This window comes from Felis catus, chromosome A3 (genome assembly GCF_018350175.1).
Source record: "Felis catus isolate Fca126 chromosome A3, F.catus_Fca126_mat1.0, whole genome shotgun sequence".
Taxonomy (NCBI): domain Eukaryota; kingdom Metazoa; phylum Chordata; class Mammalia; order Carnivora; family Felidae; genus Felis; species Felis catus.
In genome coordinates, this window is record NC_058370.1 from 92,264,374 (window position 1) to 92,336,462 (window position 72,089).

General features: G+C 36.8%; 1 long non-coding RNA gene and 1 pseudogene across 1 annotated transcript; one reads left to right on the forward strand and one right to left on the reverse strand.

The window, feature by feature from the left end:
- Window positions 1-6,972: 6,972 nt before the first annotated feature.
- On the reverse strand, window positions 6,973-45,648 carry LOC123384508. The gene is made up of 3 exons (XR_006595687.1): window positions 45,460-45,648; window positions 14,477-14,547; window positions 6,973-7,312 (listed from the first exon to the last, which is right to left on the reverse strand). It is a non-coding gene; the product is annotated as an uncharacterized LOC123384508 (long non-coding RNA).
- An 8,921-nt stretch (window positions 45,649-54,569) lies between these two features.
- On the forward strand, window positions 54,570-56,408 carry LOC123384507 (annotated as a pseudogene).
- Window positions 56,409-72,089: the final 15,681 nt, after the last annotated feature.

A 72,089-nucleotide genomic window follows, 5' to 3' on the forward strand; every position in this document is an offset into this window, starting at 1 on the left:
TTTTTTAAAAGGTTTTATTCCAGGGGCGACTGGGTGGCTCAGTCAGTTGGGTATCCGACTTCGGCTCAGGTCATGGTCTCATGGTTTGTGAGTTTGAGCCCCGCATCAGGCTCTGTGCTGACAGCTTGGAGCCTGGAGCCTGCTTCGGATTCTGTGTCTCCCCCTTTCTCTGCCCCTCCCATACTCATGCTCTGTCTCTCTCTGTCTCTCAATAAATAAATGTTTAAAAAGATTTTAAAAAGTATTATTCCAAAGAAGATAATTTTTGAAAAATCAAAGACATGAGAGGGTGATGTTTGCAAAAGTAGGCAAGCAAATAGACTACTGTTAGCAGGAGTAGGATAAAGGGACTTGTTAGAAGTTTGAGAGATAGTAATATAATTTTCTTCTCCAGGTGAAATCCTTTTATTTTTGATTGCTTGAAAGCCTGTTTCCCCTTTAACTGCTGGCCTTGTTCCATCTCCCTTTATTTCCTGCAATGGTTTCTTGTGATTTAAACACTCTGAAATCCCTGAGACGGTTACCCCAAGTTGTAGGACCCTTGTGAAACTGGTTACTTAGGAGGTCAGATAGAAAAGAAGAAGAAAATAGTTGTCACACTATTTTAAATTCTGTGAATTTAATTTACCTTCCTAAGTGTATTTTCTCTACTAGAAGTAGTCTTTCTAGTTAGAGCAATGTTTAATGCAAACTATGCCTTGGGCAAATTATTCTGGGGATTTGGACATTGCAGCAAAGAGCTGAGATGAAAGGACACTGAATAGAACTTATGTTTCCTTCTGACTTATAATGGCTGGACAGTCATGGTAAATAGTATCTATTTCCCCTAACCAAATATCTCTTTCATCTGATGCATTATATTAATTGCCACTGATGCTTTGAATTTTGCCAGCAAATTCTGAGCATTAAAATCACACAGTGCAAAACATTTCCATTTCAATTCTTCAAGGTTATTAGCTTGTTTAAGCTTCAATTTATGCCCGTTGCTTTTTGCAAAATAACGTTTAACTTCTTGTTAATGATAGACTGAGCATTGAAAATGACCCAAAGGAATATAAAAATAATAAGAAACTTTCATCCCGGGGTGCAGGTAAAGAAGTATGCTGTCAGTGTGCCAAAAATTGTTAGGGAAATGTATGCAAACTGTATCTCAGGGAAGGCAAGAGTGAACTAAGGGGCTTGTAGCTAGTGATATGCTACTAAGGAATGTCTTGGAATGGATACAACAATTTCCGTAACTATTTTTAAGAATTCCGCCAGAGATGGGATTAGAAGAATGAGGTAGCAGGAGGGAAAGGAAAGGTGGAGTCAAAAGAGGGTTTATGCAGATGACCCAGTGGAGGGGAGGAAAATGATTATGCAAGAGAAGGAGGGAAATAATGGAATGAATGTTTCTGACAGGGCAAAAGTAGATAGAAGTCAACATGTGTGTGGAGAAGCTGGTCTTCGGTGGGTTTGTGGGCAGTTCGTTCATTACACAAGAGGAAGTCTGAGCACAGAGCTACAGGTGCTGATAAGTAGGTCACTGTGAGGGAAGCTTAAGGAGGGGCTGTTCTTACTGTTTCAATTTTCAATAAATGAGAATGAGAGGAAAAGTGTTAGGTATTTGAGAAAGAAGTGGTATGAGCCGATTGAGTTTTCCACTTCCACTGTGGACAAGTGAAAGAAGTTGGAAAATGTCACACCATGTTAAAGTCATGAATAAGACCTATGTATATTAAAACATAATTAGAACTCAGAAATATAAAACCAGGTGAATTCAAGGTGTAGAATGATACGTAGAGTATATTATTTATGTGAATCTGAAGCGTGCATCCATGTTCATAGGAAGCTTTATGTGTATACAAAGATGTTTTTAAAAACCTCTTGCAGAATATATACTAAAATCATGGCAGTGGTTGAAGGGACGGAAGAGGGCAGATGGGGAAGGAACTGAGCAGGTGGTAAGAGGTGGAAGCAAAGGTGGGTAGCTAAAGAGGGATTTAGAGTTTTCTGAATTGTTTTATTTCTTTAAAAAAGATTTGCAGCAAAGATGACAAAGATGAACAACTAATAATTCAGAATGATGTTAGAGATAGAAATATTGGGCTATAATCTGTTTTATGTTTATAATCTATTTTTGCTATTTTTTGAAACAAAATGCATATAAAATGGAAAGAAAAGCTGATAGACATGTGGACAAAAATATGAAGTCTATACTGTACTGAACCTTCAATCTTAAAAATATCCAAGGGACAAAAATTAAGTAAGTAGTTATGAAAAATAATATAATGCTGTCCATGTCCTCTGTTTATTTTTAGTAAATATCATACCCTTCGTAAATTCTAAAAGTCGAAATAGTACAGCCCATATCTTCCTGGAAAAATGCAAATAAAATACAGAATGGTGCACAGCTATAAACAGCAGTTCACTCAGGAATTTGTAAAAACTTCCCCCACAAAAGTAAGACAAAACAAAATAAAATTCTTGGGTTAAAGAGGAAGACACGTTGTCAATTTTAAACTAGCTAAAAAATCATGAGGATGAGATGACTCCATGTCAAAATGTTTGTAGTGCAGCCACATTTGCACTTAATAACCTTGTTTGTTTTGTTTTCTTTTTAAATTTTTTTTAACACTTATTCATTTTTGAGAGTGAGAGAGACAGAGCATGAGCTGGGGAGGGGCAGAGAGAGAGGGAGACACAGAATCCGAAACAGGCTTCAGACTCTGAGCTGTCAACACAGGGCCCGACTTGGGGCAAGAACCCACAAACCGGGAGATCATGACCTGAGTTGAAGTCAGACGCTTAACCGACTGAGCCACCCAGGCGCCCCTGTTTGTTTGTTTTTTAATATGAAATTTATTGTCAAATTGGTTTCCATACAACACCCAGTGCTCATCCCAACAGGTGCCCTCCTCAATGCCCATCACCGACTTTCCCCTTTCCCCCGCCCTCATCAACCCTGTTTTGTTTTGTTTTTAAAGAAGAGAGATGGAGGCAAGCTTCCTATTTTATTAAGAACACAGAGACCAGAGAGTTTGAAGTCGTTGGGTTTTTTGGATTGTTTTTGCTTTTGTTTTTAATTTTAGACAAGTGGGAGGAGAGGGGCAGAGGGAGAAAAAATCTTGAGCAAGGTCTATGGCCAGCACAGAGCTCGACACCGGGCTTGATCCCATGACCCTGGGATCATGACCTGAGCTGAAATAAAGAGTTGGAATCTCAACTGACTGAGCCACCCAGGCACCCCTTGTTTTCTTTTCAAATAAAAACAACAGGGGGAAAGAAGGGAAGATGTGAGAGAGGAAGAAAAGAAAGAAAATGGGTAGGAGGAAGGAGAGCATCACAATTCCTGACTTCAAGCTGTATTACAAAACTGTAATAATCCAGACAGCATGGTACTGCATTCACTTTTAATCTTAGTTCAGGAAACAAAGAACAATGAAACAACCCTAAGGATGTAGGCAAGAGTGTTAACATCAATTCACCTTAATGAATTAGAAGACAGAAAGTCTCTATAATAATATGCATGCCAGGGTTCATAACATACATGTATTAATAAAATGGGCAAAACTTCATTAAAACCAATTAAAAATAAAATAGTTAAATTGTTAATATTAGAAATAGACATTGGATTTGTGGTCCATGAGTGTGAGGATTTTTGTCTGTTTTGTTTGCTGTCCTATATCCAGACCTCCAATCAGTCATGTCACATAACAGCCCTCACTCCATCTTGGTTGGGTAATCATGAATCAGATTTTAAACATATAAGGGAAAACTAAAATCACTTTACTAATAACTATGGACTTCTAACTATAAAGGTAATATTCTAAAAAAATATAAATTACCAAAAGGAGCTGAAACACAAAAACAATAATGGAAAAAATTCATTTAAACTCATTTTCTCAAGAACAGAAATAGGTCTGAGAAGATCTTTGTGGCTCTCTTCTTTCAGACTTTTAAGAAACACATAATCTCCAAGCTTTATATTTGGTTACAGAGTATTAAAAAAAAGGTTTTCTAATCCCTCTCATGAAAGTAGCATAATATGGATATGAAATCCTGGAAAATGTTGCATGAATACGTAAATCAATCTTACTATAGTATGTAAAGGAAGTTTTTCCAAATAAAATCTTAAGTTTTTAATTTTGAAAGAGAGAGGGAAATGAAAGGGACACTTCAAAAATGGGCTCTTCTTGGGCACCTGGGTGGCTCAGTTGATTGTGCTTCCAACTCTTGATTTTGGTTCAGGTCATGATCCCACAGTTGTGGGATTGAGCTCCAGGCCCAACATGGATCTTGCTTAAGTTTCTCTCTCTCTCTCTCTCTCTCTCTCTCTCTCTCTCTCTCTCTCTCTCTCCCCCCCACTGCCCCTCTCCCCTGCTTATGCACTCTCTCTAAAAAAAAAAAAAATTTAAAGGACTGTTCTTTCCCCAGTACCTCTCTTCAGCAAATAGGCTCCCAACCTTAAAACTGTAGTGATCCTCTTTGTGAAATTGACTGGACAGGAAAAAGTGATCTCTGACTTTTTCTCTCTATGTCTGTTGTGTGTCTCTCTTTCCTTCCTTTTTAAATTTCCTGTTTCTCCTATCTTTTGCTATATCTCCGTCTCTTTCTCCTTCTTTCTGTGTGCGTGTGTGTGTGTGTGTGTGTGTGTGTGTGTGTGTGTATGCATGCATGTGATGAGAGGTGGTATTCTGCACCAAGACTTGAGGTTGCACCTGCACTCTGTATCTGAAGGAGCAGCCTGTATCACTAAGGATGGGAAGCAGTGTCAGTCATCTGCCACTGATATCAAAGGAGAACCTCACATCAACAGCAGCTAGCATGCCATCCACTGTCCAACAAGATTGACATGCATCTATGTCATGTGAACAGCCACCATCCCAGTGGCTTAGATGCTGAAAAGTCTTCCAGACCACATAGAGGGCTATTGGAGGTATAGAAAGGAAAGCTCTGCCTACTCTCATCCTACATCTGTGTCTTCAGGTTACTTAATGGACCCAACTGGAGATCACAAGACAGGGCAATGTTGAAGCATACAGGATAGAGAATAGCATGAGCCTCAGGTCCAAGGAGATTTTATTTCAGATCTCAGCACCACCACTTACTAGACACATGCAGTGTAAAAGCATGACTGTACCTTTCTCTATAACTGACTTTTTTGTTATTTTTCCTCTAAGATTTTGTTATAGAAAATCAAATACAAGGATAAGCTGAAAGAATTGTCAATTTAACACTGATATACCCATCACCTGTATTTACAATGAACTTTTTGCCCTATTTGCCTATCATCTACTAATTCATCTTTTAATTTATCAAGCCATCTTATTTTTGGAGGATGTCTCTTTTTTTTCTTTTTTAAAATTTATTTTATTTTATTCTTTTAATCACTGGTTTTTAAGTCATAGATAGAAAGACAGATACCATATGTTTTCACTTTTATGTGGATCCTGAGAAATTTGGTGGAGGACCATGGGGGAGTGGAAGAAAAAAAAAAAAGGAAAGGTTAGAGAGGGAGGGAGCCAAAACATAAGAGACTCTTAAGAACTGAGAACAAACTGAGGGTTGATGGGGGTGGGAGGGAAGGGAGGGGGGTGATGGGTATTGAGGAGGACACCTGTTGGAATGAGCACTGGGTGTTGTATGGAAACCAATTTGACAATAAATTTCATATTTAAAAAAATAATCACTGGTTTTTAATCTAAAATGGAGCTAACATAGGGAGTAAATAAGAGTATCATAGAGTAACATAATTTTTAGATTAAGTGAGTTAAGCACTTAAACAGAATGTTAACTAGGGCATTGTTATGCTTTTTTCATTAAAATGATAATACACAAAGTGTATAATACACACAGTGGTTTTACTTTCCCTTCAGATTCCTGAATTACATTTCTTTCTGAATGACTATGATAAAGAGATGAAAGAAGCAATTCATATCTAGTTTTTTCTTTTTCTGCTATGCTTCTCTCCTACTTTGAACCTGCGTCTCTCAGTGGTGTTACTGGATATGTGCCAGACTTCTCCAATTCCTAAGAAAACACTTCCCCCCCCACCCCCACTGAGAGTTTCTGGTTAGTATTTGGTTTCTTTCTTCACTTTGGTTGCATCTACGGGAATTCTTCAAAGCAATTTGGAAAATCATGTCATTTATTTAACAAGTGTTTATAGATTAACTCCTTTATGACTGGTAGTGGAGAGCAAGTACCTTCATGAAGTTTACAGTATTAGAAACAAACAGCAAACTATTTAATAAATATATAAATATGAAACAGAGGAAATCATTGTATAAGTAACATAAATACTTTGCTATGATAGAGAATAGATTGATACAAGGATATGGATTTGAGTTTCTTATTGGGGTAAGATGGTTAGAGAAAGCCTCTTTAAGGAGGCGAAATTACATCTGAGAACTATAGGGCGGGAGGGTAGTCCAGAGATAAGAGGAGATTATCAGCACTTATGTTTTTGCTAGGGGTGGGAAAGAGTACGGTGTGCTTGCTATAGTATCCAAGGCCAGTCAGTATAAAGGGAGCACAGCGGCAAACAGGAGAATGGAACAGGAACATGAGGTTAGCAAGGTTGATGAGACAAGTCACACAGGGCCTTATACTCAACTGTAAGGAATTGGATGTTTTGATAACTGTGATAGGAAGTTACTGAAGGATTTTCAATATTGGTGTGATACTCAATTTATATTTCAAAGAGAAAATGCTGGCTCTCATATGGTAAATGGATTATGGGAGAACATGTTTGGGGATCTACAGTCTTTGTTCAGGGTAGTGTTTTAGGCTAGCACGACAACAGTGGGATAGAATTGGATTATGACATGTCTATAGGATCAGTAAGATTTGATGACAGGTTGGATGATGGGCAGAGGGAAATGAAGGAATCACTACTTCCTTTTAAACCTCTTGTTGGGCCAAGTAGATAGATGGGGATGGCATTTGGTGAGGTGGAAAGAATCAAAGAGGACCATGTCTTCTGAAGAAAGAGAAATAAATATTTAAATTTTGGACATGTAAACTCTGAGATTCTTATGACATTTTTGCCAAATTATATTAATTGTTCTCAACTATATGCTGAGTCTCCATGTGGGAAGGTTATGTTCTCCTGCCCCATGGATATCAGGCTTGACTGTATGATCCGCTTTGGCTGATGAAATGTGGGTAGAAGGACATATGCCACTTCTAACAAAAGGCTTTAAGAATTATTGTATGGTTTTCACATCATTCTTTTCCATCTGTCATAAAAGCAGCATATCCCAGGTAGAGGTTGTCTCTTCAGACTTGATTCAAGTATGGAAAACATGCATGGATCAGAGCTCTTTAGCTGAAAAAGAGGCAACATTTAATGAGGGTGTAAATAAACTTTTGGTGTAATGTATTGAGATTTGGGGATTGTTGGTTACTATATTATAACTTAGCATAAGCCAACTAATTCAGTATCCTAGTGGATATGTTGTGTAGATGGTTGGAGATAACAAGTTTAGGTCTTAATGAAGAGGTAAGATTTAAAAATAGGAATTTCTGGAGCACCTGGGTGGCCCAGTCGGTTAAGCATCCGACTTCGGCTCAGGTCATGATCTCACAGCTGGTTGAGTTCAAGCCCCACATTGGGCTATGTGCTGACAGCTCAGAGAGAGCCTGGGGCCCGCTTCAGATTCTGTGTCTCCCTCTCTCTCTGCCCCTCCCCTGCTCATGTTCTCTCTTTCTTTCTCTCAAAAATAAATAAATGTTAAAAATAACTTAAAAAAATAAGAATAACAAATAAAAATGAATTTGAAATTCATCAGTAAATAAATGTATAAAGCCAAGGCATTGGGTGAAATCATCTCATAAATGTGTGTACCAGGAAAAATGAATGGGTAAGGAACTCTTTTAATCAGTTTGAGTTGAGTGACAGAATACCACCGATTGGGTTGCTTAGGAACAGAAATTAATTTCTCACAATTCCAGAGGCTGGAAAATCCAAGGCCAAGTCACTGGCAGATTTGGTATCTGGTGACACCCTACTTCCTGGTTCAGAGATGGCTTTTCTTTCAGTGTCCTCACATGGTAGAAGGGATGAGAAATCCCTTGGGATCTCTTTTATAAGGTCAATAATCCCAGTCATGAGAGCTCTACTCTCATGACCTCATTACCTCCCATAGGGTCCACCTCCAATACCATTGCATCGGGGATTAGCTTTCAACATATGAGTTTTGGGGGAACACAGACATTCAGTTTGCATAGGAACTGAGCCTGGGGACATCCCCAAAGTGGAGTTTTAAAGAAAAGTAGCTGCAAAGAAGACTGAAAAGGAGAACATAATGAAAAAGTGAGAGAAGAGGAGGAGGAGCCAGCTGTGTCTAGAGCTGCAGAAGTGTTAGAAGGAAAGTGATTCTTCAGCCTAGAATCCTGGAAGGCTCGTCCTTTGTGACCTTGACAAGATCAATTTCATTTGAGAGGTAGAAGCCGATTTAGACTGGCATTTACTGAATGTGTGATGCAGATTTCCCCCATTTTTATATATCTTTTTGTCATTTCAGTTAGGATTCAGGATATGAGTAGATGTCTGTGTTCAAGCCTCCACTTAGGTTTACCATAAAACAAGAAATTTTAAATGCCTTAACAGAGTAGCATAGGACCCTTTGGAAACTTTATCTGTCAAATTTCTATGTGTGTATTTTTTCTAAATAAAAATGGTTATTAGTGTGGGAATGAGTATTTTATTGTTCCCTCAAAAATTCTGTTACTTCCCAGGATGCTAAAGGTGACACGAGTCTATATTAATTCTCCCAGGCCCACTCCTTTTGTCAGGAAATATTATTGTGGACATTTCCAGACTTTTACTTAAAATAAAACTACAATTTCAGAAAAATCTCATTATGGGGGACATGTCCATCAAACAATTTTCTTGTCACTAAGTACTCCATAAATACACTTAATGGGCAACATTGCAATAGCAGTAGAAAACCTAGCACAAAACTAGTTATTTATGCACTTATCTTGCAAAAATGTTTTCTATTAGATTTCTCTCTTCTTGAAAAAAGAGCTAATAAAAAATCCCTATTACTATTTGCAGTGCAGTCTTTGCTGATAATATTGTCCCAACCTTGACTGTCTCTCTCAATTGGTAAATAAGCCCAAATGGAATTTTCACATCTCCTATAGTAACATATTCTTTTATGACATTTCTGACAAAAGCTTTGCAGGATTTTGTGTTATGGATTCCTAGTTGAGAAGACAATAGAGGCACAGAAAGCAATAATAAACACACCTCCAGTAGTAGATAATGGCTTTCAAAGTGTGCTATATTCTTTTGAATAGAGATTACGTGTGTAAATACTGCAGTTCAGAAGGCAGAATCAGAAATAACCGCAATTGAGGACAACAGAAGATGATTTTTGTAAACAAACAAAAAACTTAAGATTTTTTTCACAGAAGATGAGTATCACAGCAGATAAAAACCTATCATGTAAACACTGAAGGTGCTGGATGAAATAATTCCCCCATATCATTTCTTCTAAATGTTTCCCAGGGAATTGTAAATTTTATGGGTCATGAAAATTGTCAAAACCAACACCTCAATTATAAAGCAATATCAGCGGTAGAGGACAGAGTCAAGAGCCCAGAAACATATCAGAAAAACTCCATACAGCAGAGCATATGTCATAGGCATTACCTACTCATCCTTCAGGTGTGGATAGCAGACCTACTGTGTGACTGTCAATGTGCCAGGTGCTAAAACAGAGGACTAATCAGAAATGGTTTTTCTCAGGGTGCCTGGGTGGCTCAGTTGGTTAAGCATCTGACTTCGGCTCAGGTCATGATCTCATGGTTTGTGAGTTCACGCCCTGCATTGGGCTCTGTGCTGACAGCTCAGACCCTGGAGCCTGCTTCGGATTCTGTGTCTCCCTCTTTCTCTGCCCCACCCTTGCTTGCACTCTGTCTCTCTCTGTCACTCAAAAATGAATAAACATTAAAAAAATTAAAAAGAAATGGTTTTTCTCAAGGATCCTACCACCTAGTGCAGACAGGGGGGACAGCTATGTTGATATCATTACAAATATCAACATGGGAATTGGTAGTAAATTTAATTTGAAAATATCTATGCACAAATTTTAGGTGTCCCTCTAAAGCTTTTTTCCTCTGAAGCTAATTATATTATTATGTGATTGTTTCTATGACATAGTTAAATGTAGGCACGCAGTCTCAGAGGAGAGAGTGACAAAAAGCATTTGGGACATTTAGAGATGCGACTTCATAAAGATGGTAGAATTTACAGTGCAAATGAGGCAAAGGGGGGCATTCTCTGCCTTTTTTTGTATAAAGAGTTATATAGACATAAAACCAGTTGCACATATCAAGTCTTCAATCAGTTTTTGATATATTTACATCATCACAGTCAAGATAATGAACATTTTCATTATCCCCCAAAGTTTCCTTGTGCCTCTTGGTAATCTATCTTTCCTTCTAACCTCCATCTCCAGGCAACCACTGATTTGTTTACTGTCACTATGGATTAGTTTGCATTTTTCTAGGATTTTATATAAATGGCATCATCCATTATGCACTCAATTTTGCCTTGCTTCCTTTCCTCAGCATGATTTTGAAAGTTATCCATGTGATTGTGTGTATTAATAGTGTATTGCCTTCCACAGCTAAGTAGTAAGTAAGTGGCCAGTTCATTATAGATATACCATAATTTGTTTTCTATTCACCTATTAAAAGACATTTAGGCTGTTTCCAGTTTTGTGCTAAACTTCTAGGAACATTGGTGTACAAATCTTTTTGTGGATGTATTTTTTTTCTTTTCTGTTTGGTACATACCTAGAAGTATAACGGCTGGGTGGTATCTATTAACATATTTTGAAACCAAGAAGTCATTATTCAAGGTGGCTGTACCATTTTATATTCTCATCAACAATGCATGAGTATTCTAGTTCCTCCACATCCTTGTTAACACTGGAGTTTTTTTCCATTAGAATAGGTGCATAGTTATACATTATGTGGTTTTAATTTGCATTTTCCTGACAATTAATAATGTTCTGCGTCTTTTTTAAGTGCTTATTGGTCATTGGCATATCTTCTTTCATTAAATATACTTTCAAATCCTTTGCCTGCTTTTGGTGGATTTTTTATTGTCTTAATATTGAGTTGTAATGTTTCTTTACGGACTCTGAATAAAAGTCTTTTGACTGACATACATGTTATGCTTTTTTTTTATTTTCATTGAAACCATTGGAATAAAAGCTGAAAAAACAAGACTTAGGGGGAATATTGTGTATCTAGAAGTAACTTGGTTCAAAGTAGATGGCTATTAAATAGCTTCAGAAAAGTATATTCCTTAAGGAGAGAAAATAATAGGAGAGAATGTTAATAGGAATTCTGGGTACAGAAACCAAGTAGAAAGCATCTAAATTTTTGGAGCCAGTTATTCTATTGGAATGTGGATGTATTTTAAAAATAAAATATGATCGTCCAATATTACAGAGGAATTTCTTTCTTTATGTTAAAGTACATAGTCTACCGTGTTCGACCCTCTGTAAAATCCTTTTGCCTGTTTTTTATTCCATTGACCCTCCATAGTAACTGTATTTGGATGAAAAATGCATCTTTCCGGCAACACTTTTTTTTGGTGCTTAATTTGTATACCATAAAGAAGTTATACTTTGATAAATTCAAATTTCGTATTGTAAAAACTAGAAGGGCAAACAAAAACTGCTTTAAGTGGTTGAAACAGAAAGGATAAAAAGGCTAGAAAAATCATTTTTTCCCTTTTCCCCAAATTGTTTTATTAAATCCTTAATAAGAATTATTACTTAGTTTTAACTGACCCAGATTCCTCCTTTTGTCTTTTTTAAAAAAATGTTTATTTATTTATTTTGAGACAGACAGATTGAGAGAGAAAGAGAAAAAGAGAGGGGGAGGGACAGAGAGAGAGAGAGAGGGAAAGAGAGAATCCCAAGCCGGCTCCCTGCTGTCATTGCAGACCCTGACATCAGGGCTCAAACTCACACTATGAGATCATGACCTGAGCCAAATCAAGAGTTGGACACAACCGACTGAGCCAACCAGGTGCCTCTTGTCTTTTTTTTTTTCACAAGCCTCCCTGTGTCCCCCTAAGCACACAATAGAAATGTGTGAGTAAGTGTAATGGTCCAATGACACAGATGAATCAGAAAACTATGAGATGTGGGAGAGTACATAGACAAAAATATTTCATGTTCCCCTCAAGACCTGACTGGGTATGTGTCTTTAATACCAGTACAATTTAAACCTACAACATTCTCAACATTTCTCTTTTCTATCTTCCTTACTGAATTAGATTCAATTATTATTAAAAGCAATATTGGTGCTATAAAGCAAAATTGGTGTTCTATACTTCTGTCCTATTTGCTTGGTCAATTCCCAACATGTTTCACTCCAATTGTCTTTTTTGAACCCATAAAAGAGAAGCTGGACTCTGAAGGAGAAAATAAGATAAACTGGTTTCACTCTAAAATCATGACTGCTAACTGCATAGTTAGTGTTTTTTGGAAATCCTACTACATTCCTCCGGTGACTTGTGATAACATTGCGTGACAAATGGAGTGTCCCTGTTTCTAGTGTCACCTTTGGTCTTACCACCCTCCCCACCTCCCCTGAATTCTTTCCTCTCCTTCCTTCTCCTCTCCTCACCTCTTTTCTTTCCTACCCTTTTTTATCCCAGAAATATGATTAATTAGCTCTATGCCCTTGGGAATGTTACTTCTCTTTGCCTCAGAGTGTTCATTATTAAAACCGGAATGATATGAGTAACCTGCTGTATGATGTTACAATGAGGATTTAATGAGTTAATGCAAGTAAACTATTTTAAACAGAACCTACCTTATAATAAATATTCCATAAATATTTTATTACTTATTTTTCTATGCACACCCTGTGGGTATCATAGAGTTCTATGTAATTAAATACTATATTCTGATCATGTTATGCACTAAATGCTTGTGTCCCCCCAAATTCATATGCAAAAAATCTAACTCCTAATGTGATAGAATTAGGAGGTGGGTCTTTTGAGAAGCAATTGGGTCTTGAGGGTGAAGCGCTGAGTGGGATTAATGCCCTGATGAAAGAAACCCCAGGGAGATCTCACTTTCTCCACCATGTGAGGACAAAGTGAAAAAACAGATGTCTAAGCAACAGGGAGTGGGCTCTAACCAGACACTGTCTTCCAGTGTCTTGACCTTGGACTTTTCAGCATCCAGAACTATGAGAAAAAAATTTATTGTTATAAGGCACCCAGTATATGGTACTCTGTGATAGCAGTGCGAACCAACTAAGATGTATTATAGTTGTGATGATTCTCAATCTTATGTCCATCAATCATAATCATTCTATTGAGCACTAAATCCATATATAAAGCCGCTTGCTTCACATCTCCTTTTGCTATCCAATGGACATCACAAATTTAACATATATACAGAGGAACTTTTATGTTCCAAAGTCCTACCACCAAGCAAATGATGTGATACTTCTTAATTTTCCTGACTTGGTAAATGGTGTCTTTACTCATACTGTGCAAATCAGGAATCTTTTTTCTCACATATGCAACTCTCAACCCATTGAAAAATCCTGTCAGTTGGAACTCCCACAAATGTTTTAAATTTATCCATTTCTTTCCATGTCCATTGCTATCACTGTCATGCAGACCATCACCTGCTCTTATCCAGAATACAACCACCTATTGGTCTATTCATTCTACCTTTTGTCCTACCTTGTATATTTCATACAACTGTCAGAGTGATATTTTATTATTACACACACTTCATCTCTTTCCTTTAAAAAAATCCCTTGATTGTATTATAATTGAATTAAGATTCAAATAGAACCTGCTACCATGCCCCACCTGATTTTCCTTCTCTCTAAAAGATCATTTCAAATCATTTTGCTTTTTCCTGGAATCCATTGGACATCAGCAATTTTGACTGTTTCTCAGTTCTTCAGACATGTTAAGTACTTTCCCAGTGCAGAGACTTCACACATACTATTTCCTCCCAATGAGGTGATTCTCCCCAAATCTTCACCTGATGAACTCTAACTCAGCCTTTATATCCCAGCTTAAATATCATTTCAGAGAACTTTTTCTTAACTTCAGGATCTAAATTAGGGCCTCCTAAAACTCCATGAGGACATCAACTTTTTTTCCCTTATGGCATTTATCCTAATTTATAACTTTATAATATTTACTTTTGTGTTGTTTAATGACTATCTCCCCTTCATGTATAGGAAAGACTTGAGAAATAATAGATGACATCAATGGAACACATAAATACAGTGAAGGAAATGTAATGTGAGGAGAGATAAGGTGAGCAGGCATAAGCATAATTTATTTTCCTAAAGTAGGGAAGTTAACCAATGGGACAGGAAAAAAAGAAAGAAAATACATGGATATATATATCAGTTGCGAATAATCAACATTTATACATAGACTGGAAAATTATTAAATTTCTAAGAAAAGAGAAATGCTCACATATTCAGGAACGAAGACATATTGTCTGTCCATAAGGATGAAAAGTTTTGTCTAACTTCAGATTTTTTTCACTGCAACATAAACACCAGAAGACAAAGAAAAAATGTTTATAAAACTGTGGGGAAAACAATGTGAATGTGATCCAATAATAATATATCCAATGGATATGAGTTTCAAGTATGAAGGCAATGAACATATCTCCTGAAACATCACCCAAATAACATTTAGTGACTCTTGGATATTTTCCCCACTGGCCAAATGCATCTAATTCAGTGTTGAATTAGATGCAGAACGCCTGAAAAGGAGAAACCATGGATGAGCATTTAATTAATTTTCACACAGAACTAAGACTAAACACATGTGGGAATTGAGATTATAGAACAGAATATAGTTGTATTACACCTTGACAATGTAAAAATAGTAATATAAATAATAATATTTGGCAGGAGAGATGAGAAGGTGGGAAGAAGTGTAAAAGGACTACTTTCCTCATCATTTCTGTCCTCAGTAAATACTTAGCACCTGGAAACAGTGCTATAAAGTTTCTGTCAGGAGTATTACAGTCTAGTGAAGGAACAGAGACAGAGAGCACATTTAAAATGTAAATAATTTTATTTAGTGGACAAATGCCTCAAAGGAATCAAATAAGGATAATGAGATAGAGAGAAACAAATATGGGAAGGGAGAGATAAGTTAGTTAGAGCATCAAAGAAGACGTCTATGGAAAAGAAATTTACTGTCCACAAGCCTAACCTACTGTTAAAAATAATAATGACTGTCCTCTTCATGTTTTGAACTATAGCTTCTCTCATGTTTTTAAAATGCTTTCCCTTGAGATAAAGACATATTTTAATTTTTTTAATGTTTATTTATTTTTAAGAGAGATCATGAGCAGGGGAGGGGCAGAGAGAGAGGGAGACACAGAATCTGAAGCAGGCTCCAGGCTCTGAGCTGTCAGCACAGAGCCCAAAGCGGGTCTCAAACCCACAAACCGAGAGATCAGGACCTGAGCCAAAGTTGGATGCTTAACCAACCGAGCCATCCAGGCACCCCTTTTTAATTTTTGTTAATGTTTATTTATTTTTGAGAGGGGAGATAAAGACAGATTTTTAAAACTACATCATTGAATCACTCAGTTTTACCTCAGATTCAGTTTTTTATGTTAAATTCCACTAAAATTATAATAAATACTATTTAACAAAATAGCATGTGGAGATTGATACTTATAAAAGTTTCTACCTATTTATCTACCTCTGAATGTCTGTTTATCTTTCGCGTGATGACTGAGTTTTTACATCTCTATCACAGAGAAAATTAGGAATATTGTTTACTCACTTTAATGATGTGGCTTATGGATTGTGCTAGAATTTCTTAAAATAAGCAATTTTATAAAACAAAAGGTATATTCTATTACCCATTCTCCCTGGAAAAAAAAAGCCTTTTATAACTCTTTCCTATTTGCTAACATGCTACAATGCAGCTAACACTTTAAGTCCAAATAGCTGATTTCATACTATATTTTTCTATCTTTATTCATCAGGGTTAACCTTGTATGCTTTGTTTGTGAGAGGAAATGGATATTCTTTTTAGATATAAATTTTTTTTGTCAGGAAAATCAGTTTGAGGAAAGCAATTGACAGAACTTTTTGAGCTCAATTGTCCTATTCTTGAACCAGTTTCATATTCATAAAAGATTTGGCTCTAACTTAAAATAAAAAGTGGCAAACAGATCCAGTGACAGAAAAAATGCTCATCTTAGGATGCACCTGCTCTAAATAGCAAAACAATCATTGTAGAATAAAAAACTTAGTTAAGCCATTATGAAATGCTTTCTATTTTCTGTGCTGAGCAGCCTTAGAGCCAATGTCTCATGTATAGGGTCACTCAGTGAAACTGGTGTTGAATAAGAATGCTGAGTGTTTCCATATACCTTATATTGTATATTTACATCATAGACAAACCTGGTGACTGTGTTTTAAATGAAGACAAAAAAAAAAAAAAAAACCACCACAGACTATGAGATAAACCTAGGCTTACTAGCAGTTATATGTTAACATTATCCTATCAAAAAGTTTAAAATGCAAACAAAATATAAGTCCAAAACTAAGACTCCCTTTGCTGTTTCTGGATACCTTTGCAGAAAAATAAGAAATTTTGCAGTATGTTGAAAATTCATAATGGTAGAGAAGGCGCTAATCAAAAATAGTTAATAATAATTAAGAGAAAGAAAGCTAGGGAAAAAAGCCTACATAACTAAGTTGGTCCCTCTGGATTCCAAAAGCGATGAAGTAACAGTCTATTTGTGGATATTCTTTGCATTCTGTCTGGATGGTTTATGTGGTTCTGAAATTATACAAAGCAGGCCATACAAATACGCACACATACACGAACTTTGTTATTAAAATATCTTCAAAAGAAAATTATAAGACAATCATGTCTTAATTGGAAAAAATCAAAAGAAAAGGAATATGGGAAATGAAAATTCAAAACAAGAAGGAGAAAGAATAACTGCTCTGTGTGGTGTATCACATTCTCAAGAAGAGTCTGGGTCAAATTTTATTCTCCGTATCGTTGTTGTTTCAGTCCAGAAAAATACTTTTTTCATAATGTGACATATTTTTTAGTTGCAATACATAACAATTAAATGACGTGTCAATAGGAAAGTCACAAACAAGGAATGGCAGTTCATTCTGATGTCATTAATATATGACTCAGTTGATTCTGCAATTTTTGTCAGCCTAAGTGACATAATTGATTGGATCTACTCAATTTTTGGAATGTGCTAACTTGATGACTGGAAAAACCAGGCTTGTTATGTTTTCCAACTGCAGTTTCTTTTAATAGAAGCGTTTGTTGAACCAGACAGCATCAACTCCTTTGAGGCAGGATCAGCACTAGTGTTTCAGGGGAAAGAAATTTGTTTGCTTGAGAAATCAAGGAGGGGAGACACACAGCCATGAGCCAGAGCCGGAAAAAAGGTGTCAGGAATCTCATATCATAAGGTAATGGAGACAAACTGTAGCTACAGTCATAAGGCTTTTTGAATTGAAGGGGTCTTTCTTGCCAGAGGATGAATTTAATGGGTTCACCTGCATATACATTTGTACTGCCTTGTTTCAGAGAGCCATAAAATGAACCCTATATGGCAATTGAGCCTTTCAGAGAAGGGAATCATTAGTATTAATGATCATGAATGAAATTTGATACAGTAATATTGAGTAATGCTTTGGTTTTTCAGAAGCAATTTTTAGGAATTTTGTTTAATTTTTACAGTGGCTGGAGCAGTGTCTTTACACATATTCAATGAACAAACATGTAAATAAATGAGTAAATGAATACAAAATAATATCAATACTTTTTCATGACCTACCATTCAGATCTACTCTATTTCTTTGTTTTTAGTGGATGTATGAATGAACAATTCCAACCACAAGAGGCCCCATCTGCTTTTGAAAATTCCATAAAAATATGTATTTTCTCCTGCTGGTTCATTAACTACAGTATCTTCCCTTGTAGATCTCCAAACCATTTGGCCATATCCAACTAGTTAACTCTTCTGTCAGACTGTGGTTCCTTTGCCTTTCACTGCTGAAGCATCTAAAGCATCTATTATTCTCAATGTGCAGCAGCATGCTTAGTTTAATTCTAAAGATTCTTAGAAGTAGAATTGTGTTTTTGGTTTAGGTGTTTTTCTTGAAAACAAAATTTCTTACCATCCTTCATTGCTCCCTTCACTGGGGATCATGGCACAGCTCTGAACAATAATTTGACCAGCCATCATGGTGGTTTGAAGGAAGCTTACTGACAGTGTTATGATTTCAAAACTGAGGAACAAATTCTGAGGATTCCGATCAGGTTTGGAGAGCAATCTATAGACTCAAAATTCAAGGGTATGTTAAGCCTTGATTTCAAGTTCCTACTTGGGAGCTTGGCAAGCACCTTTTATTTCTTTTTTTTTTCCTTTTGCTATACAATTACTAAAATATTTATTACAGAAAATATTTAAAAATGCAATTAACCTCAAGATTTTGAATTTAGGTATATATGACCAATATGTGAATAACAGAACAGTATAACATTAGCTCATTAAAGGTATTTGGATAGATATATAGGTATATAGTTATAGATGTAGATATGGATATAGCTAGATATATAACAAAATTATCCTCTTGGTAGTGTTTTTAAAGTTTTAATTATCATACCTCCAGAATAATGTTGAATACTGTGATGAAAAGCATCTTTTTATTGAAAGTGACTATAGTAAACAGTTCCCAAATCCACCAGGAAATACAACAAGACCAAGTTAATTTAGTTCAGGGATGCCAAAATGTTCTCAAAGCAGAAAAACCTATTAATTTAAATCATCATATTAATAGGTCAAATGAGAAAATTATCTCAGTAAATCATAAAAAGTCCTTTGAGGAAATTCAGTATAGTGTACAAAATTCTTAATAAGCTAACAGTAAAACATTAGCTGAAGCCAATAACCAGCGGGATGCTTAAAGGTAAATGCTAGAATTAGGGTGGATGTCTACTAGAGGGAAATTTCAACTTCTTGTCTATAGGTCCCTAAAGTCCATGAATGAGCATCAAAGAGTCTGTGTATTGGTGAAAGTAAATATAAAGTAAGTGCATATACATATACAGTTTTTGTAGATTTGCATTTTTCTGGGGTGCAGGTTCATATCTCTTACCAGATTCTCTAATAGATCCAAAGCCAAAAGTGTTTAAAGATGAAAGAAAAAAAAAAGACCTAATAGGATATCTTTCATTACTAATTTTTAAATATTATTCTTTCTTTGAAAGAGCCTTGTAATTAGACAAGAAAATCAAATAGTATGATCTTTGCATATTTCCCTCAGGGAGCTCATTTTCATTTAAGGATAAAATAAATGGACTATAAATCTGTCAAATTTCCATAAATATTCTTTCTCTTGTCTGGTCTTTGGATAAAAGTGTGATAGCATATCATCTGAGATCATCTTCTCCGAAGAGAACATAAAGTGAGGAATTCTGAATTCATAAGTGATCAGTGATCTCTTATGTTTCAGCAACTATAGGATCAGGTTAGTCAATAGCCTTCCATAAAATATTAGACAACAAAACAAACCAAGAGGGCTTTTTGGACTTCTCACAATGGAGATGAAAAAGAACTATTCCTTTTGGGTGGATTATTTAATAGTAAGATTGTACCTTGTATGTTAACTAACTGGAATTTAAATTAAAAAAAAAGATAAAGATAAGATTGTGCCTACATTGTCCATGGAATGTTGACTCTGAAATCATACAAAAGTGTATTTTTCTATATTTAATTGCATATTAATTATTACATGTAAAAACTGATATATAACAAAAGCAAATAGATTCTTTCATACTGCTACTAATAAAGAGAATCATGTTCCAGTAGTTTCACTCACCATGCAATTATTGATTTGCCCACTTTTCCAGGCACGTGTCAGTGACAAGTAACATTTTATATGTCTTTTTAAATTTACAAAATACTTTCACATACACTATCGTTATCAGCCTCAGATGAGATGATTCATTATTGTTATGATAAGCATATACATCTGCAAAAGATTCCCCATTAATATGAATTTAAAAAATTATGAAAGAATTCTAATTTCCTTTATGAAGCTGCTTTCTGGTGAAGTTATAGAATTTTGTTTATATTTCTGCATCTCTCTAGCTCACTCCATGCACTGAGATAATTGCCCTATGCTTGTGGGCCAACCATACCTCAGAGAAGACTGTTCTGGAATGGCTGGATTGTATCAAGTCATACATCACTTCATTCTGCATTCCTGGTAGTAAATCTCACTTTAATCTCATTAGAAAGAAACCCAAAACGGGTGTAACCTCCTCAAAAAATTATTTCCTTCACCTTTTATTCCAGAGGAATTTCTGAGGCCTTGTTCAATATAGCAAAATCTTTGAGTGTTGGTTTCAGACTTCAGGTGATTCTAGGGTTAGACAGGAAGCCCCTTCTCCAGATCGTTATATGATCATCTGCTAAGTGTTGATTCTCTAATACTGAGGAAATTAGTTGGTTGGTGTTTTCTATTGGTTGGCATATTATTTCTATTTCATCCTGTTAAATCTCCATCTCTAAAGAGGGCCTCACTGACCCCATCTGCCCTCTAGGAACTCTGTTGTACTTACGATCCTTTTTGCTTGTGTCAGATTTGCTACATTATGTTTATCACCCCAAAAGAAAGAATTATTCCAGTTTTTATTCTTTGTTTTTCTTTTCTTTTATTTAAAATTTTTTTTGATGTTTTATTCACTTTTAAATAACTTATTTAAAAAACTTTTTTTAGTATTTATTCATTTTTGAGAGAGACACAGAGTACGAGCCCAGAAGGAGCAGAGAGAGAGGGAGACACAGAATCTGAACAGGTTCCAGGCTCTGAGCTGTCAGCACAGAGCCTGATGTGGGGCTCAAACCCACAAACCGTGAGATCATGACCTGAAGTCAAACGCTTAACTGACTGAGCCATCCAGGTGGTCCTGTTTTATTCACTTTTGAGAGAGAGAGAGAGAGAGAGAGACGGAGTGCAAGTGGGGAAAGGACAGAGAGAGAGGGAGACATAGAATCCAAAGCAGGCTCCAGGCTCTGATCAGAGCCTGACATGGGGCTCGAACCCATGAACAGTGAGATCATGACCTGAGCCAAAGTCAGATGCTTAACCGACTGGGCCACCTAGGTGCCCCAAGATTTTCTTTTTATATTGTATCATTACTTATTGTTTCTGCCATCTTATAATATAGCCACAAAGTCTGGCTTTGCTGTAATCCTTTAAATGCCATATATCTTAAGGGGATGTTAGAATTGTTGCCATTTCTTAGGGTGCAGCTAGCAGCTAGCACTGAGTGGCTTGTTTGGAAAGGCCTATCACCCCAAACTACAATTCACATCAGGCTGGATACCGGCAAGGCACTTGTGGTAGCTTCTTCTGAAAGCAGACCCTGTGACAGAGTGTAGTGGTGGGATATGGAAAAGAGAGGAAGGAGAAAGGAAAGATTGGGCAAAGGGACAAGTTGAGCTATGATACAGGCCAGACAACACTTTGGCCTGCTCCATAGGGAGTGCTTGAGAAGGAATGTCTCATTGGTGTTATCTCATGTTGGGCCAACATGACCAGGCCTTTATAACCTAGCCTCTGTCAGGCATCGCATATGGACCACCCTTGGGTGAGGTGGCTTGCTATAGCCAGGGCAATCTCTGAAGGGTCTGATACAGCTCTCAGTAGTTGAGACAATAAGTAGTTCCTTCAAGTTGGAATCTATGTACTGCATCTACGTGTCCATCCTTTGTAATACCATTCTGGGTAAAGACACATGTTATGGCACTATTAACCTACTGGTGGGGAGGAAAGAAACATATGCAAATGAAAACGCAGCTGATCATCTAAGACTGAATCTGTGTCATTGTAGCTCATGATTTGTATCCCAAATTCTTACATAAATGATGCTGAATGAGTGTGTTATTGGGCCTGAGAGTTGTTACCTTTATTTCAGTCTTGTACAGTTTCCATAGAAGTCTGAAGAAAGACCAGTTCAAATTGATCTAAGAAACATGCTGTTTACAAGCCTGACCAGTAGTTCAATACCCTTATCACTGAGTCAATAAAGAATTGATGACACAGGTAATTATGAGAACATCATGACCCTAAAGCCAAAGCTATAAAGCGTGTCAATAATTCAAAAGTTAAAGGCAGTGGAGGTCCAGATTTAAAAGGCAGCAAAAGGTAATAATAAATACTAACAGTAAGCAAAGGTTGTGAATATATGGCTAATATAAAATATTTAAACACATGTATCAATGTGCCTTTTTGAGTAAAATTGGATCAAATGAGTAAGTAACATGTATAAATCATTTTTCCTAATATTTAAGGCAGTAGAATTCAGATCTGCCTCTGGAGAAATACTTTATGCATTTATTTTCTATATTTCACTAAAACAAATTATAGCTTTAGCTTTTCACTCAGAACTCCCATTGGGAACAGTGTGCTTCATAGGAAAAAAAAATCTGGATGTATTTAGAGACAAAGCAAGAGGATGAAAACAAGGTCTGACAGTACAGTGAGCCAAACCCTGCCTTCACAGGCATTGTAAAGCCACCATTGCCGCCAGCATCGATGGAGCCCACTCCAGAGCCCTTTTTCAGGCAAGGTTCCTACAGAGGAGCATCTCCAAGGGAGGTTTGGGGAGCCTGCCCATGGCTTTTAGGAAGCCTGCAGCTTCTTTGTGCGATCTGAATTAAACTAAGGCTATCTAATTATGGAGTCAAATGTTTTGGTTAAATGACATACTCCTTGTTCTAATTATCACTTATCTCAAAGGGGAGAGCTTCACTTTACAAAGGGCAGGAAGAACAAGGTTAACTTCCCCTCCTAAAACTCTCCCTCCATTGATGAGAAAACACACAGCTGGAGTCTGTACCTCAGAAACTGGCACTTAAGGGCAGTGTTTATCAATGTAATTTGTTGCTTTTCTTAATCGAAATTCACTCAAAACTAATGGTTGAACTCAGAAAAAAGGAAAACCACGTAGTCACTAAAATTTAGATGATTTGTATGCTGGATGTTTGAGTTCTGGACCTAAGATACCTAGGAAGAAATTGTTAGTGAATCCCAAATTGGTCAGAGATTAAATATGAAAAAAAAATTGTTTTAAAAATGGAAAAACTGTTTAATACTTAATTAAATTATTTCTTATATGTCCTGATACAAATTAAGGCAGTAACACCTTAATGACTGTCTCTCACATGCTAATAAACATTACAGCTTCTATGAATAGATCCAAGGGCAGGCTGTACTTTTAATTCCAACCTTCAGCTAAGTAGCACCTTAAATGCTTTCCTGCATTATAATGATCTCCAATTCTTAAAAGTATTCTCTCCACCGCCAGCATGATTTTCACAAAGCTTATCTTCTATTCTAATTTGGCCAGGAGCAATAGGTTTCCTGTTTGAGTAGATTCTCCACTGCTTCCTCATTTTTAATTTTTTTCTGTAAACCTTCTGCAATTTTGAATTGGTTAAAACGTTTTTCTGAGACATCTCCTGATTCATTGCTTTATGAATCCTCATGACTTCTCCTGGATCAATGCATTATAAGCTTGGTAAAATTTTTGCCTTCTCTAAAAATAGATAATTACATCAATGTGCTATTTTCATATATAATTGGATGCTGTTAATATCCATTATTGCACCCCAGAGCCTATCTATCCTCAAGAAGTCTGCAAATCTACTCTCAACACAACAGCTTTTGCTCACATACACCCAAGTGCTTACTAAATAGAGTCATTTTAATGTCCCCCCATCACTGCCAACTCATCATATTTGGAATCATTGTTGGATTCCATCATGTCATTAAATGTTCCTAATAATTATAGATTGTTTCATTTCTTTCAATGTTCATATCTCAATCTACGACAAATCATGTCTGTTTTGCTATAAGTGACCTTGATTGGCAAGGTCACAATTCAAAGCAGAGAAAGGCAATATGGAAAGTAGATAGGTCTGCCAGGATGGGACAGACACTTGAACACAAACAACTAGGGGTGAGAGGGAGGTCTAAGAGATGGTAGTATGTGGTATTCCAGAGTGTCTGGTGGCAGAAAATAAGCATGAATCCATGCAGGCATCAGCAAAACTCGCTAGGGAATCATATGGAGATGCCAAAGGATAAGATAGTAATTGGCTATAGAGAGACTGATAAGAAAAATGCCAAAAACAGTGCATATAGACTTCCTTCTAAAGAATATAGTGTGAGAAGTGGGAGGGAGAATGATTTTCTAGTGGAGATAACTGACAAACACTGCATTAGCCATTTGATGAAGGTCAACAGTAATAAGTTGTTTTGATTTATGTACCCTTGATGTTTGTGCTTTTTCTCCTCGAGACTCTTTTTTTTTTAATTTTTTTCAACGTTTTTTATTTATTTTTGGGACAGAGAGAGACAGAGCATGAACAGGGGAGGGGCAGAGAGAGAGGGAGACACAGAATCAGAAACAGGCTCCAGGCTCCGAGCCATCAGCCCAGAGCCTGACGCGGGGCTCGAACTCACGGACCGCGAGATCGTGACCTGGCTGAAGTCGGACGCTCAACCGACTGCGCCACCCAGGTGCCCCAGAGACTCTTTTTTTTTTAACGTTTATTTATTTTGAAAGACAGAGAAAGAGTGCTCACACAAATGAGTGGGGGAGGGGCAGAGAGAGAGGGAGAGAGGGAGAGAGAATTCCAAGCAGTTCTCCTCACTGTCAGTGTAGAGCCCAACACGGGGCTTGAACCCACGAACTGTGAGATCATGACCTGAGCTGAAATCAAGAGTTGGATGCTTCACCGAATGAGCCAACCAGGCACCCCTCTCCTCAAAATTTGTAACCCCTGTCTAACCATGAGAAAAACATCACACAAACCCAAATTGAACATTCTATAAAATATGTGACCAGTATTCCTCAAAACTTACAAAGTTATCCAAAAAAACCCAAAAAACAAAAAGAATAAGAAACTATCATAGGGTAAAGGATCCAAAGGAGAGATGAAGACCAAATATAATGTGGTATTTTGGATGGAATCCTGGAACAGAGAAAGAACATCACACAAAGTCTAAGGAAATCAATCTGAATTAATTATAGGTTTTAGTTAATAATAATGTGTCAATATTTCTTCATTAGTCATGATAAATGTATCAGGGGAAAAGTGAATGCAAAAATGCAGAAACTCTCTGTAATATTGGTGCAACTTTTCCATAAACCTTTAATTATCCCCCAATTTTTTTAAAAATTAAAAATTATGTCGAGTTGAAAAATGCAGAGGAAATTGAGAAAAATATTCAAATAGATATCAGATGCACAGATCACAGAATAAAGATAAGAACATTGGGCTGAATGTTGGGGCAGTTGGCATAAGGTTGAGCAAGGGTTTTGGTTAGAGGACAGGAACCTTTTTTCAGCAATGGGCCAGACAATACTTTCAGCTTTGCAGAGCACATAGTGTCCTTCACATCTACGGAACTCTGCTGTTAGTAACATAATAGTAGCCTCATACAATTCATAAACAAATGGTCATGGGATGCCTGGATGGTTCTGTTGGGTAAGCGTTCAACTCTTGATTTTGGCTCAGGTCATGTTCTCACTCTCACGGTTTGTGAGTTCAAGCCCCACATTGGGCTCTGTGCTGACTGCATGGAGCCTACTGGGGATTCTCTCTCTCCCTCTCTCTCTGCCCTCCCCCATTCAGGCTTGCTCTCTCTCTCTCTCTCTCTCAAAATAAATGAATAAACTTAAAAAATGGACATAATTGTTTAATAAAACTTTACTTACAAAAATAGTAAGTGGGCTGGATTTCATTACCAGGTTGTGGTTTATTAGCCCCTGGTCTGTAAAGACAAAAGTAATTAAGGGTAGTAATTAATTGGGATAATAACAGAGAAAACAGGACAAGAACTTTGTCACTGGAACTGGAATTTAAAACAGGGCTTGATTAAATGAACACATGATCCTAATTACCTGAGCAGTGGTACAAATCAGAGTGATTTAAGAAACTACCTTTATTGTGGGTTGTCAGAGTTGTTGAATCGAACTCTTTAAATTCCCATGAAGACATGATCTGCTCCAGAGGCTGTACTAAGAGTACTAACAAGTGCAAAGTCTAGACCATTCTCTCTGACCAGTAGCCAGAAAACAGATTGCTCTATTTTGCTGACCGGGCTCAGTCCCACTTCCAGTCTATAGTCAACCACATTGATAAAACACCATTATTTTCTACAAAATCTTTTTGGTTTATTTCTCAGAAATCACAACTCATTCTTTCCTGAAGGACACAAGACAGACAAGTGTTTGTCTTGTTTGCTTCTACAATTTAAGGATCTAAGAATGGGTCAATGCTCCCTCAAAGATTGAGTTGGTCTTTGCTCATTTTGTCTGAAAATGAAGGATTTATAGATTAAAAGCATCAACTTTTCTTTGGATTCCACAATCTTGAAAAAATAATAGACGTAAACATTCTTGCTACATTTCCTAGAAGTTTGACATACTTCAGGGCCAAGGTGGATAGAATTGAATGAGAACTGACAAAGATCAGAGAATGTTATTTCAAGGATATAAAACAAATTGATTGAAGGTCAACATGTTGTCAGAACCCAGATAAATTCAGGCTGAACCCACAGTTTAGGATGTATTGGTCTGATTATTTTACCAAACAAGTTTTTAAAATTCTTATCCCCATGGTTTGCTTTTCATTTGCCCTTTTTGTTGTATTATACTCTCCTTTAAGGGCACTTGTAGACTTCTCCCCTCATCACTCTATCTGAGAAAACAGACAGTTGTTGTTATTTAGTATTACAAGACTGTACTGGAAAGGAGGGGCACTCACATGGTTTATGATCAGGAACTCTTTTTATTCCTCAAATGTCTTAAGGTTAAAATGGGAAAAGCTTACAGTGGTGGAAGGGTGGAGGGTTCAAAATAAAATGCATCTAGTAGAAGAAGGAAAGGTTACTAAATCCCGGAAAATATCAAGAAGTGGGTCATAGCACTTTCAGTGGGGTCAGCAATCTCCCAGGGTGTCTGCAAAACACTGGTAGAAACTTTCTAAAGAAAAGTTCTAAACTAGAATTCTAGCTGCTTTGCCAGGCTCTCAGCATTCTTATATCTATTTCTGAAAAACTCACTGGCCAGAGTTAGGGGGATGTGGATTCTAATTACACATTAATTTCCAAGAAGCTGAGCATCCTTGTTTAAACCAATTTACACATTCTAGAGTTATCTTACTTTATTAAGACATTTAAAAGTTTAAACTATATCAGTGATTTCTAATTTGACAGCATACTAGTATTAGTTAGCATTATATCATATTGTCAACAGCAGAAATCAAAACTTCAGCAAAAAATAAGATTTACTGGGTGAATATTAGAGTCGATCAACATTGCTGCAAAAGATACACAAACAAACCACGGGAGGCGCATGAATAAGAGCAGCTCTGAGATTCTCACTAGCTGGAGTTTATGGATATTTTTTCCCCAACTCGCTGCAAATAGGATGACAGCCTCAGGCATCTTCAGTTTTTGGTTTATTCCATTCAGACTTCAAATTCTAGAGAATGAGAATCTAAATGGCCTCAGTAGGCCAATAGTCTACCATTAATTGAGTCAGCTATGACCAAAGGTACAGGATCGTGGTCCAGCCCTGTGAGAACCTAAATAAACTATTCTTCCCTACACTTAAAGATTCCTAAATTAATATGATTCTAGTATGATCCATCATCATGTACAACCATACATGCACTCACATCCCTTCTACTGGAGACAAGCCATTTTTTACTCCCAGTTCCTGAATTCACATTTGATATTCTGCAGTCTCTGTTGTCGTCTACACTGCTGATAAACCATTTCAGATCTGTCTCCTTTTCATCCTTTTCAGCACTGCTGCAGTTTTAATTCATGTATTTTATTTTTCTTCATACACAAACACATATGCTCCCAGGGTGACCATACCCCCAGCTTTACTGACCTATGTGTAAAGCATCTTCTTTGTCAGAGGTGAATTAGGATTAGATCTGTCTTAATTGTGGCTAGTGAGTGGTGAGAAGACAAGTCCCAGAGGTTCCTTGGAAAAGTATCCTGCCTTTAGATACAGTGAGTAGTTATTTTATCTTTTACTCTGAGTGTTCCAGTGCCTAGATGTGAGGTTCAATGTGCTGAAAGCCATTGGCTTCCACCTGAGTAGAAAGCTGACGTAGAGAGGTGAGAGAAGCAAGATGACCCAAGGGAAATGAAGCAAAGCCTGCTCTACTTCAAACTTTCCATTATGTGATTTACTTAAAATCATTTTATGTGACTTGCAGCTGAACAGATTCTAATTTGTACTCTAGTTTCTGACTCCAAAATATTTTAATAATGCTTTTTCTTCCTCTATCTGTTTTGATCAAATTTACGTTTTCTGGATCTATGAAGAAAATAATATTTTCCTTTTATAAATATACCCTACAGATGATAGAGGAATACAAGAAACATGAATATTAACATATGTAATCTGTTTTTTTATGACAACCCTGAAATTACAGTGTCCTTGAATTTGCAACCTGAGGTACGGATGTGATTTAATACCTCCACTACCCTTTCTATATTACACATGGATTCACGTGGCAACTTTACTTGTATGGAGAAGCCAGGGAAGACCTTAATATGAAGAATATGAAGTCTTGACTATTGAGATGGTAGAACAGGAGACAGCCAACAGGAACCACTCTTCTTCTGGATATTATTGTACAATACCCATCATATTTACTCTGGGTGGTCAGATTCAGTAACCTCAACAAATATTCCTTTTTCAAGATTTCTCCATTTACATTAGGAGTTGCATAGGGGCGCCTGAGTGGCTCAGTCAGTTAAGCATCCAGCTCTTGATTTCAGCTTAGGTCATGATCTCACAGTTCAAGGGTTTGAGCCTCAGGTCGGTCTTTGTGCTGAACAGTGTGGAGCCTGCTTGGGATTGTCTCTCTCTTTCCCTCTCTGTCCCTCTCCCATTTGTGTGCTCTTTCTCTTTCTCTCAAAGTAAATAAATAATAATAAAAAAGGAGTTACGTAAAGCCAAGTCACACTTTCAGTTACTCCAATTCAGAGAAACCATAATTCTCTTGCATAATAAAACCTTTAGTCTGGTACAACCCAAGGAATTTAAAATTTTCGAGGTGGACTATTAGCTATAATACTGATAGATACTTTGATCCCCTCTACCACTGCTCCTTTGTTCATAACACTGGGTTTATCTCTAGGGTATAGAAGTAGATTATCTCTATGAGAAAAACAGCACCCTATATCCAAATGTATTGTCCCCCAGCTTCCAATAGGCTTTTCTATTATTTTGAGTACCAGTTGCTTACAGCTGATGGATAGAAAATAAGACCAGTGAATCTCAGAAGCAACAGCCCCTTGTTTACTTCCTTTATTTTGAATTGGTTTCTTGGTTGGATGCAGAGTATAAAGCATTGAGTAATTTCATGGATGAATGATATTGACAGCGGCAGGGAAAGTAACTTCAAATCTAGATTAGGTGTCTATTTGGTGAGGACAAATCTTTGCTCCTTTCATGACAGAAAAGGTCACATGTAATCAACCTACTACCAGAGAGCTGCCTGGGCTCCTAATGCATGATGTCATATTATGGATTCAGACTTGGTCTCAGCAAGAGGGATGGCCAAGCCAAGCCTGGTGAGATGCAATTCCATATGGTTAAACCTACAGATCGATCCCATCTCTCCTCCTTTACCCACTTTGTTTCTTGGGCTTAATGTACCAACACTGGCCTGGTTGGGAAAGAAGGCTTATGGACATCCACAGAGGCTCATTCTGTCCTTCTGAATTTGGAGAGGCTATTTTGCAATAGTAGTCTTTTGGCTAAAGATACAAATATTTTAAAACTCTTTTCAGTACTTTTCAAGACATCTTCACTGAAAACCTTTGGTTCTGTTTTTAAGTCTTATCATTGCAAGCCAATAATTTTGTAGCACTGCTATAAGTCCATTCTTAGATCTTCAGACACATGCTCTTTCACCAAAACTCCATCTCACAAAATCCTCTAATATTGCTATTCAAAGTCCTTTATTAGATATCTGACTGAACTATCAGTCACTGTCTAAGAATCAGTATATATCTTGACCTGAGGCCATCTCAGGCAAAGTGAAAAACAAGGTGCAGTTTTTGAAGATCTGCCAATGGAAGGGTTTTTTTTTCTCCCTCATTTGATAACCCCTGAGAAGGGACTTAACACTGCTGCAAAACACATATGGCTAGGGCTACCATACTGTGTGATGCCATCCCTAAAGCAGACTCAAATTTTTCATCTTCTTCAACTGGTCATTATACCATGAAGTCATAACGAATAAGAGGTGCACTGGGGTTGTGTTTGCGTAACTGTTTGAGGCTTTAGGTTCTTTTTGGAGCTATTTCTGAATGGAGTGCTTTTGGGTGTGCTTAGTCAGAAGGTTCAGAAAACATCTGGTCTGTGTTGCCCTTAAGTCCAATGGTCACATGCTCCTTTAGGACCAGGAGCTCTTTCCTAAGGAAAACAAACAAAACAAAAACAAACAAACAAGCAAACATAGGTCCTTGTTAAATAATTCCTGACCTCAGCGTTCTCAGTTTTACTACCCTGCTCTAAGTTCAGATCATGTGCCACGTAGTATTCTAGTCTGTTGCAGATATATCGAATATGAACTTACTAATACAGTACTTGGGGCAGAAAAACCAGATCAGTAGCCTATCTTAGGTGGAATATTAGTTAACTGTTTCTACATTTTAAAAAATCACCTGAAAATGTAGTGGATTAAAGCAACTACCACTTATCTCATAGTTTCTGTAGGTCAGGAACCTGGAAACAGCTTAATTGTGTCTGTTAGTTCAATGCCTTTTGTAAGACTGAATCAAGCTGTTGTTCAGGGTTATGGTCTCATCTGAAGGTTTGAATGGAGGGAGAATCTGCTTCCATGGTCACTCATGTAGTTGTTTCTAAGAGTCAGTTAATTGAAAGCTGTTGGACTATGGGTATTAGTTATTTTCTGGATGTTGGCCAGAAGCCTTCTTTAGTTCCTTGACACGTGGATCTCTTCCAACAGCAGTTTGCAACAGTGTATCTGGCTTTATGAGAATGAAAAGATGAGAGAGGAAGAAGAAAATCAGAAACATTTTCTGTAACTTAATCATGGGAGTGATATGCCTTCAATTTTGCAATATTCTATTTGTTAGAAGCACATCACTAGATCCAGTACAGACTCAAGGGGATGGGATTAAAAAGGACTTAAAAAACCAGGAGGCAGGGATCATTGGGAACCATTCTAGAAGGTGTCTACCATAGATGAATGACCTCCATTAAATCATAAGACATTTTTGTTCATCTGACAAGTGGAAGAAGGGCATCCAGATATGGTTATCATCCAACTAAGCACAAGAGATATTAAGTGTTCTTTTTCATCAAAGAAGACATAGGCTGTGTCTTTCCTTTGTAGTGCATATCTCAGACCAGCCCAGATCAATATACCTCCAGGAACTTCGTTGAGGTTACTGTGTCCTATATTTGTTGTGAGATTTTTCTCCTGTCTACCATTATCCATAAATTTTTGAAAAGTCTGTCGGGAATTTACTACTCATGTTTACTTAGTTCTGTCAGGATTTCATCATTAACATAATAAACTAGTCTAATGTCTTGGAAGGCCCCAAGAGATTAACCTTTCTATAGCTTAGATTGTGACAGTAATAAAGTGGCAAAACCTTATTGGCATAGTGTTCCCACAGCAGGTGAGAGAGCTTGGCTTTGTGTAGTCTCTATGTATTGGAAAAAAAGAAAAATGTGTTTGCTAAGTCAATAACTGTATGCTAAGTACCAAAGGGCATATGTGGAGCAAGAGTCACAATTAAAGTCATTCCCTGCTTAAATTAATGATAAGAAGATTTATTAACTTAGACCCATCAGACTTCCCTTCAGGTCAAATCAGAAAATGCATCATTGCTGTTGAAGAAACGAGGAAAGGTAAAGCACTTTTGAAAGATTCCCTTAAGAAGGGGGGGGGTGGGTGGAAATCTACTGGAGTTTAATAGTGTACAAGAATGAGATGGGCAAAATATCATATTTATAGTACAGAATTCATAAAATTTATGCCTCTTAAATGTTTTTAAATTCCTTCCTTTACTTGTGGCCTTTCAGGGTCAGTTAACCTTACCCATGAGTAGCATGGAACTCAGTCTAGCATGGAACTGTAGCTGTTTGTTGAGCACAGAATATAGTATCTCAGGTGGGTTATTGTGTCTAGTGTAATATATTCTGTCTGATACAAATTTCAGACTTTTTCTTCTTCTCCAACACCTTCCAAATTGTCTGTAGATGTTGAACAACATATGAGAAAAAAATACATTTTCTTATGGATTGCTATTCAATTGCGGCAAGAGAGTTCAATATAAGATTGCAAGAAGATGCCACGTAAAGATTTTTGTAGGTGTGTTTCAGTTAATATTGCTACATGAAGAAACACTACAAGGTATTGTGGCATAAAACAATCACTTAATGATACGGATTCTATGGGTTAGAAATTTGTAAAAAGTCATGCAGAATATCTCAACTCTCTGAGCTCTGAAGCCTCAGAAGGGCAGATTTCAAAGGCTGAATGTGATTTAAATATGGAAGCTGAAATCATCGGGATGCCTCTCCACTCACCTGTTGAGAGGTTGATGATAGTTGTGGACCAGAACTTCTACACGAGGCTGTTCCATATGATCTTGCCACTTTCTCTAGTTTGGGCTTCCTTGTGACATAGTAGCAAGTTCTGAAAGCAAGTATCTCAAGAGAGAGGAAGTGGAAGCTGCAGCTTTCCTAAGGCTGAGGGTTTGAGACCAGCATAGTCCAGATTTGATGGGAGAGGATATGGACCCCATGTCTCAATGGTAGGAATGTCAAGGAGTTTGAGGGCCATATTTTTTTTTAATTTTTTTTAATGTTTATTTTTGAGACAGAGCATGAATGGGGGAGGGTCAGAGAGAGGGAGACACAGAATCTGAAGCAGGCTCCAGGTTCCGAGTTGTCAGCACAGAGCCCAATGTGGAGCTCAAACTCACAGACTGTGAGATCATGACCTGAGCCGAGGTCGGATGCTCAACAGACTGAGCCACCCAGGCACCCTGAGGGCCATATTTTTAAGCTGCTACTGGAAAGATATGATTCTTCAAATTTTCTGGCCCTTCTCTTATTTTGATTTTATTTATTTTTAAGAATCCAAATCTTTCCTCAAAAATGTTCATATAAGAATCCCAGAGAATTTAATTTCTATAGTATTAACCCAACAGTTGTACTGAGTAAAGCTGTTTATTCAGCTGAGCCACATAAATTCCTTGAGTTTTCTTCATCTTGAGCTAAGAGTTTTTAGTTGTGACTTCATTGATTTCTTATTTTATCATTGTTCATAAGCCTGAACAGTTCTATTTTCCATTTCTCATCACCCCTTAGACAGGGTGCAGGGTTCAAATTTAAAATAATCTAGAAGCTGAAGCGCAAAATCAAAGTTGGAAAGAGCAGATTCTACCTATTCATAGGAAATTCCAGAGAATTGCTAATCCATACCGTAAAAATGTAAGGAAGGTATTTCCAATGGTTCTAAACACCTACATGTTTCTGCAAAGCTTCCCTCTTTGTGGAAGAGAGGGAACAGTGAACAGAGAAGATATCATTATTGGCTAGCACCTAACTGAACCACCTACACTAGTGTGCCCTATATCAACATCTTTTATTCAAGGTATTGACAATTAGTTTCACAGGGACCCACAGAAACTGGTGCTGACTGATTTAGACAAGAGAGAATTTGTGCAATGTCATTGCAGGAGTTCATGAAATCAAAGGAAAAATGCACCAGGATCCTGGGCATCTCTGGGTTCATCAGCAGTGGAAGTGTCTGCATTTCTTCTTCTGAGGGTGCTGCCATTCAACTGACTCAGTTGCAGATACATCCAGTGGTCAAAATTCTTAAAAATTACTAGCTGTGTGTACTATATAAAAATTGCCCAGGGCATCATTTTATTTTCAGGGGAAATTCTCTTTTCCTCCCTTATTCTAAGGGTGAGAAATTACTACAGGGGCACATAAAGAACAGGAATAGAAAGTTTTGCTTGGGTTAGTAGTCAAACTTCTCTTTGGAGTTTAAAGAGCAGGAGCAAATGTCAGGCAAAGGTCCTCCTCCAGGAAAGTGGAATACTGCCAGTCCTAAGTTTAGTACTGCTGCTATCATATTTCTGCCAAATTCGGACTTGGGCTGAATCCAGAGGCTCCTTCTCTAATTGATGGGGTCTGGTGTGGTTCTTTATGTTCTTTGATTTACTTATCATCGGCTGTTCCCTAGTATGCATGCTTTTCCAGCCTCTGCTACATGCTTATAGTGCTACCTATATACATGTAAGTGTTACATTCTCAGTGAAAAACAAATGAATTAATGGGGATAGGAAATTCAGAGAAATTAATTGTTGGGACATAATGGGGCTTTTTGTTTATTTTATTCTCTGTGTTTGTTGTAGCACCCTAAAATTAAGGGCTCCTTCAATACCAGGTTTTGTTACCTACATTAGGTTTCTGCCTCAGGACAGTATCCTTTATGTTTAATGGGTCAGCCAATGTAAGGACACCTGGAAGACAAAATACTGACCTTTTTATTGATAGGCCAATTTAATTAGTTCAGACTCTGCTTTCTTTTCATTTTAACTTCTTACTTACTTTAAAAGTTTATTTATTTATTTATTTTGAAAGAGAGAGTAGGAGCAGAGGGGTGGGTGGTGGGCAGAGAAAACAGGAGAGAAAGAATCCCAAGCAGGCTCTGCACTGGCAGCTGAAGAGCCTGACTCAGGGCTCAGACTCAGGAACCATGAGATCATGATGGGAACAGAAATCAAAAGTCAGACGCTTCACTGACTGAGCCGCCCAGGTGCCCCTAGACTCTTATTTCTATAGTGAATTATTTCTTTATCTTTTTATTTGTTTTTCCTTTCTTTGTTTAAGAAAGGCAGACTGCCACATGCAGTGCCTCATTTGGATGTGTCTGGAGTCTTGGCAGTTCGATTACCCTATGTTCTCCTACACATTGACCTTGAGAGCTCTTTTGGAAGTTTTAGCAGGGGAGCGCAGCTACTCATATACCTTTGATGGAAAAATGGTCCACCTCTATCAGGGAAGGCCGTCCTCTCTGAATGAGCATGCACACACCTTCGGGAAGGAGGCACATGGAGTCTTGAGTGAGGAAGGGGACCCCCGCCTGACCAGCCAGATCGCCATCACACCCTATCTTGTTTGTTTTGTTTTGTTTTGTTTTTTAATCAAAGTTGCTAAATAAAGTTAAATGGTTTTCCTTTTCCTTTATTTTCTGGATTGTATTATTCTCTTGATCATTGTTAGGTCATTCTTCAGCTCACAATGATTGGTTTCATGATTTTTTTAACCATTTGTTTCTGTTCTGAACATTTCGTTAGCAAAATCAATTATTCATATTTTATACCTTTGTTCACTGCTCACTGTGTCCTGATCATAGTTTCACGAATTTTTGAAGGGAATTTTATTGACTCTAATGTAATATTTTAAAACTTTATTGAATTATAAGTTTCTTTACCTTCCCTGATTTACATAGTAACCACCTATCTATTATATTCTATAATCTTATCACCTATTTTTCCCTAATTTTCTTAAAGTCAATATATTTGAATAAGATTATAAAGTAGATAGTATATAAACTTCATTTTTATTTCCTTAACCGTATTTTTGTTTTAAAAATGTATCCATGGGACACCTGGGTGGCTCAGGAGGTTAAGTATCTGACTTCGGCCAGGTCATGATCTCGTGGTTCATGAGTTCAAGCCCCACATCTGGCTCTGTACTGATAGCTCAGAGCCTGAAGCCTGCTTCAGATTCTGTGTGTGTGTGTGTGTCTCTCTCTTCCTTTCCTCCACTCACACTGTTTCTCTCTCTCTCTCTCTCAAAAAATGAATAAACATTAAAAAAATTTTAAATATATCCTTGCTTTTCGTCTATGTGACTGATTTGTGTGTGTGTGTGTGTGTGTGTGTGTGTGTGTATGTGTGTGTGTATTGTAAAATATATTAACAGACCACTCATTGGGATCTTTTGTTTTTCTAATAACTTTTCTTTGAATAAAGACCCTTTTCATGACTGGCATGTTCTTCCCAAATAGAGTGAAATGATTTTTAATTTATCTACCATTTTTCCTCCCAGATGCTCTTGGAATCTTCCTCTCTGTTATTAAATGAAAGGATTTGTAGACAAAATTTTGCATCACCAATATGTTGATATGTCAGTGTATTTGGAGTCAAGTGGGATGGGTTGGAGGGAAGCCCAAGTATTGAGTCCTACTGTAAGAAGAATTCATTTTTGACACATTTTCTTCTCTCTTCCATGTTATTCTTCTACTCAATGCACACACTCAATTTGTTTGCCTGGGCTTCAAACTCTTGGCATCAGCTACAGCTATGTCATTTTTGCTTGTATCCCTGTCCACTACAGCTGAGAAGAACCCTGCTATACCAGGGAGAGGCACTGCTGTGCACCTGCTATCCCATTGCTGTGACCTCACCTGCCCATTGCCAGTTTGGAGCCGCTGGCTTAGTTTTCACTTGATCCGAGTCAGACAAAAACAAAAACAAAACAAAACAAAATGAAACCCTTCAATGTTATATGCTCTTTATTTCTTTCATGATCCTCCTTCTTCCTTACATCCCTTTGACCTCTGGATTTTGGAATCTTTCTGGGTTCCTTTCTAGATGACTTCTTGCAACATCACAGTACTCTTTTCTTTCTCTCGAGACAGCAAAATTTCCTCTATTTCGAGATTTATTATCTGGTTTCTCTTCTAATATGGCCTCATATATGTCATATTCAATAACAATTCTTTGACATTTAGTACACATTGATGGCACCATTTCCTGTTTCTGTTTATTATGCTTTTTCTCTCTGCTTATCTGTCTTTGTTGATCTTAGTCTGTATCTATAATAGTGATGGGGGTGAATGTGCTCAAGTTTCCATCGTTTACAGAGGTCTCTTGTCTTTTATTTTTTATTGTCTCCCTGCATAATTGTTAATTCTCACGGAGAAAAAAAAGAAAAAAGTGCATGGAGTTGGTGAGGTTTGCTTCTGGCCATCATGTTAGAGCAAGCAACCAGATCTAATCTTCATAATTTGTAGCCAACATTCCCCTTGAGCCTTAGTCAGTCTCTGGAACAAACCCACATGTTCCGAGATTTATTCTAACACCCACAATCTTATGTCCCATTTCCCCTAACCATATCTTTTAGGAGTAAGCAACCACACCAAAGTGTTACTAGAAGAAGCATTTAGTTTTATAGAAGAGAGTTAAATTTTAAATGACAAATGAAGTAAATCTTAAACTATTTAAAAAGTGCTGAAGAAATGCCAGTATATTTAAACTGTGCAAAAAAGAAAATCTGTGTATTGTAACATGCACTTGGATTTTCAGTACATGAGGTTTAAGAGGAAAAAGAAGAAAGAGAGAAGAAAAAATGATTGCCTTATCCCACTCCCATGGCCCATCCCCTTGTGAAGAATCTTGTCTACCGTCCCTATCGCTCTTTAGCCTGTACCCTATTGCCTATCCTGAGGGGGCCTATTCTCTCCACTCCCATGTTCTCCTGTTGCCTGGCTCTGACTCTACAGAACCAGCTCCTACTTTGAGATATGAAAATTACACTGACAAATATCTGTTTTAAGGTAAAAATCTAATTAACTATTTACCTACCTCAACTTATTTAAATGATTCAAATATTAATAGATCACCATATATTTACTGAGTACTTTTTTAAATGTTTTTTAAAAAGTTTATTTATTTTGAGAGAGAGAAAGAGAGTTCATGAGTGGGGGAGGGGAAAAGAGAGGGAGAGACAGAACCTCAAGCAGGCTCCGTGCTGTCAGCACAGAGCCTGATGCAGGGCTCAGACTCATGATCCATGAGATCATGACCTGAGCCAAAATCAAAAGTCCAACGCTTAACTAACTGAGCTACCCATACACCCCCCTGAGTGTTTTTAATATTTGAATCATTTTCTTAGGTATTTTGAGAATCAAGTTTATCCTACCATATTAGTTTACTAGTGCTGCTGTACCAAGGCAGTATAGACTGGGAGGCATAAATCACAGAAATTTATTTTTCTCATAGCTCTGGAGGCTAGAAGTTTGAGACCAAGGTGTTGTTAGAGTTAGTTCTCTCTGAGAGTCCAGGAGGAAAGATCCTGCTCCAGCTCTCTCTTTGGCTTTTAGATGGCCATCTTTTCCCTGTGTCTTCACACTGTCTCCCTCTGTCCATATATGTCCATGTCCAAATTTCTTCTTCTTATATGGACACTAGTCATACTGGATTCGGACCCAGCCATATGGCCTCATTTTTACTTTAAGACTGAGATTTAATCACCTCTATAAAGATGCTATCTTCAAATACAGTCAAATTCTGAGGTACTAGGGATTAGGACTTCATCATATGAAATTTGAAACAGACACAATTAAGCTCATCACACGCTACATATTAATTATTTTATCTAGGAAAGACAGCTTAGTATATTGGTTAAGAACAAAGACTGTGGAACACTTCTGCCAATATTTGGATCTTGGATCTGACTACCTCTTAGCTGCGTTACTCAGACCAAGTTTTCCTATGCTTCAGGGTCTATATCTATAAATTTAGGGTAGTATTTAATTCATAAGCTTGTTTTTAGATTAAAGGCTAATACATGTAAAGTGCTTAGAAAGTACGTAACTTAGAGTATGTATTCAGTATGTTTTATATTTCTTTTTATAGTTAAATAAATAGCAGTAGATATGGCATATGACATATATAGCCATCGTGATGACTAAATCGGTCAAACACCTGATAGAGTAGTGGTTATGTCAGCTTTCTATTAAAATTTATTTTGACAAAAATAACCATTTGAAAAAGATGTAAACATTTGAGTAGAGCCACTCTAATCAGTTCTTAGTCAAAAGCACTTAAACTTAATAAACGGGTTCTAGTTATGGGTAAGATAGAGCATTTCTTCCATCTCTCCCATTGGTAGAGCTATAAGCCTGAACAGAATGCATGGTGAAGCTATTTGAGGACTCTCAGAAATAATTTGTAGCAAGCAGACTGGGGAAGAACAGAATCTGAAGTAGCACAGAGAAGTGGCTTTATCTTGTTCTCCATTTTAGTATTCACTTGCCCAGACTTGCAGGTCCCCAAATCTGGAAGCGTGTGCTATTGAGAGCACTCCAGGACCTTACCTCTGGTTCTGACTTGAGGAACAGGCAAGGGGTCTCCCAATATTCAGAGACAGTAGGGGAAATCCCCATATTTTCTTTTTTCTTTTTCTTTTTTTCCTTTTTCTCCTCTTTCTCATCCCAGCCCCCAGGCAAATCCACTTGCAGGGATGGTGGTGACACAACAGTAGAAACAAGGTGGCTTGCAGGCACCTATAACTCAAAATGAGGCAAACTTGCAAACTTCCTCTCCAGTTTGTGAACTGTCGTCCCCAGAGGAGGTTGCAGTAAACCACTACTGCTCTCCAGAGGGGGCAAATGTAATGCTTTATTATTTAAAAAAAAAAATGGATGGAGATTGTGATTTATCAGCTGGCACCAGAAATTTTCTGAGGAGGAATCAAACATCCCTTAAGATCATTTTTTTTTAATTTTTTTTTTCCAACGTTTATTTATTTTTGGGACAGAGAGAGACAGAACATGAACGGGGGAGGGGCAGAGAGAGAGGGAGACACAGAATCGGAAACAGGCTCCAGGCTCTGAGCCATCAGCCCAGAGCCCGAGGCGGGGCTCGAACTCACGGACCGCGAGATCGTGACCTGGCTGAAGTCGGACGCTTAACCGACTGCGCCACCCAGGCGCCCCTTAAGATCATTTTTAAATAAACTGCTTAAAGAGACATTAAAACTCCGAGCATCCGAGTTAATTAGCAACTGTGATGATTTTTTTAAAAAAATGAGAATTAAACAGGTTGTTTGGTCAGAGAGAAAGGAGAATAGAGGGGAAACTCTCTGAGAAGAGAGCAGAAGCGGGGGGGGGGGGCATCATTTGGGGAATAAGAATTGCTAAAATTTAAGCTGTTTGCACTTGAAATGTAAATCTTTCCATCTTCCTAAACCTTATAGTGATGTCCCTGAAATGCCTATGTTAGTGGGTTTTATTTTATTTTGAGGTTGTGCAAGTTAAGGAAAGAGATGCATCTTCTATCAATGACAATGATGCAAGGAAATGAGAGGATTCTTAAATTGAACTAATCCAGCATAAAGAGCTCAGAGCCAGAGAAGCACATGGGAATGTAAACCTTCTTGGGGCTCTCAAAGTCTGGTGGAAGGCCGTGGGCTTTCCAATATTTGTAAAGAGTCGCATCCATCTTCCAGGAATCATAAGGCTCTTGTGGCCACAGCTGATAAGTGGATGACACCTCAGTGTAGTTGCTCAGTATACCTGGACAGCACCAATACTTTCATAGGTTTCTAATTGTGTAGACTCTGGTCTTTCTTTAGAACCATACAATGGTTCTAAAGTGTTTCTTCTCGAGCCAGTAATCTCATTACCTCTCTCCTACTGTTAAGAAACCTTCTCAAAAAACTGGAAATAATGCTGGTAATAATATGTGGGCAGCGTGTCTTTTCAATGTTATTTAGGGGCAAAAGCCTTCTTAAGGATTGTCTAGGTGAATGAACTTTCTTCAATGCATTGCTTGTTCCTCAAAATGCCTGAACTCTGAAGTTACATTTAAATTGTGGCTTTTTGTTTGGTAGATATGAATAAAGTAAAAATCTGCCTGGCAGGAAAAAGATAACCTCAAAGTTTACAAGCCATTGTCCTGGAGGACAATAATTAGTTTGTATCTAACCCAAAAATCTTATCCTAAATGTTCCCTTTGTAAATTCCAAATAAATACATAGCTCATCAAATCTCTTTGAATTGGTCTTGAAATCTTACTGGTTCCCTCAGTAATTAATGACCTCAATAAAATCTTGGACATATGTTCATTTGAAAAAAACAACAACAACAACTCATGGGATGAGCCCAGTATTAGGATAAGCTTAATAGCAGAATGGAGACAACATAGGGAAGAGTTAATAAACTTAAAGATGGATCAGTAGAAATGATCTAATATGAACAATGAAGAAAAAAAAACCCTATTAACCCATGGACCCATAGGAACATACCAAAAGAACTAATGTATGTGTCATTGGAGGTCCAGAAGGAAAGGAAAATGAGTGAAATGCAGGGAGAAAAATGAAGAAATTATGGCAGAAAACTTTCCAAATGTGGATAAATCCATAAACTCTTAGGTTGAGTATTCTCATTGAACCACTAATAGAATAAACACAAAGAAATCCGTACTGATTTGCATGATAATCAAACTACTGTCTTAAAAGGAACAAGACAGCAAGAGAGGGGAGCCTGGGTGGCTCAGTCCATTAAGCATTTACTCAATCTCAGTTCAGGTGTTGCTCTCAGGGCTTGAGTTCAAGCCCTGTGTTGAGCTCTATGCTGGGCATGGAGCCTACTTAAAAAAAAAAAAAAGGAACGAGAGAAATAATGTATTACCTATAGGGGAATAATGATTTTGTGGCAACAGATTTGTCATGGAGTCCAGGAGGAAGTCTCCATATTTGTAAGGTGCTGGAAGAAAACTACTATCAGTCCAAAATAATTACATCCAGTGAAAATATCCTTCAACAACAAAAATGATATAAAGACCTCTCAAAACTAGAGTATATGGGGTCAGCATAACTGCTGTGAAATTTTACTATGAAAAAGTTCTTTTGACACAAGGAAAATGATACCAGAGAGAAACTTGGGATATCAGGATGATCGAAGAGCAAGAAAAGATATATATTGATGTAAATAAAACAGACTATTAATATATTTTTGAATTTTTTAAATATCTCTTGCAGTTGAAACAAACAATTTTGAAATCACCTGATGAATTTGCACTGCATGTGGCTATAATACCTAAAACAATAACATAAGCAGAGAAGGAAAGGGACTTATATTGTGGTAAGATTTCTACATTATACTTGAAGTGGTAAAATAAGTAGACTGTTAAAAGTCAAGGAGTGGATTTAATGCTGAAGAAAACCACTCAAAATACTATAAAAGGGGTTGAAGTCAATAACACAACTGATAAAATAATTTTTAAAATGTTTATATATCTAAAAGAAGACAGGAAAGGAAAGGCATACAAATGAAAACCGTGTCAATAAATAGAAAAGATATACTAAAACAACAAACTGAAACTGAAACTTAACTGCAAGCACGTTAAGTAATATAAATCAAGCTACATCAATTAAACAAAAACACCACCAACAAAAACCCAGGGATTTTAAGAATGGTTAAACTGCTGTGAATCAACTATATACTTCTGAAACGAAGCTCACTTCAAATATAATGATAACTAGATTAAAAGTAAAAGAATAGGAAAAGACATACTGAATAAACACATATCAAAAGAAAATTGGAAGGCTTAGATTCATATCAACAAAATTTGACTTAAGAACAAACATTTACCCGAAATAAAGAGGGATGTTGCATAATGAGGAAAGGGCAAATTCACCAAGGAGACATAGCAATCCTAAAAGCGTATGTACTTGACATGAAAGTTTCAAATTATATGAAGCAAAAACTGACAGAATTTAAATGATCAATAGACAAATCCATAATTACAATTGGAGATTCAAGACTCTGCTTTCAGTAATAGACAGATATAAAATCAAGAAGAATATATTACAACTGAAATACAACATGAACCAACTAGGTCTGATTGGCATTTATAGAGTACTCCATTCAAGAACAACAAAATGCATATTCTGTTCAAGTATGCAGTGGAACAGACACTAAGACCATATTTTGGGTAATACTACAAACATATTTAAAAGATTTGAAATTGGGGCACCTGGGTGGCTCAGTTGGTTGAGTGCCCAACTCTTGGTTTTGACTCAGGTCATGGTCTCACGGTTTCATGAGTTCGAGCCCCATGTCTGGCTCAGTGCTGACAGTGCAGAGCATGCTTGGGATCCTTTCTCTCCCTCTCTACCTTTCTCCTACTCATGCTTTAATTTAAAAAAAAATTAAAAACATAAAAATAAAATATTTCAAATCATGCATGACCATAATGGAATTAAGCTCGGCATCAATAAGAGAGAGAAAAGCACATTCTCCAAACATTTGGAATTCATATCACACATTTCCACAAAACACACAGGTCAAGGAGATAGTCTCAAAGGAAATTAGAAAATTTTTTGAATTGAATAAAAACATACATATCAAAATTTGGGGGATGCAGCTGAAATAGTGTTAAAGGAAATTTTACATCATCATATATTAATAATAACAAAGAATATTTTCGTACTCTCTCTAGCTTATTTCATATAGCATAATGATCTCAAAGCCTATCCATATTGTAGCAAATAGCAGGGTTTTCTTCGTCCTTTTTTATGCCTGAATGATATTCCTCTATCTATCTATTATCTATCTATCTATCTATCTATCTATCTATCTATCTATCTATCTATCTCTATAGAATGTATATATCACTCTATATAGATAGATACATATATATAGAATGTACACTAGGGACTTGGAGGATGTTAAAAAAATAAGCATATACAACAAAATCTCTTCACACATAAATTTGAAAATTTATTTGAAATGGTCCCAATTCCTCAAAAACCATAAACAAACAAAACTCACTCTAGATGAAGGAAATATTTTGAATAGTACTAAAACATGTAAAGATATTAAATAGTAGTTAAAACTTTTCAAAAAAAGACATCTCCAAGCCCAGAGGATTACACTCAAAAATTCTACCAACATTTCAAGAAGTAATAACACCAATTCTTGATATCACTTCTAGTCAACAGAAGTGGAGGGAATACTTCCCAACTTAGTTTATAAGGTTAGCATTACCTGATACCAAAACCAGACAAAAATTTGTAAAACTTGTGGAGGGTTAAGAACTTTTGTGTTTCTATAGAGTTAGAGCTTTCTGAACATTTTTTTTTTCCTGTGGGTTAGGATGCTGGGCTATAAGCAACTCTTGGGTAATTAATTCACAACTGTTTAGATAGGGAGGTGACTGGAGAGATTTATGAAACTCAGGACCTTGAAGATACCTTCTAGATCATAGAAACCAAAGATATGGTAGGGATGGAGAGAGTGGGCAGAGAGGCATATCTGGCCTTTGGACAGTTGTATTCACATTCTAAAAGGTTAGAGTGAGAACCCAGGATCCATTTCATTCCACCTTCAGAGAATAAGGTTTGTTTTCCCTTCTATTTGTAAGATAGATACCTCTTTCTCCTGTATTTAAGCAAAGAAAATCTTTTTTTTTTCCTGTTTCTCATCTGAGATACTGACTTTGTATGCATAGTACATTTGGTCTTGCTGTCATCGTGTTGCTCCAGGGGTAAAAACCGAGATGTAAGAATCCAGTTAATTTTTTGCTTTTTAAGTTAAAACAGATCATCTGCCTTTAATCTCGAATATCTCTTGTGCATGTTTATGATAAAAATTATTAAGGTGACTATTAAATCCCAATACAAAGAAAGAATGCTCAGATGGGTCTCAGGCTGGCATTTCACTGCTCCAAAAAAGAATTGGCACATGTCACTTCTGCCCACTTTTCTATAGCTAGGACAAGTCATTTGGCCCTGAACAAACACAGTGAGGACCAGAAAGTACAGTACTATCATGTGTCTTAAAGGGGAAGGTTACAGAATTCTTTACTTAACAGTATTAATTTTTATCAAAACTCCTTTTTTATAAGGAAAAATGATGATGGGTCGAATTAATCCCTATCAACTTCCCTAAATGAATTCATTTAAAAAATTTAAAGCAATATTTATTGAAAAATAATACACATTTCACTAAGTTGAGTAAAGTAACTAATGAGGTCAGTATCACTTCTACATGATAGGGTTGAAAGATGCAGTTGCTTTGAGTGGTCTAATTCTTGTAATGAAGCTCATTGCCAAGCCATAGTCAACTGAAGCTAAGTCAGTAGTTCTAAACTGGAAATTATTTTTCCTCCCCTGTACCCTGGGACATTTTGACAATGTCCGGTGACATTTAAAAATTTTTATGACTATAGGGGTTACGGGTATCTGGTGAGTATCTGATGGTAGAGGGAAATGATGCTACTAAACATCATACAATTACAAGACAACCCCTCACAATAAAGACCTATCCAGTCCAAAGTATAAATAGTGCTGATGTTGAAAAATTGTGGTATAAGGTCTAGAAAAAGATAACCCGTTCACTTGCCTTTTCTCCATAAAAATATTTATGTTTCTAAAGTATACATGTAAATAAAACTATACTAATAACTTTTATACAATTCATATGTTCAAGGCCAAAATGAAAAGACATACATGGACCCAAATTTATATGGTATCTGACTTACCCAAGGAAACTTTCCTTTGTTGACCCTGGCCTAGGACACAGAACCTATTAGATGATTCCTGAGTACCATATACTTGATTGTGATAGTGTTCACTAGAAAGGTAATGAGAAATAGCATGTCATGGCAGCCACTCTCCCTCATAAGGACCATTATGACAATCTGATGATAAAAAACTCCATTTAACCCTTCTTGTTTCAGGAAATGACTGCTTTCAGAAAACCCTCTGCTCCTAACATTGAATGATCCTTCTTCTCTTGAAATATCTCAAACTGTTGATTGATCCCTACAGCCAAGGAAGGACCTCCGAATGTGCCTGAAGACAAATAAAAAAGGTTTGCCACTTTAAAAATCCTACCTTAATAGAATATTTGCCAATCAGAGCCAGTCTAAGAATGCCAGGTTTTTTTGTTTTTGGTTTTGGCTTTGCTTTACTCTTTCTCACACCTTTGAGTCATGCTAAAATGAAAGTGATAGCAGATGGAGTACCTTCCACAAGTTCATGAATAAATGGACTTTATTAATTTTTGCCTTGGACTTAATTTCATCTTTGGCAGTAATTAGATCACTGACTGTGAAATTATTCACTTATTGCCAGTAACCCTTGGAGTGTCTATCTTGCTCATCACTGTACCTGTTTCTTTGGAGAGAATATACTATCCTAAATGTTTTTGCCTAAGCTTTGATATACTTTTTAAACCCTGCTTAGAAGAACAAGCTTCTTTCCCATTGGGACCATCCATCCCCTTTGATAAAGTTATCGACAATGATATAAGTTAAAAAATTTGTATCCAGGAAGACAAGGCTAAATTAAGTAAACAGAGGGTAGAATTAGTAGGAAAAGTAATACAATGAATTTCATTAAGTGCATTACTTTCCCTAAAGTTATCCATGGTATGCTTTCATGAAAATTGTAGATGCAAAAATAGGCTCAAAGAATTTACAACTTGGTTAAAGAGATAAAAAAAATATTTTAGGCAAAGAATATGCAAAGACATATAATAGATGTTTTTTCAGTGCTGTAACAACTATGTTTATATATAAGGGATAAGTATAAATGAGATAAAGATGACTATCCAAGAAGAATTCAAATAGTAGTTAACTTTAAACTTGTGATTTTATACTTTCTTTATTTACTAATGTCGAATTAGGATTTTGCATTTTATTACCAGATCAGGATATTAACTGAGCCTAGGATTCAGATATGATAAGCAACTTTTATTATATGCCCCATGAATTTTGTTACTTTGTGGCAATCAATAGGACCATTCAAAAGTATTCTGGTTCTTTTCCTTCTAGGTATATAACAGAGTTCTACTTTTCTTTTCCTTCTGAAAGTTTTCTGTTTGTTTTTTTACGGGCTTAGGACTTGATTTGTCCAATGAAATGTGACCAGCAACCAGACATAGTTCTTTAAGAGTTAGACATAATTCACTAGGTCCTCATCTCCCTGCCTTAAGAGATCATGGAAGCAAAAATATTGATGGATTCATCAGTTTGATTCCCTGAGTGGCAATAATAAATAAAGCTGTTCTGATTATCTATGTTGAATATATATCATGAACATGAAGTGAAACTTTACTTGGTCAATCTATTGAAATGTGGATTGTTGGTTACTGTAGCATGGCCAAGCCTATCCTGACACTTCTTCCTAAAGCAATCCATTTCTTCACAAGGTAAAGGAAAAAAACACATACAAAGCAGCCCTGAGGAATGAAATGTATCTTCCATTTCTGAGTAATGGTTTTATGGTGTCACCTCAGTGAAATGTAATAGGGAAGTAACAATTCAAGTATGTTTCCCTATCCATCAATGAGAATAGACAATCCTGTTTAGGAATAAGAAACTTAGCCTGAAGACTTTAAGGATAGCTTCTACTTGGGAAGAGCACAAAAATCCTCTTATAGAATCGTCATATCTTTAAAAATAAAATCTATGTAGACATACATATGGCTTCATTTTGTTTTTCTTTTTTTTTTTTAATGTGAATCTTGAGGACTAGAGAAGAAAGTAAAACTAAAGAAACCATTTACAGGTCTGAAATGAAAAAAATTAACAGAAAATATAATCAATATATGACCTAGAAATACATAATCTGATGGACTAAAATAGACTTTTAATGTAGAATTGGGAAATTATAGTTCAAGTAACTGGAAGCTTTTGTATGAAAAAGAAAATAAGGATTGGCTATCAAGTTGGATTGAAGTAGAAGAGAAGGCAGAGTGTAAATCTGGTACTATAAAATATTTAGAAACAGGTCAAATATGGTAGAATAGTAACTGGTTTATGAATAATTGCAAACAAAGGCCATAATACATCTATGAGTATTGCACAGAGATCTCCTAAAAATCAATGTGTTTTTACTAGATCTTGTAATTAATAAAACTGAATATGCTACAGCGTTTCTTATTTGGAACTACAAGTACTTGTGAAGAGGTAGATGAGGAAGAAATCTTTCTCTTCCTGTACTTGCAAAGAAAAATGAAGCAATTTTAGAAAGCACCCATTAGGGTCCACATTTATCAAACTTGGCAGGACTGACTAAATAGGTCTTACCTCAATAGCATGTTGAGATGAAGTAATAAAGAAACAAGAAGAAGAGATTTGTTGTTCAATTATTTAGACAGTCAATTTCAGGCATGTAAATTTAGTAAAGGCAGCAAATTCAGAGAATTCCTGTGTAGATAGGAAATGTCAATATATTGCATATTTACTCTTCTGCGTAAAGAAGATCATGTCCTCACAAATTAATAAAACAATGACAACTTAGTAGAAATATGTGTTGCAATGAAACCAAAACTATAGAAATACTCTCAAACAGTAACAGTCAGGATGAATTGTATCATCTTGGAAATTGCTAGATACAACCAGCCACATAAGACAGAGAAATTTTGAGGAATTCTTTAGGTCTAAGTATGGAATGGCTTACACCTGTATCAAAAAACCCATTAAATTCAGGTGTCATTTAATGTGAAATAAATATTAGATTTCTAAGGATTATAAATCTAATGGCAACAAGGAAGCAGAGACTGTGTTACAGTTCTCCTAATGGTGATTGTTATTGAACAATAGGCATAGAACTGAGAAGTTTGGGAAAGTTTCCTAGATGATCTGTGTATATGGTTTCCCAATGATCTTCTTTCTGACCCCAATCACATAGACATTATTAAAAAACAAAATAAGGGCACCTGGGTGGCTCAGTCGGTTAAGCATCCAGCTCTTGATCTTGGCTGAAGTCACGATCTCACATTTCATGAGACTGAGCCCTGCATCAAGCTCTGCACTGACAGTGTGAAGCCTGCTTGGGATTCTCTCTCCTCCTCCCTCTCTACCCTTCCCCAGCTCTCTCTCTCTCTCTCTCTCTCTTTCAAAACAAACAAACAAACAAACAAACAAACACACATTAAAAAAATTAACACAAACAAACAAAAGCCTCTGGTAACAAAGGGAACAAAAGAAATGTACTTATACTATATACACTTTTAAAAACCTATCAGAGAACTGAGGATTCAAATAAACCTAAAATGCAGAAAACGATAAATATTTCATAAAGGAAAGAGACCTATGATGACTTATTTCATCCTTAGAAGAGTAGCAGAAAGCAGAAAGACCTCCAGATATGGAAGCACAGAGATATCTACCAGATTTTAACATACTTTAGATGGCTTCTTGTTGATTTGTGTGATGATTTAGAATCCAAGCCTCCCCCAGCCACAAAAGTCTGCACCTTCCTTTCAGGTCTTTCCACTGGCCTGCACCAAATTCATGGGGTATAAAGCCAGGTCTAAGAACAATTCCTCTGAAATACTTCAGTCCTTGACTGGCTGAAAGGCCACAGCCTACAAAGATTGAGGGAGGGTCAGGATGAGTGATGAAAGCCAAAGCTGGTTCTTCAAAAAATCACTTAATAGTGACAACAAACCCCTGGCTTAACTGATCAAGGAAAACTACAAATTACTGATAATAGCAATCTAAGAATGGATCTGACTAAAGAGTTTACAAATATTAAAAGATAATAAGGAAATATTATGAAAAATATTGTGGTAATAAATTTACAGCATAGATTTCCTGAGGACATATATTATCAGAAATAACTCTAGAAGAAATAGAAAAAATCAATAGCCCTCTATCAATTTTTTTAAGTTTATTTATTTTGAGAGAGAGAGAGACAGAGAGAGAGAGCACAGGGAAGGGACAGAAAGAATTATAAGCAGGATCTGCACTGTTAGTTCAGAACCTAAGTCAGGGCTCAAACTCACAAACCAGGAGATCATGACCTGAGCTGAAATGAAGAGTCAGATGCTTAACCAACTGAGTCACCCAGGAACCCTAGTAGACCTCTATTAGTTTAAAAAATTAATTCACAGTTAAAAATCTTTCCACAAAGAAAACTACAGGCCCTGGTTTCTTAAATGGTGAATTCTACCAAATGGCAAAGGAAAAACAAAACAAAACAAAATCAATCAAATAAACAAACAAAGGCAATTCACCATGTATTATTTGAGAAAATAAAGTAGTAAGGAATAAGGAAGGACTTCCTTATTCATTTTTATGAGATTATTTTTACTCTGAAACTGAAACTGAGCAAAGACTTTATAAGAAAAGGAAAATGCAGACAAGTATCTCTTATAAATGTAGACATAGAAAGTATTAAAAATAGGATGTGTAAAAAAATAATATACTGTGGCAAAGCAGGGTTTATGCCAGTAATGCAAGTTTGATTTAACCATTCAAAACTCTTGACAGTGTATTTCATCACATTAATGAGTAAAGAAAATCCAAATGATAATTTTAATAGGTGCAGAAAAATGCCTTTAAAAGAATTCAACAGCCATGGTAAAAATTCTCAAAACTACAAAAAGAAGGAAACATTTTCTACGAAGGATTTCTACAAAAAATCTAAAGCTAATATGATTAATGAAATACATTGAATATTTTCCCCTTAAAATCAAGAACAACACAAGAAGGACTGCATTGCTCTTATTTAATATTGTTCTATTTATCCTAGCTATTGCAATAAGACAGGTAAAAAAGGGCAGGAATATTATAAAGGATGAAGTAAAACTGTTAATATTTGTGGACACCATGATTATTTGTGTAGAAAACCCTATACAACCTATACATAATTACAAGAACTAACAAGAAAATTATAGTTTCACAGGATTCAATATCAATATACAAAAATGTACTGTCTTTCTATAAACTAGCTAGAAAAAAAAGTTTGAAGTGGAATTTAAACATAATATAATTTATTTCAGGGAACCAAAGACTACTTTATATAAGTAAGCTATAGATTCAACACAATCCCAACCAAAATCCCAGTGGTTTTTCTTTTTTTCCAGTAAGTGAGAGCTGATTTTAGACTGGATATTTAAAAGATCTTGAATAATCAAAAAGATCTTGAGAAAGAACAAAGTTTGAGAACTTATACTACCTGACCTCAAAATTTGCTATAGTAAATAAAAGCAATGTGGTGTTTGAGTAAAGATTACAAGAAATGACAAAGAAAAGAGAATGCAGAAATAGGCACTGATTTTTAACTAAGGCATGGAGTTAATATGAGAGAAGATTAAATGTTTTTACTAAATACTGCACAAAAAAACTAGATTAAAAAATAAAATTCAATTCTTTCCTCACAGACACAAAAGTTAATTTGAGATGGGTAATAGACTTAAATGTAAGCCAGAGTTATAAAACTTCTAGATGAAAACATAGAACACCATGTTTGTCATTCAGGGGTAAGTAAGCAAAGATTTCTCAAATAACCGTGAAAGAAAGGAATTAATAAATTATACTTCACCAAAATGCTTTATTTTTCAAAAAATGAATCAGGAAGCCACAAGACTTAAAAAATCTTCTCAATAGTTATTTGACCAAGAACTCAAATCCAGATCATATAAAGAATTCCTAGGGGCACCTGGGTGGCTCAGTCTATTAAGCATCTGACTTACGCTCAGGTCATGATCTCACAGCTCCTGAGTTCCAGCTCCACGACAGGTTCTGTGCTGACAGCTCAGAGCCTGGAGCCTGCTACAGACTCTGTGTCTTCTCTCTCTGCCCTTCCCCAGCTCAAACTCTGTCTGTGTCTGTCTGTCTCTGAGAAATAAACAAACAATAAGAAAAAGAATTCCGGGGCGCCTGGGTGGCGCAGTCGGTTAAGCGTCCGACTTCAGCCAGGTCACGATCTCGCGGTCCGTGAGTTCGAGCCCCGCGTGGGGCTCTGGGCTGATGGCTCAGAGCCTGGAGCCTGTTTCCGATTGTGTGTCTCCCTCTCTCTCTGCCCCTCCCCCATTCATGCTCTGTCTCTCTCTGTCCCAAAAATAAATAAAAACGTGGGAAAAAATTTTAAAAAAATAAAAAAAAAAGAAAAAGAATTCCTAGAAATCAGCATATTATGGAAAACAATCCAAAAGACTTGAATGGACCTCAAAAGCATAGAGATATTATTAGTTGTCATAGAAATGCAAATTAAAACTACAATCAAATATTTAAGTATATAGTAAATCAAATCATTTGCAAATAAGATGAAAAATAAAATAGAAAGCACTTTCCGACTCATTTTATAACAAAACCTGACAAATACTTTGTAAGTAATCAGACTGATACTCCTCATGAATAAAGACACAGTAATCCTTAACAAATTGGTAGCACATTTAATAATATATAAAAGGGATAATATACCATGAACAAGAGGCATTCATCCCAGGAATATGAAGCTAATTTAACTTTTAAAAATCAAAGACATTACAAGGAAAAAAAAAAGGAGTAAAAGAAGACCATATGGATGTCAACATAGATGCAGATAAAGGATTTGACAAAACTCAGTATCCATGATAAATACTCTCAGAAAAATATGAATAGCATCAACCTGGTCAAAAGAATCTGTATGAAATATAGAGCAAACATGATTCTTACTTCCTAAAATACTGGAAGCTTACACTTAGGATCAAGAACATGGCAAACTCACTCTTACCACTTCCAATTAATATTGTGCTGAAGTCTCTAGGGTGATAAAGCAAAGGCAAAAAGGCATACAAATTGGAGAAAGAGGAGCAAACTGTCTATATTTGCAGACTCTATGACCACATAGAAAATCCTAAGGGTCCAAAAAATTATCAGAATTAAGTGAATATAGTATGTGTACAACACACAGAAATCCATTGTATTTCTATATACTAGTAATAAGCAATTAGAAATAAAGCTTAAAGAAACAATGCAATTGTAATAACATCTAAAATATGAAATACTTAGGAATAATTCTTTTAAATATGTATATTTATACTGAATATCACAAAAGTTTGCTGAGCTAAATTAAAGAAGACACAAATAAATGGAAAGACATATGATATTTATTTATTGGAAGACTCTTGTTAAGGTGTTATTTTTTTGTTATTGCTAAGATGTCTTTCCAAACTGATCTATATATATGATGCAAGCTCAGTCATAATCCTCATGGAGATTTCCATTTAAATTGCCAAGGTCTTACTAACATTTTATGGATGGATACAATTTAGAATAGCTAAAACAGTTTTGAGAAAGAAGAACAAAATCAGACACTTAATATTAACTGATTTAAAGGTATACTATAAATCTATGCTAAGCAAGGCAATGTGATTTTAGCAAAGGGTAGATATGTACACCAATGGAAGAGAAAAATGTCCCGAGTTGGTCCTACACATAAATTTGTTCATAGATATATGTAAAAACAACTTGGTGAGTAATTTCAAAATATGGTGTTGAAAACTTGGCTATGAATATAGAACAAAATAACTTCAACTCTTAATACCATGCATAAAACTTAAAATGAATCATAGACCTAAACATAAAAACCAAAATAAATAATAAATAAACAAACAAACAAACCTTTTGGAAGAAAACTTAGTAGAAAATCTTTGCCACTTAGCATAGGCAAAAATTTCTTAGGTAATATGCGAAAAGTATGAACCATGAAAAATTAGTAAATTGTAATTTATCACAATTTAAACTTTAGTTCTTTCAAAAATACCATTAAGAAAATGAAATGATAAGCCACAGACTAGTAAGAAATATTTGCAACACACTTATTTGACAAAGATATTATATATAGATTTAATTTTTAAAAATTTCAATAATTAAAAGAATTTAAATAATTTTTAATATTTAGTTTTGAAAGAGAGCACAAGCAGAGGAAGGGCAAAGAGAGAGGGAGACACAGAATCTGAAGCAGGCTCCAGGCTCTGAGCTGTCAGCACAGAGTCCCACATGGAGCTTGAACTCATGAACTGTGAGATCGTGACCTGAGCCAGTCAGATGCCCAACCAACTGAGCCACCCAGGCACCTCAAAAGATAGAATTTTTTAAAACAGCAAAATATTTTGAATGGACACTTCAAAAAAGATATATAAATGACCATTGAGCACATAAAAATACTCAACATCATTGCTCATCCAAGAAATGTAAACTAAAATACTTTGAGATATCTCTACACGCTCTCTAAAGTAATTAAACACTGACAATGCCAACTGTTGGTGAGGTTGTGTAGCAAATAGACTTTTCATTCATTGCCGGTAGGATTGTTAAACTGCCCAACCATTCTGGAAAGCAGTTTGACAGTTTTTTTTTTTAAGTAAAGTTACACTACATCTATTATGTAGCAGCAATTCCATGAATTTATCCAACAGAAAGGAAAATATATGTTCAAACAAAGACTCAATGGAATGTTCATAGATGCTTTATTCATAATAACTAGGAACTAGAAATAAACCATCATCAGTTTTGATGATTACCATCTTGATAATCATCAAGAATTGAACTGATGAATACATTGTGGTATATCTATATAATGGAATACCGCATCAATTAAAGGGAACAGACTACTGGTTCTAATCAATATAATGAACCCAAAAAATTTCACATAGTGTATGATTCTATTTATATGATGTTTTAGAAGCAGAACAATTAAGACAATTGGTGGTTGCTTGGGACTAAAGATGAAGAAAGTTTCCTGTAAAAGAACACAAGGGAACTTTGCAGGCTGATGGAAGAATTCTATATCGTGTTTATGTTTGGGATTAAATGATTATATGCATTTGTCAAAACTCATCAGTTCTTTCCTAGCTTCATCTACTGCGAGAATGAAGACCATTCTTAGTAATCAGGTTGTCAACTTTCCAGAAAGTGTCGACATCACTGAAGGGATGTGCTGTTATTATGAACTTCCCCAGAGGAACCCTGCAAAGGGACTTCAATCACATCAATGTAGAACTCAGTCTCTTTGGAAAGAAAAAGAAGAGGCTTTGAATTAACAAACAGTGGGAAGATTGAAAAGAACTGGCTACTGTTCACACTATCTGTGGTCATATACAGAATGTGATTGGGGCACCCGGGTGGCTCAGTTAGTTGAGCATCTGACTTGTTTTCAGCTCAGGTCATGATCTCACAGTTTGTGGGATCGAGCCCCACATTGAGCTCTGTGCTGACAGCACCAAGTCTGCTCAGGATTCTCTCTCTCCCTCTCTCTGTCTCTGTCCCTTCCCTGGTCTCTCTCTTCTTTCTCAAACAAAACAAAACAAAACAAAACAAAACAAACAAAAAAAAAAAAACAAACATTAAACAACAACAACAAAAATATGACCAACGTTGTTATACTGAGTTTTCAGTATAAGATGAGGTCTGTGTATGCTCACTTCACCATCAACATTGTTGTTCAAGAGAGTGGTTTTCTTGTTGAAATCCAAAATTTCATGGGTGAAAAACAAATCTGCACGGTTTGAATGAAGTCAGGTGTTGCTTGTTCATTATCTCAAGCCCAGAAAGAGGAGTTAATTATTTTTTAATCTTTATTTATTTATTTTTGAGAGAGAGAGAGAGAGAGAGAGAGAGAGAGAGTGAGAGAGAGAGACAGAGTGTGAGCAGGAGAGGGGCAGAGAGAGAGGGAGACACAGAATCTAAAGCAGGCTCCAGGCTCGGAGTAGTTAGCACAGAGCCTGATGCGGGACTCAAGCTCACGAACTGCAAGATCATGACCTGAGCTGAAGTTGGATGCTTAACTGACTGAGCCACCCAGGCACTCCAACATGAGTTAATTCTTGAAGGACATGATACTGACCTTGTATAAAACTGAGCAACTTTGATTCAGCAAGTACAACAGTTAAAAATAAGGATATCAGGAAATTTGGGGATGGTATCTATGTTTTTGAAAAAGCAACAGTTCAGCACGCTGATGAGTAAGATCTAAGTTGTCCAGCTACAGAGATAGCAAGGTGCCAGATGATTTTTCAGACTAATTTGTGATCATTTAAAGAATTTAAAGCAATGAAAATTATATTGATTTTGGGGGGGGGGAAACGTTATCAAACCCTACATTTACATAGATTCATTTTATGTTTCTACAAATTATACCTCAATAAATTTGATTTTAATATATGTACATGTCTTGAGTCCCTGAGATCAGTCTTAATCTTGACCAGTCTTGACCGGTCTTCACCAGTCTTAATCTTCTGTCACCCCCTTTTCTGTTTCTGACTTATACATGTTCTAATAATCTCTCAGATTCTTCAATACATTTCCATCTTTGAAACTTTGATTTATTTCTGTCTGCAGTCACTGATCATTCTTCAGTTTTTCAGCTCAGTTCAGTTCTGGCTTGTCTTTGAAAGCCTCGCTTTGGAAAGTCAAATATGGTGGCCAATGGCTTCAGTTTAAATTTTGAGATATTAGATTCTGATGAAAATAGAGACTCATGTACCCAAGATGTGATTTGCAAGAATTCACTTAAAGAGTTCATGTGGCACTTATACCATGTGACTTATGGGAAGTAGTTTGATTTTTGCATTACTTCAAACTTTTGATGCATACCAGAACATTGGAGAACATGTTACAGTGATGGTGGTCTGCAGTAGGTGCTGAGATGTTGGTTTTTAACAAGTCTTCCCAGTGATTTGGATGCAGCTGGCTTTCTGACCAAACTTGAATTTGACCTGTTGGGGTGGAAAGTGTGCATGTGTGAGTGGTGGTCATGAAAGCTAGGGAGTATGGCACTCACTGAATTCATATCACAGCTGTGCCATTTTTAAGTTTGGATAAATTTGTAACTCATTTAAACTTTGAATATCAATTTCCTTTTTCATGGGAAAAATATTATTATTATTATTAAAAATTATTATTTCTGATATTTGCTGTATTGATTAAAGATATAATGTTTATTAGGCACCTGGAACTGTGCCAAGCATAGAGTGCACATTAGATGTCACTTCCTTCCTTTTTCAGTTTCTCTTAAAGACTGCATATGCATTCTTAAACCTTCTGCAGATAGTATCTACATTAAAAAATATTTTATTTTTTTATAGTTAGCCATAAATTTCAAGTTGTGGAAAAGTAAGGATTTGTCCTTTGCTGTCAGCAGTAACTCTTACTTGTTTTGCAATGAGAAGAATGTCTAATTTTTGTGATATCAATGGCTAAGGTTTAGGCTAGGGAAGGACTGAAAAAGACCTTTCCTTTCCTCTCCTGTCCTTTCCTTTTCCTTCCTCCCTCTTTCCTTCTCTCAGTCCGTCCTTCCTTCTTATTCTCCTTTCCTTCCTTTGTCCATGCTTCTTTCCTATTAACTGGTCTAAATAGAGATTTGAACTGTGATATAAGCCTTCCTGTTTCCCACGCTCTTACCTAACTACAGAGAAGATTGACCAATGAAGCCACCTTTCTGTTTTTGGTGGCATAACATTACTCAGCTAAGGACCTCTCTCTCGAGGTATGGGTCAGGCCCTAAAAACAATTCATATAGATCATTTCATCCAGACTGCATAGTTAGATATATTGAAACCCACTAAAGTGATTCTTCACCACCAGAAAGTGAGTTTATAGTAGAGTTATGAATTCATCTTAAATTTCTCAATTCAGACTTTCCTTTGGCTTCCAAACACTTTTTAAAATGCTAGGGCAGAATATTGTTGCCATTTCTAAACTCCGATTTCATTTCAGTCACCCACAGGTGCTTGTTTATTTCCTATTTATTATTATTTGTTTTTGATTCAGGCTTATTTTTCAGAATCCAGGATCTGCACACACTATACCAGTCAAGTTTATCTCTCATCAGTCACTCTGCACACATCTTTTCTTCCCACCTCCCTGCTTTGAGTCATGCAGTTTCTCCAGGCTGGGACAATCTTTTTTGCCAGTTTAAATTCTTCCCATTACTCAAGACCCTATTCAATCTCCACATTTCCTCTAGGAAACTTTCTTCAATTACTCTAACCTCTGAACTCCTCCTGTATTTATAGATGGATCACGTGCAGCGCTCTAATTACACACAGAATGTCAGAGCTGGAAGGGACCTTAGAAATCACAGAGAAGGAAACAGGGCACAGGATGCAGTCTGGAAAAAGTGGAAGGTCATGATCTTAGAGTGTGTGTAGGGAGACGATTTGGATGTGACACTGATATTATTTGTGATGGTAATGATGAGAGGGCAAGAGGCAGGGACCTAGGTGGGATTCAGTGTTGATAAGAGTAGCCAATGTTAACCTCATACAGGAGGGAAAATGCGATTGATAGTTAAGCGGAGATGCACTGGTGTATTGGAGAGGAACACTGAGGTCTGGGTGCTCACCTGTATGCACTGCCAGCCTCAGTAACTCTCTGGAATGCTGGTGCCATCCCAACAGGTTCAGAATGATGCAAAAGCAGAAGGCAATGAAATACAAGCTCACTGGACATGTTTACTCTTTCAAAAAAATGTATTGCACAGCCAGATTTTTTCAAGTCAATCACTCCAATTTGTCAACCAATACTTATTGATAGATTATTGGAATAAAATCAAATATAAAAAGTTGTAGGAGTGGGATTTCAAGTATAGGGAAAAACATAAGGATAAAGCCATGGAGGATAAGATCATCTGGTGCAAAGAGAGACAGTGAAGCTAGCTCAGACTTGAAAGGGAATCCTGCCAATATGATATTAAATAGGCAACCCAAGGACTGGAAATGTATTTTTAGGCCAACAGAAATCCACTGATTGGAATTAACATAAGAGTGATAAAGATGAACAATTCATTTTATTCTGTGTAGACTGTGAATTAAAGGGGGCTAAGTGGAGATATCATTGATCCAGTACAAGTGAAGTGACATTTGACATTTCCTTCTGATTTTCCCATCACTTTTCTGGGTTTCTTCCCACCTCCCTGGTGCCACATTCTTAGTCTCCTGAGTATTCCCCCTGTTCTAATTCTCTATTATTTTTTCTTCCTTGCTCTACTCTTTCTACTCATTTCTAAGATTTAAAATGATAGAAACAAAATTTTAAAATTATATACATGCTAAAGTTTCACTATTTTGTATAATTACACTTGGATTCACCTCACTACAGATTATTCATGTATACAACTGTCTCACAAACATATCCAGGTGCAAATTTCCCTAGATGTCCTAATCTTTCATGGTACTTCTCCAACCTTGGGGTGCTCTTATTCTTTCAATAACAACAACTGCCATCCAACAAGCAGAGAACAAAAAGTTATCTTTATTTCTCCCAGTTCTTGGTTGTTCATATCCAATAAATCAGCAACCCTTTCTCTAAAATATATCTTCAATCTGTCCATGTTTCTCTACATTCTCTAATGTAAGTCCCTCTTATATTTGTCCTGTAGGGATTCAATAGCTTCATACCTATGCTTCCCCTATGACACCCCTGTAATACACTTTACACAATATTGCTAAGTGCTCTTACACAATACTATTTATCATTTTATAACCCTATGTAAAACTTTTCAACAGCTTCTCACTGCACTAAAGGTAAAACCCAGGCTCTCTACACTAGCTTAAGAAGCTTACATGATCTGGTTTATTGTGTCTGTTTCATCCACATAGGCCTCCTTTCTGATTCTTGAACAACTAAGTTCTTTATTGTCTTAAGACTTTAGGATATGCTGTTTACTCTGTGCGCTCATCCTTTGATGTTTCTCATGGCTGACTTCTTCTCACACTTCAGGTCTCAATTAAAAACATCATCTTTTGGAGAGGGCATTTCTTTGTTAAGGTTGGCACCTCTCATGCCATACACACAGTTTTTCTCTATCATATTTTCTGCTTTTCCCCTGCAAGACATTTATGCAAGTCTGCAATTATCTTAATTATTAATTTATATATAATCCGTTTCTCCTGATATAAACTTCATGAGCAAAGAAACTCCTCCGTTCTATATACAGGGGTATAAAACAGACCTTGACAAAAGAGCTGCCCCATAAATACTTGTTGAATGAATTAGGAAGCCACCAATTTCCATTTTAGAAGGAATCGTGCCAACAAAACTTCTGCAGATACAATAACAGCTAGAAACGCGAAGCTAAATATGAAAACAACAGAAGTGGCTTTGTACTTGTTTTATTTACTTCAATATGAATTACTTTGTGCTTAAAATGCCAGGCAAAACATTTACTAACTAATGCTGAGAGCTGCAGCTAAGTGGAAGAATATTGAAGGACCTACTATTGGGTGTCTTGAGGCTGAAAAGAAGAGGTTCAAGATACAACTTGTAGAAGTCACTTGCCAAATGTTAAACTGCAAAATTCTTTAAAGGGGAAGGTCCCATACTTAACCTAAAGGGGTCCAAGTACCTATAAGTTTTATTTACATTTCGGATGCAAATGAAGCACCTATTATTCAAAACTTATTGTGTTTATATCCTATTAAGTATCTTCTATGCCCAAATATTTTGGAAATCTTTATAGCCATGTGCCTGTCTTCTGTGGATGCTGAGGGGATATTCTGTGTGGAGGTTAAACCACACTATGAGGGACCAGAGACTCCTTGGAGACAGGCTGCCCACAGAACCATCTCCACCAGCAGGCTAGACCCCTCTGACACTTTGACACTGTGTGGGTGAGGACATCTCTCTTCTCTTTCTGGGTCAGGCCAGGTATTGGAAGGGCCTAGGTGTAGACTGGCCTTACTACTGGCTTGATTTAAAAATGGTGGCAATAACCACATGCCTTGTTTCAAACATTGTATGCATAAGCTGTTGTCTCTGTTTAAACACAATTCTGAGATCAAGGCTATTTGTGTGTCCTTGCTCACATTGCGGTGTCCCTTTGGTGGCTGCCAAAAATCACATATTGAATATTTGTCAAACTGCATTAAAATTGGGTATTTTTATGATAAGCAGACTCTGACTCTGATAACACATGAAAAGTTTCTTGCAGTAGAAAAATTTTAACTCTTCTTTTTTCTCATTTAAAAACATGTTTATTGATAATACCAATTGTATATAAAAGTGGAGAAATATAATGAAGTCTTCTCTATTCATTTCCTAGGTTAAAGGATTGTCAACTTATACTCACTCTTATTTCATTTGTACCCTGACCAACATCCCTCCTCTTTACAAATAATTTTGAAGCAAATGCTAAATACCATTGTATTTCATCAGTAAACATTTCAGCCGTATATCTTAAAGGTAAACCTTATTTTTTAAAAAAAATTACAATACTATTGATCCACCTAAATATATTAACATTAACTTCTTATGTCAGGAAGTGTTAATTATGGTTTTAACATGGTTTTAAATGTAAGGAGAAGATTCTATCTGATGCAGAGCTCACAGAAATTTAGAAACAAAGATTTTCTTCCTCAGTGACCTTCTAAGCTTTATGTCTCTGTGTCAACAGAGGGATAATAAATACTCACACTTATAATAATAAAAACTCAACCTTTTGTTATATAGTTGTAACTCCTCATTTCAGGAAAGAAAGGTTTATTTCCCAACTGTGTGGAAACATTTTAAACCCTGTTAGCTCTTGGAAAACAGTGGTTACCAATAGCTATTGAGTTTAATTGGATGAAACCATAGACGGTCACAAAAGTCCATGGGAATATGGAGTCCATGGAAGGAAGATATATACAAATTCATATGTTGTCAGTATGTCAGTAACTGGGTAAACGTCTTGAAACAAAACAACACCCAGTTAAGCATTGTGAATTGTCAGAGGATAAAGTAATAAAGATGATATTCCAAAGTAGCAAGAGGAAAAAACACCCACAGAGACCATAATTTTTGTTTCTTTTAAATACCATCAAGAATCTAGAAAAGTGCTTGCCACACAGTGACTATTTAGTAATGTTTTTAATAGACTGACAAATTGAAAATATTTTTAAAGGGGCAGAAAATATGTGGGAAGTCACAAAACATTGACATTAAAGGCATGAGTCAATAATGCCTTGAGAACTGTTTTTTTAAAAAGTAAGAGGAATTTAAGTGAACTTTTTTTTACTATTGTTTTCAGTGTATGTTTCTATGCTTTTAATATATAAAAATATTAGTGTAGCTAACACCACAATCGGAATAGTTACATCACCCCAGAAGAACTCCTTCAAGGTATCCCTCCACACTTACACCCTTCTCTGTCTCTAACCACTGATCTACATTCTCAAATTGTAATTTTGTATTTTTGAGAATGATGTATAAAAGGAATCATACAGTATGTAACTTTTTGGGACTGCCATCTTATACTCAGGTCAATGCATCTGAGATTCAAGTTGTGTGCATTAGTAGCTTTTTATCACTGAGTAGTATTTCAGTAGAGATGTCCTTTATCAGGTTGAGAAATTTACCTTCCATTCCATTTGCTCAGAGTTTTAATCATGAATGATGTTGAATTTCATCAAATTCTTTTTCTGTACCACTGGATATGATGATGTAGTTTTTCTTTAAACTGGCAATATAGTGGATTGATTAATTTTCATATATTCAACCAGCCTTGCATTACTCAGATAAGATTCTCTTAGTTATGGTATATTATTCTTTTTCTGCACTGCTAGATTTGATTTTCAAATAGTTTCTTGGAAATTTTTGTGCCTAGATCCATGAGAAATAATAGTGTGTAGTTTTGTGGTATAAAAAAACACATATTTGTGTTTATGCAGAATTGGGACTTTCTGAATAAATTTTGCTGAAAACTTGGATTCTGGGCTAAAAGCAAGTCTTAGGAAGTTAATTTTTAATTATATAGAGAGTGAGAGCACCAGGGGGATTTACCTAACTCTGGAGGTAAATGTTTGCATTTTGAGGGAAAATGTCTCTATGAGAAACAAAGAGACAAAGTCTCTATGTTGTAAAATCTGAAGACCCCAGGGCTTTTCTGGCCCTGAAAGAGATGTATTAATGTGTTGTGTATATCAGTAGTTCATTCTTTTTTAGGCAAAGTATTTTTACCTAGCTTACAATTTGTTTATCCTTTCACCAGCTGAAGGTTACATGAGTTATTTCCTGTCTGGAATTATATGAATAAGTCTTTCTTTTTAATAGTTGGTTACTTAATCTGCCTTTTGTTGAAATGCGACTCATCTTATTTCATCCTTACATATGGTCATTCTGCACATTTCTTGAGAGGATTCATTGCTTTCGTTCTGGCATAGTTTTCCCCACTGTGATGACCTTGATTAAGATGTAACCATCTTCTCATCCTTTTTCCAGCTCAAGTTCCACATTACATTCTTTTGTCTGGTGTTCTTTTTGTAGTCTTGAAACTTCTAAGGTCTCTTGATCCCTTTCTCTCATTTGGTTAAAATGCATGCCCTTTCATGAACTCTGGGCTAAATGGGATACACTCAGGTCACTTTGCCTAGATACCTGATGCAGTGATGCTTGGACTGTGAGGTCCCTTGCTGGATGCTTCCAGAACTACACTCTAAGATGCATGTCATAGGTGTGGGATTTCCCAAGGTCCCCTGGGTTACACGGCTTCTTCCTTCCTCAAATTTTTAAGTGGGAAGAGGATATAGGGTTTGCGCTTTCTGATATCTTCATTAATGTCTACAGTGACTTGCCCTTCACACACTATGCTTTAGTTTATATTGGAAACTATACATGGCCTATTTATCTACATTTTGATTAAATTACAAGAAAGAGACAAAGTCTGTCTTGCATTTGCACCTGAGATTTTGAAACTTTAAAGCTATGTATATGCATGGTGATTGTCCACCATGAGGTAAAGTCAAATTCTTAGCCCTAACATTAAATGGGGTAGATCTTAAAATTAAATATATGAAAACATGTAATACTTTGTACATTATCCTGTCACAATGATGTATATCACGACTTGTGATAATATGTCTAAGATGTAATAACTACATATTCAAAATGTTTCTATATGGATAGATCCATTTAAACCATACTGTAATCCTATAAGGTTGGACTAAATATTTAATGAAATATTAAATATGAATATTTTCATTGCTCTTTTACAAATCAGGGAATTGAGTTTGTGAATGGTGGAGCCTGGGTTCAGACACTGACATCTTGCTCCAGAGCCTGCGCTCATGGTCATCATCCATTAAGCTGTACCATCTTTGTAGATGGAATCATACCTGCATACAGATATCTCTTTGTGCTTCAAATCCACATCATCCATATTTAGACATATTAGTGAAGATGTGGATTGTGGGTAGTGATTGGCTTCTCTTCTTCTCTACAACCTCAGAAAGAATACTTTTTTTTTTTTTAAAGAATGATTCTTCCAGTTGATAATGTCTGATGAAATTTGGGGGGAAATGAGTGTTTGGCAGAAGATAACTGTTTGACTAGAAACTTTCTTTCCTTACTTTTGGTTTTATTTTCTTTTTTTTGTCATGAATACTTTTGTCCTGACCTAAAAATACCCACTTATCTAGACCTTATAATTTGTACAGTGTTGAGGTACTTGTTACTTGTGCCACGAGAACAATTGGGAATGCATGATTTTATTGATATTCAGGGCCTACTTCAAAGCATGAAGGAAAAGAGGAAATGGGAAATGCCCATCAGATGTGAAAAGATCCACACCAGCATGTTAATAAGAAAGAGTGTGAGAGGCTGCAAAAGAGAAGGAAGAGCAGTTTTTGAACTTTCAGAGACTCAATCTCACTGACAGCAGAAAAGCATCTGTGCAACCAAGTAACCAACCAACCATAGTGATGGCACTATGTCTATCCTATTGTCAATGATGTAAAAACATTATTTATATCTAGTTTGGGTGGTATTTTATTTTTTTTTATTTTTTATTTTTTTTTATTATTTTTTTTTTAATTTTTTTTCAACGTTTTTTATTTATTTTTGGGACAGAGAGAGACAGAGCATGAACGGGGGAGGGGCAGAGAGAGAGGGAGACACAGAATCAGAAGCAGGCTCCAGGCTCCGAGCCATCAGCCCAGAGCCTGATGCGGGGCTCAAACTCACGGAGCGTGAGATCGTGACCTGGCTGAAGTCGGACGCTTAACCGACTGCGCCACCCAGGCGCCCCTGTTTATTTATTTTTTGAGAGAGAGAGGGACAGAGTGTGAGTGGGGGAGGGGCAGAGAGAGAGAGGGAGACACAGAATCTGAAGCAGGCTCCAGGCTCTGAGCTGTCAGCACAGAGCCTGATGTGGGGCTCGAACTCACAGGCTGTGAGATCAAGACCTGAGGCAAAGTCAGATGCTTAACTGAATGAGCCACCCAGGTACCCCCTATTTTTAGTTTTTTGAGGAACCTCCAACCTATTTTCCAGAGTGGCTGCACTAGATTGCATTCCCACCAGCAATGCAAAAGAGATCCTCTTTCTCCGCATCCTTGCCAATATCTGTTGTTGCCTGAGCTGTTGATGTTAGCCATTCTGATAGGTCTGAGGTGGCATCTCACTGTGGTTTTGATTTGTATTTCATGTGTTGGTTGGCCATCTGGATGTCTTCTTTGGAGAAGTGTCTATTCATGTCTTTTGCCCATTTCTTCACTGGATTATTTGTTTTTTGGGTGTTGAGTTTGATAAGTTCTTTATAGAGTTTGGATACTAACCCTTTATCTGATTTGTCATTTGCAAATACCTTCTCCAACAATTCTGTTGGTTACCTTTTAGTTTTGCTGATTGTTTCCTTCGCTGTGCAGAAGGTTTTTATTTTGATGAGGTCCCAATAGTTCATGTTTGGTTTTGTTTCCCTTGCCTCCAGAGACGTGTTGAGTAAGAAGTTGCTGTGGCCAAGATCAAAGAGATTTTTGCCTGCTTTCTCCTTGAGGATTTTGATGGATTCCTGTTTTACATTCAGGTCTTTCATCCCTTTTGAGTTTATTTTTGTGTATGGTGTAAGAAAGTGGTTCAAGTTCATTCTTTTGCATGCCGCTGTCGTTTTCCCAGCACTACTTGCTGAAGAGACTGTCTTTATTCCTTTGGATATTCTTTCCTGCTTTGTCAAAGATTAGTTGGCCATACGTTTGTGGGTCCATTTCTGAGTTCTCTATTCTGTTCTATTGATCTGAGTGTCTACCATACTGTCTTGATAATTACAGGTTTGTAGTATACCTTTAGTCCGGGATTGTGATGCTTCCTTCTTTGGTTTTCTTTTTCAAGATTGCCTTGGCTATTCGGGGTCTTTTCTGGTTCCATACAAATTTTAGGATTATTTGTTCTAGCCTTGTGAAGAATGCTGGTGTTATTTTGATAGGTATTGCATTGACTATGTAGATTGCTTTGGGTAGTTCGACGTTATAACAATATTTGTTCTTCCCATCCAGGAGCATGGAATCTGTTTCCATCTTTTTGTGTCTTCTTCAATTTCTTCCATGAGCTTTCTATAGTCTTCAGTGTATAGATTTTTCACCTCTTTGGTTAGATCTATGCTTAGGTATTTTATGGGGTTTGGTGCAATTGTAAATGGGACAATTCCTTGATTTCTCTTTCTGTGCATCATTGTTGGTGTATAGGAATGCAACTGATTTCTGAGTGTTGATTTTATATCCTGCCACTTTGCTGAATTCATGAATCAATTCTAGCAGTTACTGGTGGAATCTTTTGGGTTTTCCATATAGAGTATCATGTCTCTGCAAAGAGTGAAAATTTGACCTTCTCCTGGCCGATTTGGATGCCTTTTATTTCTTTGTGTTGTCTGATTGCAGAGGCTAAGACTTCCAATACGATGTTGAATAACAGTGGCAAGAGTGGACATCCCTGTCTTGTTCCTGACCTTAGGGGGGAAGCTCTCAGTTTTTCCCCATTGAGGATGATATTAGTTTTGGATCTTTCATATATGGCTTTTGTGATCTTGAGGTATGATCCTTCTATCCCTACTTTATTGTGGGTTTTGATCAAGAAAGGATACTGTATTTTGTCAAATGCCTTCTCTGCATCTATTGAGAGGATCATATGGTTCTTGTCCTTTCTTTTATTGATGTGATGAATCATGCGAATTTTTTTGCAGATATTGAACCAGCCCTGCATCCCAGGTAGAAATCCCGCTTGGTTGTGGTGAATAATTTTTCAATGTATTGTTGGATACAATTGGTTAATATCTTGTTGAGGATTTTTGCATCCATGTTCATCAGGGAAATTGATCTATAGTTCTTTTCAGTGGGGTCTCTGTCTGGTTTTGGAATCAAGGTAATGCTGGCTTCATAGAAAGAGTTTGGAAGTTTTCCTTCCATTTCTATTTTTTGGAACAGCTTCAAGGGAATAGGTGTTAACTCTTCCTTAAATGTTTGGTAAAATTCCCCTGGAAGGCCATCTGGCCCTGGACTCTTGTTTTTTGGCAGATTTTTGATTGCTAATTCGATTTCTTTACTGGTTATGGGTCTGTTCAAATTTTCTATTTCTTCCTGTTTCAGTTTTGGTAGTGTATATTCTTCTAAGAATTTGTCCATTTCTTCCAGATGGACCATTTTATTGGCATATAATTGCTCATAATAGTCTCTTATTATTGTTTTTATTTCTGCTGTGTCAGTTGTGATCTCTCCTCTTTCATTCTTGATTTTATTTATTTGGGTCCTTTCCTATTTCTTTTTGATGATACTGTCTAGTGGTTTATCAATTATGTTAATTCTTTCAAAGAACCAGCTTCTGGTTTCATTGATATGTTCTACTGTTTTGTTTTTTTTTTTTTGGTTTCAATAGCATTAATTTCTGTTCTAATCTTTGTTATTTCCTGTCTTCTTCTGGCTTTGGGTTTTATTTGCTGTTCTTTTTCTAGCTGTTTAAGGCATAAGGTTAGGTTGTGTATCTGAGATCTTTCTTCTTTCATTAGGAAGGCCTGGATTGCTATATACTTTCCTCTTATGACCGCCTTTCCTGCGTGTCAGAGGTTTTGGGTTGTGGTGTTATCATTTTCATTGGCTTCTGTGAACTTTTTAATTTTCTCTTTAACTTCTTGTTTAGTAGGATTTTCTCTTTAGTAGGATGTTCTCTATTCTCCAAGTATTTGTTACCTTTCTAAATTTTGTCTTGTGGTTGATTTCAAGTTTCATAGTGTTGTGGTGGAAATATGTACAGTATGATCTCAATCTTATTGTACTTTTTGAGGGCTGATTTGTGTCCTAGTATGTGGTCTATTCAGGAGAACATTCCATATGCCCTGGTGAAGAATGTATATCCCACTGCTCTAGGATGAAATGTTCTGAATACATCTGTTATGTCCATCTGTTCCAGTGAGTCCATTCAAAGCCATTGTTTCCTTGTTGATATTCTGTTTCAATGATCTGTCCATTGCTGTGAGTGGGGTGTTGAAGTCTCCTACTGTTATGGTATTACTATCGATGAGTTTCTTTATGTTTGTTATTAATTGATTTATATATTTGGTTGCCTCGACATTTGGTGCATAAATGTTTACAATTGTTAGGTCTTCTTGGTGGATAGACCCTTGATTATGATATAATGCCCTTCTGCATCTCTTGATACAGTCTTTATTTTAAAGTCTAGATTGTCTGATATAAGTATGGCTACTCTGGCTTTCTTTTGGTGACCATTAGCATGATCTATGGTTCTCCATCCCCTTATTTTCAATCTGAAGGTGTCTTTAGGTCTAAAGTGGGTCTCTTGTAAACAGCACATAGCTGGATCTTGTTTTCTTATCCATTCTGTTACCCTGTCTTTTGATTGGAGCAGTGAGCCCATTGACGTTTAGAGTGAGTACTGAAAGATATGGATTTATTGCCATTATGTTTCTTGTAGACGTGGAGTTTCTGGTGGTGTTCTCAGGTCCTTTCTAGTCTTTGTTGCTTTTGGTTTTTTTTTTTTTCATCTTTTCTCCCCTCAGAGAATCCCCCTTAAAATTTCTTTCAGGGCTGGTTTAGTTGTCACAAATTCCTTTAGTTTTTATTTGTCTGGGTAACTCTTTATCTCTCCTTCTATTTTGAAAGACAGCCTTTCTGGATAAAGAATTCTTGGCTGCATATTTTTCTGATTCAGCACACCAAATATATCCTGCCACTCCTTTCTGGCCTGCCAGGTTTCTGTGGATTGGTCTGCTACAAGCCTGATCTGTCTTCCCTTGTAGGTTAAGGACTTTTTTTCCCTTGCTGCTTCCATGATTCTCTCCTTGCCTGAGTATGTTGTGAATTTGACTATGATATGCCTTGTTGATGGTTGGTTTTTGTTGATTCTAATGGGAGTCCTCTGTGCTTCCTGAATTTTGATGTCTGAGTCTTTTCCCAGGTTAGGAAAGTTTTCTGTTGTGATTTGCTCACATAACCCTTCTACCACTATTTCTCTCTCTTCCTCTTCTGGGACCCCTATGATTCTGATGTTGTGCCTTTTTATTGAGTCACTGATTTCTCTAATTCTTGAATCGTGCTCTTTTGCCTTAATCTCCCTCTTTTTTTTATGCTTTATTATTCTTCATATGTTTGTCCTGTATCATTGATTCTTTGTTCTGCCTCATGCATCCTTGCCGCTGCGGCCTCCATTTGAGATTGCAGCTCAGTTATAGCATTTTTTATTTCATCCTGTCTAGCTTTTACTTCTTTTATCTCTGTAGAAAGGGATTCTAGTCTATTTTTGACTCCAGCTAGTATTGTTATTATCATGATTCTAAATTCTGGTTCAGACATTGCTAGTATGTGTGTTGGTTAAGTCCCTGGCTGTTGTTTCTTCCTGCTATTTCTTTTGGGGTGAATTCCTTCATTTCATCATTTTGAAGAGAGAGAAGGAATTGAGGTAAAAAAATTAAAATTAGAAATATATTAAAATTAAAAAATTAAAAACTCACATGTATACACAAAAAATCAAATAAATGATGCGAGATCCTAGGTGTATTTTGGTCTGGGTGTTCAAAGGGGCTTGATAGATTATAGGAAAAAAAAGGAAAGAAAAAACAAAGGAAATCGTTTGGAAATTTGAAAAAATGAATACACTGAAGTCGACTAAAATGAAATGATGGAAGTAAAATAGAATTTGAGAAAATTTACACAAACATAAAAAGTATAGTAGAAAAAATTAAAGTATTTTTAATAAGAATTGAAAATAAAAATGAATTTTTCTCTTTCTGTATTCAAGAAAAAGAAAAGAAACGAAAAAGAGAAAAAAGAAAGAAGAAAAAAAGATAAGAAAGAAAATTGAATAGATGGCCTGGTGAACAGACTGAAATACTACTGAAATTACTTCGTTTTCCCCTAGAAGTCAAACTATGAAGCACTTTATAGTCCATAAACTAAGCAGGCGGAGAAACTTCTGTTCTTGAAGAGCAAAGTTGGCCCAGTTGGGCAAGGCTTAGTGTAACGGCTCTGTTCTCCACTATATGGCACTGCTTAGCTGACTGGGGTGGATTGTTGTGGAGCTTGTAGGTGCCTATGCGCATGCACGGGAGCGGTGAAAATGGCGTCACCCACCTACCCAGTTTCTAGTATCGGAACTCTGCTCTCCCCCATCAGCAATTGCACACCCGTCCTTTGTCTTCAGCTTCCGTCCACTCCCAGCTTTTACACAGCCTGTGACCAAGCCCCAGGCAGCACCTCCCTCCTGAGTTTTGTTTCAGATGCAGCTGTTTTTCCTGACCTCTTAGTTCTGAGGGACTGTGGCTTTGACTGGTTCTGCCCCTCTGCAGAGGGTCTCACCATGCAATGGCCGGGTGCCGGCCACACCCAGGAACGTTTGCTGGACCTGTGCTGCTGCTGATGCCCAGAGACTGTAGCCAGGTGCCAGCCCACCCTGGAAAGGTTTGCAAAATAGTGTAGCAGCAGCGTTTCAGGGACTATGGAAAATCACAACACACATCTGGCACCAGGCTTCACCCTTAACAACCTTATTCTAGCACCAGCAGATGTGGTTGTTCTTCTGGGTCCACTGGGGCCGTGCCTTTGGGGGACCCACACAGCATCTACCAGGTGTCCTTCCATCAGGAGAACTGACTCCCCGTGTAGCCTGAAGAACTCCGGACTCCACTCTGCTCCTGGGGACTCGCCTTTCCCACCAGAGCACCACCAGGTATTGAACTGCGGAGTTTCAGACTCTGCGCTCCCTCTGTTTATAGTCTTAATGGAATTTAAACCCTGTCCTTTCTCCTTTCTCCCTCTTTAGTTCAGTCCCTGTGACTGTTTCCACTTTTCCACTTTCTTTCCAGCTGCTTTTGGGGGGTGCTTTTCCCAAATTCTCCCCCTGCCCACGCTCCATCTCCATCCTCTCTCCCCCCACCAAAGCAGCTCCCTGCCCTCCACGGCTTCTCTCTCCTCCAGTTCCCCTCTCTGTGCTGCGCTGCGTACTTGCTGAATTCTGTGGTTCGGGATGTGCAAATTATTGTGTTAATCCTCAGATCAGTTTTCTAGGTGTGCAGGCTGGTTGATTGTTGGTCTGGCTGTATTTCATGGATGCGAGACACACAGAAAACTTCCATGCTGTTTTGCCATCTTGGTTCTTCCCCTATGTTTTTTTTTTTTTTTAATTAATATATTTATTTTTAGAGAAAGTGAGAGAGAGCTCAAGGGTACTTATGGGAGGTGGAGCAGACGGAGAGGGAGAGATAGAGAATTCCAAGCAGGCTCTGCACTGGCAGCATGAGCCCGATGTAGGGCTCAAACCCACAAACCATGAGATCATGATCTGAGCCAAAATCAAGAGTTGGACGCTTAAATAACTGAGCCACCCAGGCACCCCACAATGTTTATTTTAAAAAAGGAAAGGGCTACATTCTTAATTAAGAGTAATGGAGAAGATACGCTGTGGTATTGAGTTAGAAATGGTTAAGGAGGGGGCTGCTTTAGCTAAGGTAGTCATTGAAAGTATCTCTGAAGAAGTGGTATTTGCTTGAGATTGAGTAGGGAGACAGCCATCATGTGAAGGTCTGAGGGTCTGTATCCACAGCGGGCATGGCAGCAAGGACAGAGGTGATGGTATCAAATAAACTCTTGATGCTAGAAAGGCCAGCAAGAATTTCAGTACAGCTGAAATATGGAGATTGAAGGAGTGAGGCAGACAACCTCCACAATGGGGGCTCCCATGACAGTGGAAGCTGGCCTGGCACTCACCACTAAGCTGCCGTGTCCTTCTGCTGATCATAAGCAATTTCACAGAACAGCAACGTCAACAGCTTTTTTTCTGTGACCATAAATGGAGAAAGACAGAAACACAACTACTCCATAATTATATCTAATCACACATAGTTAGAGATCCAGAACAAGAAAATGGCTTTGGAAGGACTCAATGCATTATGTTCGTGACAAAGCACAATCTGTGATTGCCTACCTGCCACTGGTGGGATTATGGATTTTTTGTTTATTGACTGTATACCCTATATATATTTTTTCTTCAATAAGCCTTGCGTAAAGAATGAGGAAAGTTGAAAAACCTATTTTCATTGTTTTCCCTTGATTTACTGTTTGTGTGTTAAAAAGATAGTCATATCTGCTCAGGTAGGCAAGGTCACTACTCATTAGCAATCTAGAACTATCTATGCAGTGAAT